A 61450-nucleotide genomic window follows, 5' to 3' on the forward strand; every position below is an offset into this window, starting at 1 on the left:
AACCCCCAGGGACACAAGGAAGCATCCAGAGCAGCTGAACTGACCTAAGCCTCTCCTGCACCTGGACAGGGCCATGCCACAGGAAGTGCCTGGCTGTTTAAGGGCCAGCCGGTGCAGCTCCGGGGCACCCAAGTCCTGCACCTATTCATTGCCCCCCTCCCTGCTCTATGGTTCCCCATCCTTGTCCACTTTGACCTCAGGGATCCACCAGCCAAAGGAGATTGGGTCTTCCTCCAGGGAAGCTTCTCACCAACTAGACAGCTCGGAGAGCAATCTGAGGATCCCACTGGAGGTTGAGTCCCTTGCTTTTCAAGCACCTAAAATGCACCCATCCTTCCCACTGGTTCCACAATTTGTATAGAGCACAGATGCTGGCATGAACTTAGGCCAGTTCAACAAAGATGTATCAAATGGGGCAGCAGTGAGAGATACTCTGTTGAGAGGACTCATTGGTCTGGTGCTTCCTCTGTTACCTCATCTTGCCCGTCTCTAAGGCAGAGCAAGCACAACAAAGAGGTGCTCAGAGCCAGAAGTGTCCCTGTTCCCATGACCCACCATACTTGGCCTAATACAGAGCTTGACAAGCAAAGGACCCACTCTCTGGAACTTCCTAGGGACTGCCTTACTGATTTGTCTTAAAATACACAGCCCTGCTCCAGAGCCTATGACTCTAGATACACCCCCAGCCTGACGTGGGCCACGTGGGCTCTTTGGGGCAGACAGCCAATCCTCTGCTCAACACATTTTAGTGCTAAGGACAAGGTGATGCACCAGTTTTCAAAATAATTTGGTTTATAGTGTTCATACGTAACAAAAAAGGGGAAGTATTATAAATCTGATTCTTGTATACACAGGGTATTGGTGTGAAGCCCTCCAATCCTGGGCCCAGGCAAACAAATTCTTGAGGAGCAAAAACCTGTTTAACCCCTTCAGTATTGCCCTCTAGTCCCACCCCCCACCCCAAAATCAGCTCCCTCCCACCCACAGTGGGCCTCCAATGGCCCCAGTTTTTTCATCCTAACCCTCCCAGCCCCTGCATGATTGCAATTTTCTGTTGACAGAATCACCCACCAGGCTCTGCCTGCTTCCATCATTAAAATCCCCGCTTCAGGGTAATCCCCACCCACACCCTGTAATACTTTGCCACAGGGGCTCTGCACCTAGAGTGTTGTGGGCACACACCCATGTTATCCCCATGTTCTCCTTTAGGGGAAGACAAAGAGGTGGCATCAGCTCCTTAGCATCTCAATACTGCAGCTTTGCCAGCACTGTCTTGAGGCGGTTCCAGGCCCGGACAGATGCCACACCCATCTCCAGCCAACCCCCAGGAGCCCTTACTCAGCTCAGCTGAGGGCAGAATTTCACATTTTGTTTGCCCTGCATAGGCAAGGAAGAAAGTAAAGGCCAGGGGCTGGCAGAAGCTGGTCCAGACCAAACATACACGCATACACGCACGCACGCACGCACACACACACACACACATATAAATACAAAAGTAGGGGTTGGGGCAAGTACCAGCACCTCAGCCTAGTCGGTGCAGGTGATAGTTATGAAGCTAAGTCCTAGGCCAGGAACAAGGCAGCCAGTCCAGCCAGCATAGTTGACCCCTCTATGGACTGGGGCCAGTGCAGCCACAGCATTCCAGTGCTCAGCCCCTCAGCTGGGAGATCAGCGACTGCTGCCACGTGCCCAGAAATGGCTCGTCCTTTCACTACAGCGGAATGCAATGAGGGTGGGTGAGAAGATGATGGGTCGGTTATTTCATTCCTTTTCTTTTTACAACTTCACTTTCAGAGACTTCAGCGTTCCATGTCTGCTGTGCTGTGGAACCCAGAGTGCTCTTGCCTGGATGGCTGAGAATCCCTTGGACCCTGGAAGCACCTACTCCATGATGGCCCGGTATAGTGCAGGCTCAATATAATCTTCCCGGTATCTTGAGTTGATCACTCGTTGCCGTTTCTTTTCTTGCTTAACCTCTTTCTCTGTGAAAATCTCATTGAAGCGCATGTCTGAGGCTACTGACTATAGAAGAATAAGCAAGCCAAGTGTCAGCTACCCCAGGAACAATACAAAGGGATGCATCCTTGACTTGTTCCCTCCCTCCAAGACAGGAACTGGGGGGACACAGAAAATACTCACCAGTCTAGATTTGACTCTCTTGGGAAGCTCTTCATCCAGTGTGTATACATCATCTCTCTTAACCACAAGTTGTGAGCCATCCTCAAACTCCACCTACCAAGGAAACAAAGGCCTTTTGGCTAGGATATCCCTGACTCTTTCCCTGGTCCACCATGCACAGTGGCAGTCCCCTACAGTCAAAGGAAGGAGTTAGAACACTAAAATAACGACTACCTTACTTCACATTTGGCAGACTGGAAACAGGGCAGACCCCTAGCTCTGAAAGGGTTACCAACCTATTAGTTCTCCTAAGAGCAAAGACTCGCCTCTGGCCCAACAGGAAGCACAGAATTAATCAAGCACCCCCCACTCCCTAGAAAGATAGAACTTTGGATACCTGGTACATTTGGATAGGGTGGGAGGCCACAAACTTGGCTCCATAGACTTGGCCGTCTGTCCATCTCACTTGGACCACTTCCCCTTCAGCAGGAGGACCAAACTGGAGACAGTCCTGGCTCTGAGGAAACAAGAAGGAAGGAGGGTGAAAGGAAGGTCCACCTGCACACAAAGGTAACTGTCCTCTACTCAGGGAAGAGTGAACCAGGACAAAGTAACTGTTTTAGAGAGCAAGGCAGCTCTCTGGGCTGAAAAATGTTAACAGTTAAAGACCTTGCTAAGTCAAAGTCTGCCCCTATCTCTGCCCTCTCCTGCTTCTAGGTGACCAAAAAAAAAAAAAAAAAAAAAAAAAATCCAGCTATAACAAACTTAGTAAACACAGGAGTTAAGTGCCAGAATCAAGAGTCCTTCTTACATTCCCTCAACTGTTCCCCTGCGGGTTCTCCAGGGCTCTGCCATGAAGAAATACTAGAACCATACTCAACTATAAGAAATGTGTTTTTTTTGGCCAGGCACGGTGGCTCATGCCTGTAATCCCAGCACTTTGGGAGGCTGAGGCAGGCAGATCACCAGGTCAGGAGATCAAGACCATCCTGGCTAACATGGTGAAACCCCGTCTCTACTAAAAATGCAAAAAATTAGCCAGGTGTGGTGGCAGGCACCTGTAGTCCCAGCTACTCGGGAGTCTGAGGCAGGAGAATGGTGTGAACCCAGGAGGCGGAGCTTGCAGAGAGCTGAGATCACGCTGGAATACAGTGGCCTGATCCTTGGCTCATTGCAACCTCAGCCTCCTGGGTTCTAGCAATCCTCCTGCCTCAGCCTCCCGAGTAGCTGGGACAACAGGCACGTGCCACCATGCCCAGCTAATCTTTGTATTTTTAGTAGAGACGGAGTTTCACCATGTTGGCCAGTCTGGTCTCGAACTCCTTACCTCAGGTGATCTGCCTGCCTCGGCTTGCCAAAGTGGTGGGATTACAGGCATGAGCCACTGTGCCCAACCAAGAAATATGTTCTTAACAGGAAAGATGAAAAAGAATCACCTACCATGGGACCTGGCAAAGTACTTCAGAACTTTTATTCCTTCCAGAAGCAGGTAAGTACCCCAAGTCCTCATCGTATTCCCAGCATAGGGCTTGGTACACGGGGGGATATTTCATTCAGCATATTGGCTGAATGAAAGGTCTGATGGGTATACCTGGGAGAAGGTCCTTAGGGACATGGCTTAAAAAATGAGAGAGGGGCAGGGCAGTGGGTCTAAAAGCATGTGGATGCTCACATCTGCTCTTACAATCATGCTACAGTTCATTTATTGAGTGGAAACAGTTCCCTACTTATTGACAATTCATTTATTGAATAGGTAATCAGTAAATACATTTTGTATCAATCTAACAATTAGGCATAAACTACAGCCTCCTACACCCAATATCTGAGGTGTTCTAAGATTTAACTACTCAAATGTTTGATATTTGATAAATTGTTTAAGTTCTCTGCAATTCAGTTCCACCTCCTATAACAGCACTTCTGAAAATGTGGTCTGTGAACCTCTGAGGGGTTCCTGAGACACTGTCAGGGAGCAAGTGAGACATGACTATTTTTATAATATTAAACTATTAGCCTTTGTCACTGTGTTGTCATTTACCTAGGATAGGTACAACTGCTGGCACCTGAGCACAAATCAAGGCACTGACCCTAAGCTCTACTAGTTGTTATTGCATTTTTCACCACTGTACACTCATAATTTAGGAGAAAAGAGCAAAAACTCTAGATTGCATGTAACAATATCCCTTGATGAAGCAGTAAAAAATTATTAATGTTGTTAAATCTTAATCATTGAGTACATGTGTTAAGTCCTCATAAGACACTTTTGGTTGTCTCAAAGAAATCTATCTGTGTTGTTTGAGTTGTGAATTACACTAGCTGCTTTCTTCATGGAATACCAGTTTTATTTGAAAAAAATTACTAGGCCAGGCACGGTGGCTCATGCCTGCAATCCCTCACTTTGGGAGGCAGAGGTAGGAGGATCGCATCAGCCCAGGAGTTCAAGACCAGCCTGGGCAACACAGGGGAGACTCCATCTCTACAAAACATAAAAAATTATCCAGGTGTGATGGCACACGCCTATAGTCCCAGTTACTCGGAAGGCTGAGGACTGCTTGAGGCCAGGAGGATGAGGCTGCAGTGAGCCATGACCATGCCACTGCACTCCAGCAGTGGTGCTGCGCAACAGAGCAGGACCCTGTCTTTAAAAAACTCTATGAAAATTTTAAAAAAGAAAAAAGTGACTGACAAACTATGGCTTTTCAGACTTAGGTATCTGGCAGACATCTTCTTGAAAATGCATGAAGTGAACGCCTGTCATGTCAAGGAAAACAAAAGTCAGTATCTGTTGCCAATAGTAAAATTCAGGCTTTCAAACAAATATTAGCATTTCAGAGAAGCGGCATTCACAACTGTGAGCTTGAAACTTCCCAAAATTCCAAGTTTTTTGATTATTAGTGATACTAACAAATGTAATTTTTAAAATATTTATGGCCGGGCGTGGTGGCTCATGCCTGTAAACCCAGCACTTTGGGAGGCCAAGGCGGGCAGATCACAAGGTCAAGAGATTGAGTCCATCCTGGACAACATGGGGAAACCCTCTCTACTAAAAATACAAAAATTAGTTGGGCGTGGTGGCGTGCACCTGTAGTCGCAGCTACTTGGGATGCTGAGGCAGGAGAATCGCTTGAACCCGGTAGGTGGAGGTTGCAGTGAGCCAAGAACGCACCACTGCACTCCAGCCTGGCAACAGAGCGAGACTGTCTCAAAAAAAAAAAAAAAAAAATTAAATTTATAATAATATTTAACAACATTTGGAGGCTATCCATAGGCCAGTGCACCAATATTTTCTAAATGACCAAAGTATGATGTTATAAAAGGATGCATGGGTGAAAGATCCATTCAGAAGAGACCAATGGGTTTTAATGTTAACAGTATGAAACGTTCACTGACCTTTCAGATTCCACACTGCAACTAACTTTTAAGAACCTGCCAGGAGCAGTGGCTCACACCTGTAATCCCAGCACTTTGGGAGGTTGAGGCAAAAGAAATCGCTTGAGCCCAGGAGTTTGAGACTACCTGGGCAAGATGGCAAGACCCCATTTCTACAAATAGCCATGCATGCCTGTAGTCCCAGCTACTCGGGAGGTGCTTGGTCAACAAAGCAAGACATCATCTCTTAAAAAAAAAACAAAAAAAAAAAGTTGATACTTCCATTGAGTTTTGGTGGATATCAGAGAATAATAAACACAATTACCTGAAAGACTATTAAAATACCTCCCTTGGCTGGGAGTGGTGGCTCACAGATGTAATCCCAGCACTTTGGGAGGCCGAGGTAGGCGGATTGCTTGAGCCCAGTTTTGAGACCAGCCTGGGCAACAAGGCAAAACTCCATCTCTACAAAAAATTAAAAAATTAGCTGGGCGCCAGTGACAAGGGCCTGTAGTCCCAGCTACTTGGGAGGCTGAGGCAGCAGAATCACTTGAGCCTGGTATGTGGAGGTTGCAGTGAGTTGAGATCACTGCACTGCACTCCAACGTGGGTGACTGGAGTGAAACCCTATTTTAAAAAAACAAAAACAAACTCTTTTTTCCAATTACATATCTACGCAAGGCTGAATTTTCTTCCTATACTTGAACCTAAACAGTGTATCACATAGATTGAATCAAGAAGTGACATTAAGGCCAGCGCGGTGGCTCACGCCTGTAATCCCACCACTTTGGGAGGCCGAGGCGGGCAGATCACGAGATCAGGAGATCAAGACCATCCTGGCTAACATGGTGAAACCCCATGTCTACTAAAAATAGAAAAAATTAGCCGGGCATGGTGGCGGGCGCCTGTAGTCCCAGCTACTCGGGAGGCTGAGGCAGGAGAATGGCGTGAACCTGGGAGATGAAGCCTGCAGTGAGCCAAGATCATGCCACCGTACTCCTGTACTCCAGCCTGGGCGACAGAGCGAGACTCCATCTCAAAAAAAAAAAAAAAAGACATTAAAGAGATTTGCAAAATTGCAGGGAAATGGCAATCTTTTGTTTTTGTTTTAGAAAAATTATTTTTAATCTAAAAAAATTGATTATTTTAAATTAATCTGCTTTAATTTCTAATAAGAATAAATACGTTTAGATGTAACCCAGAGAAACACAGGCTCTTTGGGGTCTCTAACTTGTAGAAAATGGAGTCCTGAAACCACTGTAAGTTAGAGATAATACCACATCCTTCTCACAGTGGGTATGAGAAGATAAAGAGATACTTGAAATAACCACTTAGCATAGTGCCTGGCATACTGTACCAGCTTAATAAATTACAGCAAGGGCCAGGTATGGTGGCTCAAACTCTTGTAATCCCAGTGGTTTGGGGGCCCAAGATGTGAGGATCGCTTCAAGCTGCGAGATCGAAACCAGCCTGAGCAACAAAGCAAGACCCTTGTTACTACAAAAAATTTAAAAATTAGCCAGGTGTGACTGCATGTGCCTGTAGTCCCAGCTACCTGGGAAGCTGAAGCAGGAGGATCACTTGAGTTCAGGAGTTTGAGATTGCAGGAGCTATGATACAGCCACTGCACTCCAGCCTAAGTGACAGAGTGAGACCTGGTCTCTCTCAAAAAAAATAAAATAAAATAAGGCCAGGCACAGTGGCTCACGCCTGTAATCCCGACACTTTGGGAGGCCAAGGTAGGCAGATCACTTGAGCCCAGGAGTTCGAGACCAGCCTGGGCAACATAGCAAAAGCCTGTCTCTACAAAAAATTAAAAAATTAGCCGGCTGTGGTGGTGCGTTCCTGTAGTCCCAGCTACCAGGGAGGCTGAGATGGGATGATCACCTCAATCCAGGAAGTTGAGGCTGCAGTGAGCTGAGATTGTGCCACTGCACTCCAGCCTGGGCGTCAGAGTGAAACCCTGTCTCACAAATAAAATATAAATAAATGATAGCTATGCTACTGCTATGAGTACTACTAATGTTGCCTTTTCTATAAGTCTACCTTATAACTAATGAATGTGCTTTTAGCAACTGAGTGGCTAACGTGGTATAAACATGGGACAATACCTGATTTGTTAAAGGAAAAAGTGATTTCATTCCTCTCTACTTTGGTGGTCAGTCTACCAACTGAAAAGGCAAGGTGGGGGTAGGGGAAACCTGAACTAAGTCCTCAATACCAAGCCAGACCTAGGACTGGGTCCATGTGGGGCCACTGTGTCTCAGGTGTTGATAACATAAACAGGCCAAGGGTGTCTCCAGGCAGTTTCTACTTAGCCCTAAAGCCCACTGTGAAGAGACAAAAGCAGATTCTATACATCTACTAAGAGGGCCTGATAGAAAAGAGAGTTGGATAATTCCCCTAAAATCACACAGCTACTAGGCAATGAAGCTGGTATTGGCATATTTGATTCCAAAGCCTGGGCTCTCCTATTGCACTAGAATGCCCTCAAGGATAATTTAGACGGCAACAGATGCAGGTTTCAAGGAATTGCAGAAAATACTGATTCCCAGGTACTTCTAGGGAAAATAGGGTACCCTAGCAGCACGCAGTTTTCTTTGCAAAGAAAGACTGGTACAGATGATTCTTTCTGTTTGAGGACATGGCGATGGGACCATGGACCTGGCTAGAAGCAGCAGGCATACACACACAGTCTGCCAGCCAGACCTTAGAAACATCCCCCCATTCCAAACTGCCTGAGAAGCTCCTTGCAGATATTACCACTATGTCCTCAGGATAAAGATTGTCGCTGAAGGAGCCATCATCAAAGTTGACTTCATAGAAGGTCTCGGTGGTGAGCCTGACCACTTCACACTGGTAGAAGCGCCCGTTCTTATGCTTGCTAATGACTTTCTGGCCTGCAGTGATGCTTTGCAAGGCCCCCTTGGCACGCTGGAAAAAAACAGAGGCTTTGGTTACTCACACGTGGAGTTTGCAGGCCTGGCATATGGAGACGAAGATCAATTAGTTCCTCCTTATCAGGGAAAGATAAGCATGGGAAAGTAAAAGTAAAAAGGAGAGAAGAGATGGGAGCTAAAACAAGCCTTTCCAGATACCCACCATCCCAGCCAGGACATTGGAAGAGACCAGTACCACATTTCCTCCATAAATTTAGCTCTTCCCATAAATTTAGCTAGTCCACAACTGGCCCTTATACCATATTATCTTACCCAGAACTCTCTGATCAACAACATGGACCTCTGATCTTGCCAAGAACTGACATCAAAGTATCGAAGGAGAGACTCAATAGGTGCCCTGAGGCCTGGGCCGCCAGGCAAAGCTGCACCACATCTTAGCACCTGCAGCATGACCCTCAGGGCTAGGGCACAAAGACTTAGGTTTCCCAGATGTCTCCAGCTACACACAACAAACTGTCCCCCAGTCCAAGGGCCCTGCCATTGCCATCTCTGGTGCCCTCACCATGCCCTTCTCATTCTGAACTTGCCCTTGATGCAAACAGGATCACAAAGTATGTGACGGCCTCATTTCCAAGCACGCCTGCTAGCCTGCCCAGGCACTCTGCCCCAGCCATGCTGGCCCCCCTTGCTGTTCCCTGAACGAGTGTGCCATATGTGCTGCCACCCAGGGCTTCGACACTGCTGGTTCTTCTACGTGAGATGCCATTCCCCAGTTACTTGCACACTGACTCCCATCCCAGTGTCAACTTACTGATGTCATTCCTTACTACTTCATCTTCCCTTCCCCTTCTCTGACTTAATTTTTATCCCTGCACTTCTCACCATCTGCTATACTGTGTATTTACTTGCTTCTATGTGTCCTTCAACTATACTGTATGCACCAGAAGGGCAAGGACTTTTTTGTCTTGTTCAATGGTATAGTCCTGGCACCTAAAACTGTGCCTGGCATATAGTAAATGCTCAATAAACATTTGAAGAATAAATCAGTGAAAAAACTACTAACTCATCAGTCCCCCCAATTTCCTCATAGCACCAGCAGTCTACAGCTGCCAACTTAAGCATGTGGAGTATTAATGATTATCACCAAATAACTATTCTGTGTATGAAAAAACTCTTCCCTATCATAGCTGTGACTCAGTACTACCTCAAGTTTTTACTTGCATTAAGGGCAAGTTCAGAATGAGAAGGGCATGGTGAGGGCACCAGGGATGGCTAAGGCAGGGCCCTTGAGACACTCCGGAGTCTCATTCTCACATAGAATATGTTCCCATCTTCCTAAGGTCCTTCCTATCATACCCCTGACCACCTGTCACGTTCAACATCTTTATGAAAAAGAATGCAGTCAGCCAACCAGGACTTTTCTGCAACCCCAAATGGCAGAGTGAAAAGTTCATCCTTCTGGGCTGGCCATCTATCACGTTCTTCCTTTGATTATGTATTTACCACACTGTTGTCAAACCTGTATGATCGCTTCTTCTATTAGATTGTAACTCACTCATGGCAGAGCCTTCCCCAACTACGGTCTGGCTTCTGACCTGACTACTCCACAGGGACACTCCAGTTTGTGGTACTTAGTGACCACCACACCAGCCCTGCCTTCTCTGTTGGATATGACCCTCCTTCCTCCCACTGGCTTGCTTCACTTTCTCAGCTGCTTTCACTGGTTCATGCTCTACTACCTGCTTCTCCCACTGGGAATCTCCAGAGCCCAGTTTCTAATGGGAACTAGATTTAACTATGCTGTTAAATGCTAATAGCCAAATCTTTACCCTCACAGTTACTCTCCAGAATGCTCCAGTGACCTCAGCATTTACTTTCCTCTTTCTCATCCCTCCTTCTCTCCCTTGCAGAGCAACACTGCTTCAACTCAGTTCCTGATTGCAGTTACTAACATCATATTAGCATCCTTCCCATCTCTCAAGGGAGTAACCTGAGTCATCTTCAATATTCACTCCCCCTTTCCTCCTCCTCTCCCCTTCTCTCCTCAACCCACGAGGGTCAATAAACCCTATCAATTCTACCTGTTGGAGGATCTCAAAGTTAAATGTACCCCAAAGCCCTGCCTATGTGTTCCCATTTCAGACCTCACTCTCTCCTAGACTAACTGGTTTTCCGGCCTCAAATTCTTACTCTGAATCCTCTCTTCAAACAACCACCTGAGTGATTATCAAAAACTATAATGCAGAATCAAAATATTCAACAAGTTCTCATCCAGTGAAGACAGGTCAGAGTCCTGAGAGTGGCAGTGCAGGGCCTTCATCCTCTGCCGTTGTCCGCCTCTCAAGCATCACACTCCCACACACCGTCACACTCCCATAACCAGTCTTTCATGATCCTTCTTCTGCGACCTGTTCATTCTGTTTCTCAAGCTCTGCACACAACAGTCTCTGCATACAATTCCTTCTTATTGTTTAAGACCCACTTCAAATGCCACCGTCTACCCAATCCTCTTCAGAGCTCCTCTAGCTAACATTACATGTCACTTTTTCTCTAAGCTTTACCATTAAGAGAACTGCAGAAATCTCTATTGTCTGGCAATTCATGGTTAACTCTTGGGAGCTCTCCCAATTTGTTCTCAACATTTTCAGACGTTCTGCATGTCCCGGACACTAGGTTAAGTAATAAGGATGACCACATTAATAAGATATGGACCCTCAAGGAGTTTATTCTGATGGAGAGGCAGACAAGTAAAGAGATAATCAAAAGGAATCAACTACAAGCAGTTTGGTGTCACTGGCTTATGGAGTACAAGGCAGGGAGTGGAGATGGACAGGGGCCACCTCTCAATCTCTTAACTCATTAGCACTCTTCATAATGCAGAATGCTTGAGGAAATAGTTGCTGATACAACAAATGGAAAACATGCAGAGAAAATGATCATGAAAACTGTCAAGAGGATTCTAGAATGACACCCTCTCTCACCTCCAAATTAGGAATCTTGTGCCGAAAGCAGGTAATGAAGACCACAAAAGGCCAGTCGTCAGGCTGCATCATCACACCAGCAGCCTGGGCGCAGCTCACATGGAAGGCAGTTGGGCAGCGGCCGTGAGAACACTGCACACAGCAGCCAGCAGTTCTTTTCCTCCGCTTCTTACAGAAGATACATTTCTGTAGCACAGGGGAAGAAAACCAGTGATTGCAGGAACTGGCACTGCAGCTTCCTCTGTTGTTCCCCTCCCAAATGCAAAGCCAAGCAAGCAAGAGCCAGCCCCTTCCCAAAATACAAGGACACACCAGTCTGCTCTAATCCAGGTCTGGTTACAACTTTATCTGCCAAGGAAATTTTTTTTTTTTTTTTTTTTTTTTTTGAGACGGAGTCTTGCTCTGTCACCCAGGCTGGAGTGCAGTGGCACAATATCAGCTCACTGCAACCTCCGCCTCCCGGGTTCAAGTGATTCTCCTGCCTCAGATTCCCGAGGAGCTGGGATTATAGGTGCACACCACCACTCCTGGCTAATTTTATATTTTTAGTAGAGTCGGGGTTTCACCATGTTGCCCAGGCTGGTCTTGAACTCCTGACCTCAAGTGGTTCACCCACCTCGGCCCCACAAAGGGCTGGGATTACAGGTGTGAGCCACCACACCTGGCCTCCACTAAGGAATCTAACCACAGAGTGAGAATCACAAACTCTAACCAAAACCAAGGGGTACAGGAGGCCCCTGTTCTCTTCTACCCAGAGACTTGTAAGTCGGGAAATTATGTACAGTCTACAAGCCCTTACCAGTTTGAAGCGGGGCAGGGGGATTTTGCTCACATCCACCGGACTTCTTTCTGCAATGTTGACAAACCTTGCTTCCAGAATTGCCACAGCACATGAAACGTGGACCCACCTGCCAAAAGGCAAAGGCTACCTCAGTCACCTCTGGGCCCAAGGCTCTGTGGCCTTCTCTTTAGGGCCTGCTGACAGCGCTTCCTCCCTCACCTGGGTGACCACTGACTTCCACCAGCACATGCCTGGGACCCAGGAAGGTGAGAACCAGAACCGTCTCTCCTCTGAGTATGTGGAAGCAGTGCCACCCCCACTGCCCACCTAGGCCACTGCCCACTGCCCTAGGTTAGCACCGGATCATGCTTCTTACACCACTCACCCACTGTCTGTTGAAAAATGAACAGCGCTGCAGGCTAATGGTGTGTGGCAGGTCTCAGGGAGTGAGAGTAAACTGGAAAGCTCTATGCAGACCTCTTTACCATAGGACCCAAGTGCTTCCTGAAAACATCCCCGGCTGTGCCCCAATCTGCCAGTAATCACAGCTCTCTCTCGGCCTCTGCCCAAACCTCTCCCCCAGGCTGAAATGACCTCTCCCTTCTGCTCCCTTTTTCCATAGCTGACTCACTCTTTAATCTTTAAGGTCTGACCCAAGCCCCACTTACTCTGAGAGGTCTATTCAATGGACATCCTTAAGAATTAAAGTAAGTTTTGGACATTTTGGGAAACCAGCATGCATCAAGAGGAGAAGAACGAAAATGGTGACAACTCTTAAAACCATGCTACGTGAAAACCTACACCAGACAACACTGGGGCTCCATGGAAGCTGTCTGCAGTTCTAGTGGGGCTGTCTTTTTAGAGTGGGAACAGATTTGTTCTGTGTGGCCCTGGAGGGCAGAACAGGCATTCAGAGGTAAAGGTGAGAGATTCAAGCACAGCCATTTCCACTCCAAATAAGAAAGAATGTTCCCAGCACTATCCTGTGACTGTGAGGAACACAGTGACCTCAAATAATGGCAGCAAGTGCCTTTGAAGGAGCAGAAGCAGCAGGCAGAGTAGCCATCTCTCAGGGACAGCATAACTGGGACTCTTGAGGGCAGGTGGCTGGACTGAACATATGCTGCAAGTTGCCACGGGATTCTACTTGGAAGCAGGATACTCAGCACTGACCTGCACGCACCATGCCCTAGACAGCTAGCTCTTCCAGGTCAGAAACCTCATTCATCTTACGTTTCCACCTCAGAGCAACCCAACACAAGCCTAAGCACAAAGATTCACTCCATGAAAACGAGCTGCCCAACAGCTGAGAAGCCCAGAAAATTCAGCAGATTCGGTTCCATAGTGGGTGGGCCTGTCTGAGCTCTCCTCAGTGTCCTCCTTGAGCACACTCGCCTCATTCCAAACAGCAGGTCTGAGCCAGGGAGTTTGCCATGTGGAGAAATGCTTGCTAGCCTGTGGCCGCCTCTGCACACCAGCCCCAGCTGTGACAAGGTGAATGTCCTCACTCCAGCCCACACAGTCCCTGCGCATCATCTTCGTCTTCATATTCTCATGAGTCCATTCTTAGCTCCTCCAAAGGAGGATGTCACTGACATCTCTGCTGCAGAGGAGCAGCTGGAGTTGGAAAGTCTGGGACTGCTTGGCTCCCTTAGCATTCCATTTTTAAAATGAGTCTTGGAGATGCTATTCCTGCTCCACACGACGTGCTTCCCAAATCCTCATCAGTCATTCAGAAGAACAGCTAGTACCCTCACAAAGACACTGTGTGCTTCGGAACTGAGCCTGTGCATTCCAAGGCACTGCTCAGGAAACTTACCTGTCATCATTTGCTCTCTGCAGGGCCCCTCCTCGTAATGAGCATAAACAGCAGTCCTGCCAAGAAAGGAGAGGGAGGAAAAAGTGGTTAATACCAAGTCATTAACATTCAATCTGCTCTCCCCTGGACCTGCTTTGGGCAACTCCTCCACATAAGAAAGAAGCATAATAGCATGTGGGGCTTCACCCAGGCAGCCCCTGCACCAGGACGCCCTGTCAGAAGGAGAGGCCACTCAGGGCTAAAGTGTGCCAAGTATTCGCGTGACTTCACATAATCCTCTTCATTGTTGCTGCTAATAACAACTCTTAGCAAAGTCACAAAAGATACTTTGCTCAAACTAGAGGCATGACAGGGCTCTGACTGCTTCTTATATGGGCTAGGTACAGCCAGGTTCCAGGGGGTACAGTGAAGAGAAAACAGCACAATGAATCATCTGAGCCCCTTTCTGAGGCTCCAATTCAAAATGGCTAAATTATTTTAAGGGAGTTATTGTTCCTCCACAGGAAGACCACTAGTTGGTCTTTCCACAACGGCGCAAACACAGCATCCAGACTCCGTAAGTGGGCAGCAACCATTCTCACGGTCATAGGATTTACTCTCACAATACTCGCTCTCTGACATCACCGCGTACCAGACCCTATGCAGACTGCTGGGAATACTGAGTCCAACATGAAATCGTCTGGCCCTGAATATGCACCAAGACTCATGGTGAAGACAGTAACAGTGTGGGATCACTCACCTCCTCTAGGGCATTGGCTGAACACCGAGAACACATCCAGTCTTCAGAAGCCTTTGCAGGGGGAACCCCATAGCAACCTAACAGGGACACCAAGATGAGCAAATTAAACCCAGTGGTCAGAGTCAAAAGGTAGATTTGCAATTCCTTTCCATATACCACCTCCCAAAGCTACAACCAAATCTCACAGAAACCCCTTAGTTTTCTTTAGTCTGAGTCCCCAGGGCTCAGGCATACAGTATGGCTCAAAGTCTCAAAAAGTCAAAAACTGTAGATTCACTGGTACAAACACCTAGTAAGTGGCAGGGACTAATCCCTTTCTGCTATCTGCAACCAAGAGGATGGCAAAGAGATGACTAGTGCCAGTATGGACCCCTGGAGACAGTGAAAAATCAGCTAGCAACAGACTCCCCAATAAAACATCAACAATCTTTTAGGGGCTGGGAGGCCAGGAGGTGGCAAGAACTTCCAGTGAGCAGGCCCATACTCCTGGGACAGGACACAGAGAAAGGTGAGCAGCACTCACTGGCATGGACCCGGACGCTGCACTTCTTGCAGGAAACGAGTATGCTGGTGCCATCCTCCTCAAGATAAGGAGTAGAAAGGTTGATGTCCGTGCTGCAGCCAGTCGAAGTGAAGCACATTTCTGGAATCAATGGCTTGGTCCTCTGCTTCTGGGGGGCTAAATCTGAAGCATTTCCACAGTTCTGATTAAAGCCTCCAAACTCAACCTAAGGGCAAAGAACAAGTGTACACCTCAGTGAGCACGTGCCTATGCTCTTAGCTTTCCACCTGCTCTATCAGCAGAAAGCTGGCTCTCTTACCGATCTGACTATGGCTACAGCTCCCGGGTGCACAGCCATTATCCCGGAGCTGCTAATTGAAGTTACCTCTAATGACTCAAATTCAATTTCTCACAGCAGCATCATACAAAGGCCCCTAGGGGACAACTGAGAAAAGGGAGCAAGGTAAGAGGCAACTGGGATTTCAATCTTCCCAAAGAAAGTGGTTAATAAAATGCACTGAGAGGCCAGGTGAGGTGGCTCACGCCTGTAATCCCAGCACTTCAGGAGGCCGAGGCGGGTGGATCACCAGAGGTCAGGAGTCCAAAACCAGCCTAGCCAACATGGTGAAACCCCGTCTGTACTAAGAATCCAAAAATTAGCTGGGTGTGATGGCGTGTGCCTGTAGTCCCAGCTGCACTCCAGCCTGGGCAACAGACTGAGACTCCGTCTAAAAAAAAAAAAAATGCACGGAGATGTTAGCAGCTAGGCTGCTACTGTGGGATCCCTTACGTGCTACACTGTGCGGTGACCCCACCTCAGGAGTGTACCCAGAGCAGATGCTCCTAGTAGGCCAGCACTAATTGCCTCTTGTGCCTGTCAGCAGGTCACCTGAGCTGCAGCACTGTCACATGGCTGGAGCCCCACCTGTGTGATTCCTGGCTCAGGGTCCCTCCAGGAAGAACTTAAATCCACATACTTCCCTTGGCAAACTATACTGATTGCAAATATCTGCTGGATGGCACCTGCATCTCCATTCCAAGGATGAGGCCCAGAAAGATGTCAACCCCAGAGCCTATGCCATTTGTGAAACTCCTACTTAGTAGATCTGCTTATAGTAAGAACCCAGCCATTCACTCCCCTCATAGGCAAAGGCTTTGGTTTTGCTTTTTGTCAATGGAAAGGTTTAGTGAGTTCCTAATCCAAAGTGTGTTGGTCTGAGGTTCCATTTTCAGCAAGCATGAATCTGGGGCCCTGCCAGGCTCAGCGGCAGCCATGCCACTTTAACCACCACAGCAGGTAAGGACCACTTACCTACCTGCTATACTGTGCAGGTCCCAGCTGAGACTGAGCTGGTCCCCTGGCACCTGCTGCTGTGAATGCCTTCCTGGCATCCTAGAGCTGGACCCAAAGAGATCCACCAATGAAGCCACAGATGCCCCAGAGCAGGAGGCACACAGCTGAGCTCAGCAATCTTGCTTCCCAGCCCCTCCTCACATATCAGGCCCTTGCTTCTACCCCTCCCAAGTTCCTTCTGCTACTGGCAACACGCATTGTGGCAATGGGAAAGGAAAAACAACATTAGAGGATCTGGCTTTTCAGCTGAGATTCAGACTGTGGTAAGGAAATCACAGTTCTCCACCCTGGCCAGGACTATAAACCACTTGGCAGGAATAACCACGGACTAGAATAACAGAAATGCAGATTGCTCTGCAAACTGATGTCTGTGATGACTGCATGTGCAAAGGGGAGCCTAAGCCCACCCTCAGCTCATCTCCAAAGCATTCTCAATTGAAACCCACGTTGCTGGGTTATCTGCCTGGAGAAGACTGACCAATACACAGATGGGGCAGAGAATGCTGGGGGTGGAGGTGGCCTTTCCCAAGACAACCAGTGACAAGCTATATACTCACAATTAAATCTAGCTTCCCTATGATTGCTAGTCCTGGGTAAACAGAGTGCATGGAGCTGGGTTACCTGATGATAAGTCTGGAAGATCATACAGACAGCGCAGTGAGGGGCCTGCTGGGCCATGGTCTCATTGAATTCCTTCTCAGCCTCAAAGTTTGGAGGTCGGTTCTGCCACAGTTGGCTCAGAGGCTTGGCCCAGGCCTCTGTCTCCTCAGCCTCTTCCTCAGGGGTCAGCTGTTCAGATGTCTCTAGAGGAGGAAACAGAAATGTGAGTCAGCACCAACCCTGCACATCTGTGGCTCTGCCTGGAGAACAGATGAGTTCCACTAGGACTCCTGATCCTAGGTTTGGACCAAGGGTGACTCCTGGATTCCTAAGGATGATAAAGGCAAAGGGTGGAAGCAATTGTCAATAGACTCCTTCAGTATCTTGATGATGTGTAGGGAGTCCTGCCAGTACCCCATTCTCTGGCCAGACTGACTCATGGCCTCCATTCTTCCTCCTGCCCCACGAGCTCAGCTTGCTCTACTCTCCCTTAACAGCTGCCACATTCAGCCCTTCTGCCCAAGGACAGCAGAATGAAGCACCATCTTGCCAAAAACCATCTTATTTGCTGCCTCCAAAACGTCAGCCTGTTAAGTCCTTTACCTTTTAGAGTTTTCCCTTTAGTGCAACTAAACAAGGAAGGAAAATAACAGGGAATTGGCAAAGCTTAAAAGTTGTAATATCATGGTCCTTGGCCAGGACTTACCAGCTTCCTCTGGAAAGGTCAGCAGTATGTACCTATTCTGGACAAGGCTCCCCAACCCCTCCTAGCTCTGCCTCAGAAGAAAGCAGAGCTACATGTCCAAGATGAATCCTCTTCCCAGCCACAAGATGTGATGCCTGACGCTGGCAAACAATATCCTGCAGGCTGAATCCAGCCCACTGAGGAAGCTAAGAATTGTTTTTACATTTCTATGATGGGGTCTTGCTATGTTGCCCAGGCTGGAGTACAGTGGCTATTTACATGTGCGATCATAGCCCACCACAGCCTCAAACTCCTGGGCTCAAGTGATCCTCCCATCACAGCTGCCCAAGTAGCTTGGACTACAGGCATGAGCCACTGCACCCAGCTTTGTTTTTACATTTTCAGCATTGGGGCTTAAAAAAAAAAAACAGTGACAACCACAGAGACCAATGAAGACTCTAAAGCCTAAAATACTGACTTCCTGGCCCTTTATATATCCCTGGTCATGACAGATGGTGTCTCCTAGGTATGCTAGACAGCAGGGCATACAACTCATCAGACTTCACTAAGGCCTGGGAAGGAAAAATCCCCTCTGGGTGCATCTTCCTACAAGAAAGGGGACATACTGCTGAGTGGAAAACAAAAAAAGTTTGCTCACAAAACTCATGTAAGTGATAGAGGTGCACACTTCCCAGTTCTTCCTAAATCAGTGAAACAGGGGCATAGTCCACAAGCTCCCAGCAGAAACAAGGAAACAGAAACAGGGAAGTAAAGGAAACACCATAATTCTGAAGGTATAAGTAAATGAGGGCAGTCTTTGGTAGATGTCCAAAATGTTTCTCCAGATGCTCTACCATGTGAGGGAGGTATGAAGCTAGAGTTGCTATGCCTTTTTTTGGCAAGTGTGACCAAGCAAGGCCCAAGTATGCGGCCCCTGACAGGAGACTGGCTCTCTGCCAGCCCCATCACACGGGGCATCCCAGGGGATCCCTGCATCTCGCTTTGAATGGCATCATCAGTCCCCAGCTATGACCCTCCTTCTTCCCAAACAGAGGTGCTTTCCCAAAGGCCCCTGAAATCTGTTCAAAGCAGCCAAGGAAAGCTCTGGTCTGTACTTCCATTAGGTGCCTGTTTCTTCATTTCTGGCAACTCCAGCTCAGTGCAGATAGTATTCTACGCTGCCCTCACAGTCATGTTTAATCTGAAGGCATCTGGCAGCTGCCATTGTGCGCCGCCTCAGTTTACCCTAAGGACACCAACGCAGACAATTAAAATCAACCCCTATATGCTCCATCGTTCAGTTGTAATCAGGAGCCATGGTGCCCAGAACCCAAGCACAGATTTTTTTCTTTATCCTGGCCAAACAGGAGTGACCAAGATAGAATGGAAGAAACAGAAACAGACAGGCAGGCTCACACTCACAACTAAAAAATTAACACACTGACATCTGTTCCATTTACAAAGCCAAAAGTGGCCCCAGATCATTCCATTTGTGAATACTGAATGATGAGGGAAAATGTTCACTACGTTAAGTGAAAATTGCAGGAAGCAAAATTATACAGTTTACATATGTAAAATTTCATTGAGCTGTACAGTTAAAATGTGTGCATATCACTGAATTGTTATGCTTGAATTGAAATTTTTTTAAAAGTAGGGGGAGGGGCATACAACAGTAAAGAAACATAACTTCCAAATACAGTATGTGACCTTAGTTTGATTTATATTAGAGTTCAAAAGAAATAACTATAAAACACATTCTTGGGACAAGCAGGGAAAGATGGGCATGGACTGAAGATTAAAGGATATTGTGGGGCTGGGTGCGGTGGCTCACGCCTGTAATCCCAGCACTTTGGGAGGCTGAAGCGGGCGGATCACTTGAGGTCAGGAGTTCGAGATAAGCCTGGCCAACATGGTGAAACCCTGTCTCTACTAAAGATACAAAAATTAGCTGGGTGTCATAGCACACACCTGTAATCCTAGCTACTCGGGAGGCTGAGGCAGGAGAATCACTTGAACCCAGGAGGCAGAGGTTGCAGTGAGCCAAGATCATGCCACTGCACTCCAGCCTGGGCAACAGAGTGAGTAAGACTCTGTCTCAAAAAAAAAAAAAAAAAAAAAAAAAAAGGCTGGGCGTGGTGGCTCACGCCTGTAATCCCAGCACTTTGGGAGGCCGAGGTGGGTGGATCACGAGGTCAGGAGTTCGAGACCAGGAGGCAGAGGTTGCAGTAAGCCAAGATCACACCACTGCACTCCAGCCTGGGCAACAGAGTGAGTGAGACTCCTTCTTAAAAAAAAAAAAAAAAAAAAAAAAAACAAGAAACAAAAAAAAGTAGGGGGAGAGGTTGTGTATTATCTCAACTGCATTATTTTAAAAAGATATACATGGACATACTCTAATATCTGACTAGAGAAAAGCCAGGAAGATAATATGCTAATATATTCAAAATGGTCATCTTTGAAGGGTAATTTTGTATTCCTCTTGGCAACTTTTCCAGTTTCCTGAAGTCTATATTGCTTTAAACCAATCAGGGAGATAGGCAGGTGCTACCCAGAGAAACTGAAGCTCCTGTCTGAGCTGGAATAAGAACACAGAGAACTTCCTAGGACCTGACTCAGGGTCCTGCCACACTTCTGACTGGAGGACAGAAGGGATATTCCCCACCCTGTTTATCATGATCTTTTTTGTTGTTGTTGTTGAGACAGAGACTCGCTGTCACCCAGGCTGGAGTGCAGTGGCATGGTCTCAGCTCACTGCAAACTCCGCCTCCTGGGTTCATGCCATTCTCCTGCCTCAGCCTCCCGAGTAGCTGGGACTACAGGCGCTCACCACCATGCCCAGCTAATTTTTTGTATTTTTAGTAGAGATGGTGTTTCACCATGTTAGCCAGGATGGTCTCGATCTCCTGACCTTGTGATCCACCCGCCTCGGCCTCCCAAAGTGCTGAGATTACAGGTGTGAGCCACCACGCCCGGCTATATCATGATCTTTCTACTGAAAAACAAAAAACAGCAGAGATGGGGCACTGACATCAGATCAGGAAGGAGAGGACCAGGTAGGACAGGGCCTGATGTTAGTCAAGAGTAACATGTATGATTCACTCTGCTCTCCCTGAGGGTGCCAGGGCCCAGTCACCAACCAAGCTGGAGCTGAGGCTCGGCAGTGATGATCATCCTGGATCTCTGGGCTTCAGGCAGCCAAGGAGACCATGCTCCACTGATGTCAACACACCCTGAGCTTCAGTGCCACATTTCCTGGTTTTCCTTACACATGGCTGCTTACCCTGCTTCTCTGCCTCCTTCACAGGCTCCCCTCCCTCCTCTGTCCACCTAGCCCCAGCGTCTGCTCACCCCCCTTGGTCCCCTCCCCAAGATCGGCCTCATTATTCCAACAATTGTATCCAATGTCACCTCAGTGCCAACTCCTAAGTCTACATCCTCCATAGACACTGAACTCAGGTTTCCCCAACCAAAGCTACAAACCGGGGAGGCACTCAGCTCATCCTCCTCAACTACCATCCTCATAGCTTCACAGCCAGTCACCAAATCCAGTTGATTTTACCTTCCAAATATATTCCCTACCACCACCATCCTACTGCAGACCTTCATATTGCAGGCAGACCATTACGGAAGCCTATGTGGTCCTCTCAAAGCCATCCTCAAGATGCCAGCACTAGGAGCGATCTTTTCTAAAGGAATCTAAATGACTCTGTCATTCCTCTGCTTAAAACGTGTCACTGGCTCCTGAATGCCAGTAAGACAAAGTCCTCACTCTGGCCTCCATGATAACGCTGTCCAGGATCTGGTCCCCCTCCTCCTACTCCACCTATCACTCCCTGGCCTTGCCCTCCAGCTCCAGCCACACTGAGCTGACTGTAGTTCCTCTGACTACAGCCTCCTGCTCCTCTTCTCCATGGCATGCTGTCCTTCTGCCCCAGAGTAACACCTCTTCTGTTTTTTTTTGAGATGGCATCTCGCTCTGTCGCCCAGGCTGGAGTGCAGTGGCACCATCTCGGCTCACTGCAACCTCTGCCTCCTGGGTTTGAGCAATTCTCCTGCTTCAGCCTCCTGAGTAGCTGGGACTACAGGCGCGTGCCATGACACCCGGCTACTTTTTTGTAGTTTTAGTAGAGATGGGGTTTCACGTGTTAGCCAGGATGGTCTCGATCTCCTGACCTCATGATCCGCCCACCTTGGCTTTCCAAAGTGCTGGGATTACAGGCATGAGCCACCACACCCGGCCACCTCTTCTTTCTTGAGATCTGTTTACCTGTCCAGTTTCCCCACCACCCTGTGAATGTCTTGAGGGCACGGACATATCTTAGTTATCTTTGCAGCCACATATACAGCACAGGGCTTTGCATCACTGACAGGATTTTCTGTCCTGAAAAATCAGCCTTGTACCTCCCAGGAAAAGAAAGGAAAAAACCTGCCTGCAATTATCCCCTATTAAGGTACACTGCAAGATACTCAAACTTATAATGGAATCTGGTTAGTCAATTAGATACAAGGAAATCCGGTCCTCTCTTTATGGAATATCTGGAAGAGCAGCTAAGCCACAGGCCCACCCTTATCCCTCAGCTTGGCCTTCTGATGTCCTGTCAAGTCTAATGTGGTGAGCTGTTTTCCTCCTGGTGAAGAAAAAACAACACTTACCATCATCACTGACACACTCCTGCAGCACAAGTGGGTGATGGCGGGGGAGCTTGCTTAAAGGCTGACGGCGTCCCTTGGACTTCTTATTCTCTTCTAGGGAAAACATGTATTCATCTGCAACCTGGGCAAACCACAAGAAATTAAATTGGTCTTGTCTCCACTTGAGACATGCACAAGTCACCCTTACAATGAAAACCAAAGGAAAGAGAGGGGCACAGGGAAACAAAAAGACATATAAAACCAAACAGAAAATACCTATCTTAGAAAAAGCCAAATGACAATACCACGTACCAAACTAGTCTGAACCAGGATTATGTAAATTTAGGGCAAAACCCAAGTGTAGTTCTTGGCCTTCTTAGGAGCAGCCTGAAACCAATGTACCAAAAACAAGCCTGCTCCAGCTCTGAGAGGCTTGCCCCGTCCCTTAAGCTCACTGCCATGAGACTACCAAGGTGGCCCAAGTGAGAGAGCCCCCAAGGAGCCTAGGTGCCCCTTTCCTTGGCCCAGTAGGTCAACAGTACCTGTTACAATGTGCCAGGCAGCTGGGCCACCCAGGAGTGTCTAGGGGACACCCAAAGGGGTGAGCAGCAGCTGACCTACTAAAAGTAAAATAGGCCACCTTCTCCTTATACACTGCCAAGACTTCAGCTCTAACAGATACTGTTCATTCCTCAGTTAGCTGCTGCTTCTCCAGGGGAGAACATCAGCCAGGACAGAAAGTGCATCTGAAACTCTGGCCTGGCTGCAAAGGGAAAGGTTGATTTAACACTGCATTTACATAATGTCAGAGCAAATGTAATTAGATTTAAATGTACAGGATTGACTCAGAAACACTACAGAAGGGTTTCTTTCTAATCAACATATTTAAAACTTGGTTATACTGACATTAGGAGATGCAGGGTTAGCAAAATCCATTAAGCAAGGAAATGAGGCCTGAAAGAGGGCCACTTTGCAACTGTGACAAAAACCAATGCCATAAATGCTGCAGTGCTACTTCAGAGAACACACCCTGGGCCTACAGACTCCATGTGCAACTACACAGAGCCCCAGGAGTTAAGGACCACAGTTGGAATGCCAAGAGAAAACAACTTCTGAACAGGCCATGTCCAGGAAGAACAGAACCTGCTCTTCCAAACATAAATTTTGCCAACAAGTTTTGCCATCCATTTGCCACTCATTCAACAAATATTCACTGGGCACCTACTGTGTGCAAAGGCCTGCCCAGGAAAAGAAGAAGGTGTAGAGAAGCAAAGAAGATGTGATCTGTGCTTACGTGAGTAAGGATGCTGCAGCAGTATGGAGGAATATGGTGGAGTGAGGATATTAGGGACCTTTTCCTACTGATGTCCATGAAGACTTACATGACCATAGACTTAATCAGACCGGAACTATATCAACTGTCTAAACCCATGGTTTTCAAAACGTACATCCGGAAAGCACCTCAGGAGCCTCCATTAGAGTGAACAAAAAGGGATTGAGGCCCCGTCTTCTTTCCAACCAGAATGGCTCTGCTTTTGATTTATGTTTTAATTAAGATTTCACTTAAAGAAAGGGTTCTGGCCAGGCACAGTGGCTCACGCCTATAATCCCAGCACTTTGGGAGGCTGAGGTAGGCGGATCCCTTGAGCCCAGATAACATGGCAACACCCCGTCTCCACACACACAAAAAATTCAGGTGTGGTGGCATGCACCTGTAGTCCCAGCTACTCAAGAGGCTGAGATGGGACGATTACCTGAGCCCGGAAGGTCAAGGCTGCAGTGAGCTGAGACTGCACCACTGCACTCCAGCCTGGGTGACAGAAGTGAGACTTTGTCTCCAATCAATCAATAAGTAAGTAAGTAAAAGGGTTCTTTGGCTAAAACAAACTGGAAAACCCATACTTGCCCGACAGTCTTACCATGTAAATAGAAAATTTAGGAGCATGTACCCCCAACCTATATATTACTTACTAATCAATTACATATACTAATATTAATGCACATATGCATATTTTAAAGCAAAAACAGACTGTAAAAGGTTAAGATAAAAACAAAGTTCATTTTGCTTTATTCCTATATCCCAATAATATTCTTGTTTCCCCCCGACCTGCCCCCGCCGTCACTTTGAGGGCACCTGGACAATAGGCCTAAACCTGTGGGCTGTGGCAGACTAGGGAAAAAAAGGATGGGAATAAAGAAGCCAGAAACGGTGGGGATTTCTAGCCTGGACCACCAAGGTGACAGGCTTTAAGAGGGCTCATGTGGAGGAAGTGGGGGCTAATAACAAACCAGGTTAAACAAGCTATGTGGGGTACACAACATGTACCCAAGGGTCTTTTCATTTGGAAATACCCAGGGGAGGCAATAAGAAATTCAGACTGGGGGTTCAGAAAAGAAGTCAGAGCAAGATCTGGGAATCCGCAGCACCAGGTTCAGAATTACAATGGTGGGAGAAGATGAGATTGTCTTGGATGATGAATTGACTAAGCCTTCCAGGGACAGGAGGAAGAAGAGAAAGGAGAAAAGGAAACTCAGAAGCAGACAGGTAAGAGGAATACCAGAAAGCGAAGAAGGGGACGGCTTCAGGGAGGGGGAGATCCACAGGTCAAAGAACATAGAAGAGCTGAGCAGGGAAGTGGCCAAGGGACTCACTCAGCAACGGGGAGCTATCAGGACTGTTTTTTGAGATAAGTTCCGGTGGACAAAGAATAAGAAACTAAGGAGTGAATACATCGTGGAGTATTTTTGAGAAGATCAAGGGAAAAATGAGATCATAGTTTGAGAAGGAAATTTCCTCTAGAATTGTATTTTAGCTATGATAGGGGCTTCATGAGCTTGGCTTTATAGGCAAAGCAGCAGCTTGTGAAAGGGAGATAGTAGGATATTTGGTAGAGAGAATAATGGTTCCCCAATATGCCCACATCCCAATCCCTGTGAATATGTTATTCTAACATGGTAAAGGAGAATTAAGATTGCTAATCAGATAGTGTTTAAAATAGGGAGAGTATCCTGGATCATCCAGGTGGGCCCAATGTAATCCCAATGGGGCTTACAACAGAAGAAGGAAGCAGAAGAGTCTGTCCGAGTGATGTGATGCCAGAGACACTTGGCTGGATGCCGCTGCCTTTGACAATGGACCTAGAGGTCCAGGAGCCAAGGAATGTGGGCAGCCCAGGGAGGCTGGAAAGGGCAAGGAAATGGGTCTTCCCCTGAGAGCCTCCAGGAAGGTACACAGCCCTGCTGATGCCTTCACTTTAGCTCAGTGAAACCCATTTCAGACTTCTGAACTGAAGAACCATAAGAGAACAAGTGTTTCAGCCTCTGTGTTTGTGGTACCTTGTTATAGCAGCAATAGGAAACAAATACAGGGTAGGAGGTACCTAAGATCCAAGTTCCAAAGGAGGTGGAAGGGTGAAGGTCAAGAACACCAGAATGCAGCTTGGGAAGGGAAGAGGACACCTTTTCCATGATCAGTATATTCACAGCACCTCTTATATACCCAGTATACGGTGGGAATACTTGTTTTGGCAATGCAGAGAAAAACAAGACGTGGTCTCTAACCTCAGGGAGGGAGACCTGGTGTCCAAGTCTGAAGTCTGAGCCCTTTCCACTACCGTCATGCTGCCTCTGACCAAAGTAGTCAGGTCCATTCAAAGATTTGATTATCTTTTCACATTTCCTCATCTCCTGGACAGTACTCCTCCTGCTACCATGGCATCCGCACCCTTCTCATGGTGCTGCCTTCCCTGGGATTGCTCCAGTTTCTAAATTCCCTCAGTATATAACAGAAAGGTCAGGGTTCGACCAACTAGCAGCTGTGTGAGCCTGGACGAGTAGCAGCCCCACCAGTAAAATGGTAGTAATAAACCCTTCCCCAGAGGGCTCTTTTTGCAGACAGGGCGGGATAGCAGGCAGACTCCCAGGGCCCTGCCTGAAGAAAGCTGGAACTCAAGGCTCCTGAGTTCTTTCCTCCCTCATCCAACATCTGGCACCAGGGTCAAGGTTAGTGTTCCTGATAGGGTTTATTCTGTACAGAGAAGAACCAATTGTTCTCCCACCTTGTTTTGGGAACTCACTTTTCAAAGTAGCTTGAACTAACAAGAACTTCTGCAGCAGACATATGGCTGTGGCTCAGTCAGTAGGTAATGAAAACTCTACAGTTTCGGCAGTGTCAGCCGGCCAGGGTGCTTTTACCAAAAACTGCAGTTTACCAGACTGACCTAAAAAAGGCCCTTGACATAGATGGTGGCATGGAAACTGAACAGCAGGCAGCCCAAATTACAGCTTGGGGATGCTTAAAGTGGGGGTGGGGGAATATAAGGGTGCTCTAAGGAACCCAGTTGTCTACAAATATAGATCCAGTGCTATAAGACCTCTCCAGGGATGGACAAAGTTGCTCAGCTTCTGCCCCCAAACCTTGACTATCTGTCCCTTATTCCTCCCAGTCAATTAATTCTGATGGTGGCTTCTTACTAAAACAAACCTGACCTTCCATTTACTCATTCCATCCTCATTACAGAGGGTTTCATAGGCCAAGCCCTCTGGACCGTGCTGGTACTCAAGAAATGAGGATGAATGTGGCACAGGGCCCAGCTTCTAGAAGGTTATATTCTTCACCAGCCTATGGCAAGGGAATTAAGAAACTAGTACTCTAGGGCTTCAAAGAAGAAAGGGAACTAGATGGAAAGCAATGAAGTGTTTCTAAGAATAGTGGCTTTTGAAAAGGGCTGGGTTGCACTAAGCAGAGGTAGTTATCTGACCACTCTTGGCGACCCTCAGAGATAAATTCCCCATCTCCTCCCACCTCAAAACCATCTGCATTCTGGTGACAGTGGCCCAACAAAGTGAATGTACTTACTGCCACTGAACTGTTTACTAAAAAAACTGTTAAAATAGGTAAATCTCATACTGTGTATATATTACCACAATTTAAAAACACAGGCTGGGTGTGGTGGCTCATGCCTATATCCCAGCACTTTGGGAGGCCGAGACAGGAGGATCACTTGAGCCCAGGAGTTTGAGACCAGCCTAGGCAACATAAGGATACCCCATCACTACAAAAATAAAAAACTTAGCTGGGCATGATGGCACATGCCTATAGTCCCAACTACTTGAGAGGCTGAGGTGGGAGAATCAGTTAAGCCTGGGAGGTCGAGGCTGTGGTGAGCTGAGATCGCACCACTGCACTCCAGCCTGGGCAACACAGCAAGACCTTTTCTCAAAAAAAAAAACCTATCTGCAGCCATCCCCTCCTGTCCCTCCACCTGCACTCCCACTTCCTTAGATCCCCAGAATCCAATCACTACCTCTTCAACTTCCCCCACTTGGCAGGACCCTGCCTTTTAATACAAGGCACACTTGGCCATATCTCCCACTGTCTTGAACTCTTCTCCTGCCCTGGCACTGGATACACTGTTCTTTCCTAGTTCTCCTGACCTCTGGCTGCTCCCTCACATTCTCCTACCTGGGCCCTCTCCTGTCACCCCACACTGTGAAACTGTTCTTCACTCTACACACATTCTTCCATGCCCACCAGTGCCCTCCTGGTGACTCCCACACCCACAGACCAACCCTCCCACCCCAGCTTCAAGGCTGTATCTATGTATCTCCATAGCCTACCTCACAAAAGTCCCCCTCTAGACGTACCCAAACTCAACTCATTTCCTGGCCCACACTAAAAACCCTTTAGTTTTCTTATAACCATTATCCTATATGGATGACACCACCATCTATCCCAAGAACTCAAAGCTGGAAACCCGAGTCAAGCCTCATGCTACCCTCTGACTCACCCCCATCCAGTCACCCAGTCCTATGTGCCTACCTTCCAAGTAGCTCTCAAGTCCATTTTCTGCTCCCCATCCCTACCACCACCACCTACAGGTCCTCACTACCTCTCTCTCAGACTAAGAAACAGGTTCCTAATTGGTTTCCCTGTTTCAAATCTTTTTTCCTCCTTTCCTGAAGTAGAAGTATTTAGTTATAAAAATAACATGTTAATCATAAAAATATTCAAATGATGCATAAATGTAGGAAGTGAAATCATCCATAATTCCACCTTCAAGAGAACCTCTGTTAACAATTTCTAATTTTGCCTCCTTCTTCCTCCCCCCCAAAATCTTTATACTGCCTCCAGAACAATCTTCCAAAACATCAGTGCAGTACTTAAAAAACCCTTTACTGGACAATCAATGACAGCTTCTTGATTAAGTCAATGGTGAGGAAAAAAAGGGGAGAGGCGCTGGCCTACATTAAGGAAGACTTCAGAACATCATCGGCAAATCAAAGGTGTGGGCCTTGATTTAATCCTGATACAAACCAATCAACTGTAAAACAGATTGGACAATGAGGAAATTTGATTATGGACTGGATAGTAAATTATGCTAAAGAATTTTTGTAGTTTTCTTAGGTATAATAATGGCATAGTTATCATCTAAGAAAGTGACCATATTTTTCTTTTCTTTTTTTTGAGATGGAGTCTCACTCTGTTGCCCAGGCTGGAGTGCAATGGCAAGATCCCAGCTCAGCGCAACCTCCGCCTCTCAGGTTCGAGCAATTCTCCTGCCTCAGCCTCCTGAGTAGCTGGGATTACAGGCACCCGCCAACACGCCCGGCTAATTTTTGTATTTTTAGTAGAGACAAGGTTTCACCATGTTGGCCAGGCTGGTCTCGCACTCCTGACCTCAGATGATCCACCCCCTCGGCCTCCCAAAGTGCTGGGATTACAGGTGTGAGCCACTGCGCCCAGCCAAAAATGACCATATTATTCAGAGATACACACTGAAGTAGGGAAGAAATGACAAGGTATCTGGGATGTGCTTTCAAATACTTCAGCAGAGAGGCAGATTAATGGGCACAAATATATAGTCTGATAGAAGAAATAAGACCTAGTGTTTGACAAATCAGTAGGGTGACTATAGTTTACTATAGTCTATTGTACATTTCAAAATAGAATAATTTGAATGTTTCTAGCATAAAGACAAGACAAATATTTAAGGTGATGCATTTACCAATTACACTGATTTAATCTTTACAAATTAATGTATTAAAGTATCACATGTACCCCAAAAATACGTACATTATATACTAATGAAGATAATATAATTTTAATATAAATACTTCAGCAAATTGAAAACAGGACAAACAAAGCAAATATGGAAAGATCCTGACACCTGTTAGAATATTTGTGGGTTTGGCCGAGAATGGTGGCTCACACCTGCAATCCCATCACTTTGGGAGGCCGAGGCAGGTGGATCACGAGGGCAGGGGTTCAAGACCAGCCTGGCCAAGATGGTGAAACCCTGTCTCTGCTAAAAATACAAAAATTAGCCGGGCGTGGTGGCAGGCGCCTGTAATCCCAGCTACTCAGGAGGCTGAGGCAAAGAATTGCTTAAAGCCGGGAGGTGGAGGTTGCAGTGAGCCAAGATCATGCCACTGCACTCCAAGCCTGGGCGACAGAGCAAGACTCCGTCTCAAAAAAAAAATTATTTGTGGGTTCACTGTATTATTCGCTCTGCATCTTTCTAAGATACTGTGTCATTCTGTCACCCAGGCTGTAGTGCAATGGTACAGTCACGGCTCATTGCAGCCTCAACCTCTCAGGCTCAAGCGATTCTCGCACCTCAGCCTCCCAAAGTGCTGGGACCACAGGTGTATGGCACCCTGCGTGGCCTCCCTCTGAATCTTTGTGTGTGCATTTCTTTCTTGCTTTTTTTTTTATCTTTTTGAAGTAAAGTTTCACTCTTTTGCCCAGACTGGAGTGCAGTGGTGTGATCTCAGCTCACTGCAACCTCCGCCCCCCACCACCCCAGGGTTTAAGCGCTTTCCTGCCTCAGCCTCCCAAGCAGCTGGGATTATAGGCACCCGCCACCACACCCGGCTAATTTTTCTATTTTCAGTAGAGATGGGGTTTCGCCATGTTGGACAAGCTGGTCTCAAACTCCTGACCTCAGGTGATCCACCCGCCTCAGCCTCCCAAACTGCTAGGATTACAGGCATGCACCACGGCACCTGGCCCTTTGTGTGTGCATTTAAAAGAATGAATTATGAAAGTTTTCAATTTCCAAATCCATATGGTGCATATGGTGGGGACCCTTCTGCTGCTCCCTACACCACAACTAGGAGGTCAAACTGCTTCACAGAGCAACAAGGCAGACCCTCCAGGTTCTGGCTCTTGACATCCCCCAACAGCACCACCTGAGGCCCTCTCCAGTCCTATATGCCTGAGACAAACTAAACCACTGCAGATCCCCAAGTGCTTTGACCCTGGCATGAGTTATCATGAGCATTTAGAACACCCTCCTCTCCCAGATTCTCTTCGATTTCATTCTATCCACCTGGCATTCTTCTAACCTCAGGCCTAAACTGTTTCCTTCTCTCAGGCAGTCCAGAACTCTACACTGCAACCCCAGGCTGAGCTGCTAACTCTCCCACTTGTACCACAACACGTATCATTAAGTACTGGAATGATTTGCTCTTACCTATCTATCCTAGACTATGAGCTCCTTGAAGGCACAGTCCTGGCCTAGAGTAGGCATGCCATAAATGATTAGAAAGTAGAGGGAAGTGGCAGGGCAGCCAAGACAGTTTTAGAGACTTTTAAGTAGTTCAAACAAACAAGCCAGCACATGTTGGAGGTGGAGGGATGGTTGGCGATGGAGCAGAGAGGGTTATTTATTAGGGTATTATCATCAGGCTCGGCCTGAAAAGTACATACCGAAATAAAAAGGAACCAAGAAGACACTCAAGGGTTTTTGAGCAGAGGACTGGAAAAGAGAGACATGTCAGAGAGAAGACCCCTTCCCCTAGCATACTTCCACACGGAAGGAGTCCTGGCTTTTCTTCTCCCCATCCCCTTGAAAGCTGTGCTTCACTTCACTAGGATCTGTCTTTTGGAGAGGGAGTGCATTCTGGCCTACATCCACACCACATGGAAGCTGAGTGCTTCCATGGAAATGCTTTGCCTCTAGAGGGGCCTGGAGACATCAAGAGTAAATGAGTAGGCCAGGTGCGATGGCTCACACCTGTAATCTCAGCACTTTGGGAGGCTGAGGCGGGCACTCAGGAGTTACAGACCAGCCTGGCCAACATGGTGAAACCCCATCTCTACTAAAAAAAATACAAAAATTAACCAGGAGTGGTGGTGCATGCCTGTAATCCCAGCTACTCGGGAGGCTGGGGCATGAGAATCACTTGAACCCAGGAGGTGGAGGTTGCAGTGAGCCAAGATTACACCACTGCACTCCAGCCTGGGCAACAGAGCGAGACTCAGTCCCCCCACAAAAAAAAAAAAAAAAAGTAGCAGGGCCATTTAGCCACAGGTTAAAAGTCACTTTCTTCAATCATTTTAACTTGTAAATAAAGCGACATTCTGAGCTCCATATGCCTGACTCTTGTATCATCAATTAAATAGTTCCGAATTGAGAGGAAAAAGGACAGGTGTTATTTATTGGCTTCCTGCACCTCCCACCCCAAAAAATTCCCACAAAAACTTGACTCTGTAATAAGATTAATTAAGCAGTAATACAAAGACTGAACAATGCATATAAAGTATTTAACAGCTGTGGGGCGGTGGGGCGCACAGTGGCTCACACCTGAAATCACGGCACTTTGGGAGATCAAGGGAGGAGGATCACTTGAACCCAGGATTTCGAGACCAGTCTGGGCAACATGTTGAAACCCCATCTCTACGAAAAATACAAAAATTAGCCAAGAGTGGTGGTGTGCACCTGTAGTCCCAGCTACTTGGGAGGCTGAGGTGGGGAGGATGGGTTGAACCCAGGAGGCAGAAGTTGCAGTGAGCCAAGACTGTGCCACTGCACTCTACCCTGGGCAACAGAGCAAGACCCTGTCTCAAAAAAGATAAACAAAGTATTTAATATACAGTGAACTCTCGCTACTTCTTAGCTGCTTTTTGTGATTGTGATTGCAACTAGAAACAAGAATGTCAGGAAGACTCAGCAAGAGGACAGCATGAACTGTAGTGAACAGTAGGCTGGATGAAATGGCCCGGGGCCTCTGCGAAGGAAGAATTGCTAGGTGGCAACTGGGAGTTAAAGAGACTCTGGTTTCCAGGCTGAAAAAGCCCTCCTTTATGGAAGCTGCCATAAGAAGGCACAGAGAACTGCAATCAGAGGCAATGAGAAGGAAACACAGTAGTTATTAGCTCATTAGCCTGCAACCACAGTGGGATGGAAAGAGGAACATTCACAAGGTAAAAAGGAAGTCTACCAAAACCGTACCCTGAGATTCAGAGAAGGCACCGAGAAAAGTTATGAGTATCAACAACAAGAAGACAAACCTACCATAAAAAGGGACTATTGGCAACACTAGGGAAATGTGAATATGACTGAGTGTCAAGTACTGCAGCCAAAGAAAACAGAAAGCAAATGTGCCAAATGTTAATCATATATATGATGAGTACACGCGGGGGCTCGTGATGGTATTTTGTACGTACGTCAGAAATTTTCCATAGTGAAGATTTTTAAGATACATTTTTAAAAACTAAAGGTAAGGGAATAGGGAATAAAGAGGACCTTCTGCACTGGCTTCTTCTATCTCCCACCCCTCACCAAAGACTGCAGCTTGACCCACATAAGCTCCAAGGCTGGGGAGTCAGGGAAAGTCACTTGGGTAGTGGGGGTCCAGTGGCATCTGACATGACTGATCACTCAGAGTGGCAGACCCACCAAGAGCCATTTTGCACAAAAGCAGGAATCAGCTTTTGGTGACAACATGTATTTAAGGAGGAAGCCTGAACACACATGTTCGTGTTTATAGCTTTGGGAATGCATCTTGGTCTCCAAAAGGATGCTCTATCAATGTCATACTGGGAGTCTACAGGGCAGTCAAGAGGTGTAAGAAAAAAACCCTTGAATTTCAAGGTAAGAAAGGCCATCTCATCTCATCCCAAACCTCCAAACACGTGGGCTCCAACAGCAGCCATTCTAACCCTTGTGCCGCTAAGGCAATGAGGATCAGAGGAAGAGTTCCTGCCTACCCCAGTTGAAAAGGCCAGCCACGGTGGTTCACGCCTGTAATCCCAGTACTTTGGGAGGCCAAGGCAGGCGGATCACAAGGTCAGGAAATCGAGACCATCCTGGCTAACACGGTGAAACCCAGTCTCTACTAAAAATACAAAAAGTTAGCCGGGCGTGGTGGCGGGCGCCTGTAGTCCCAGCTACTCGGGAGGCTGAGGCAGGAGAATGGTGTGAACCCGGGAGGCGGAGCTTGCAGTGAGCCAAGATCGCGCCACTGCACTCCAGCCTGGGCAACAGGGTGAGACCCCGTCTCAAAAAAAAAAGAAAAAAAAACAAAAGGCCAGCCACAGTGGCTCACGCCTGTAATCCCCCCACTTTGGGAGGCTGAGGTGGGCAGATCACTTGAGGTCAGGAGTTCCAGACCAGCCTGGCCAACATGGTGAAACCCTGTCTCTACTAAAAATACAAAAATTAGCTGGGCGTGGTGGCACACACCTGTAATACCAGCTACTCGAGAGGCTGAGGCAGGAGAACTGCTTGAACCTGGAAGGCAGAGGTTGCAGTGAGCCAAGATCATGCCACTGCACTCTAGCTAGGCAACAGAGCAGAGACTCTATCTCAAGAAAAAAAAAAAAGGCATTGTGATCCAAGTGGGCTGAGGAGGATCTGCTGCTGTGACTCAGGCTGCATTGATGCAATTCTTGGAATCAGTAGCCACAGGGATAACAGAAAAGCAACTCCCAGCAAAGAACAAGCTGGGAGAGTGAATGCCGCCCCGGGCTTTTGTTTGACACAACCACTGCTGGCTAGAGGCACTGACTGAGGGTCTCTCCTGCCCTCCTGCAGCACCTCCATCACACAGATCCACCTCCCTCCCCCACACAGATCCCCTCCCGACAGGGTGTCCTCCAGGGCAGCTCCCCACCCCACACCACTGCCTGGAGCCCATACCTCTGCCAGCTCCCGCTCACTGAAACTTCTAGCAGCGCTTCCTTTCTTCCTCGTGCATGGCTCTCCCACAGTGACCCTGCCATCCCCTTTGGCATAACTGTGCACAGTGAGAACTCCCGTTTGCCCTTGGGCTCGGCAGGAGAGAGGCTCACTAGTTTCTGAATCAGAAGAGATAGAATCCCGTGAAGAGCCAGAGCCCAGGCTAGAAGATGATTTCTTTTTGGAGCCTGAGAAGACAAGGCGTCCCCCTACAGATGCAGGATTCACAGAAAGATCCAAGGCAGCTGCTTCTTCTTCTTCCTCCTCATCCTCCTCTTCTAGTTTGACATTTTTAAGCTCTTCAAATTTGACTTCAGTGGAGTCAGAATAATCTGAAACACACATACACATTAGACAGAGCCAAGTTCCTCCTGCACATGTGAACCTGATGAAAGGCAGAGGGCAAAGCACAAGGAACATGGGCTGGGAATGGGACCTGGCTTCCAATCCTGGCTCTGTCACTGAGGGGCACTGTGAGCCAGGGCTATCTGCTCAGCCTCCTGGCCTCCAGCTTCTTCCTCTGTAATGAGAAGATGCTACTACAGATCTACAGGGCTCATAAATAAGACTCCTGAGCACCGCCTGGCACTCAGCAGACACTCAGTAAGGGGCAGCTGCCATTTCCTCCAAAGTCTCCTGCAGGTAATGCAAGTCTGAGCTCAGCAGAGACCTGGCTACCTAGTCCATGCTAGAAAATCTAAAAATCTTGAAAAATATTAAGAGGGTGGATGTTAAAAGTTCTCACTGCAAAAATGACCACTATGTGAATATGTATTTTAAACAGCTAGATTTACCCATTCCACAACTTATATATACTTCACAAATCATGTTGGACCAGGAGCAGTAGTTCAAAACTGTAATCCCAGCACTTTGGGAGGCCAAGATGGGAGGATTGCTAGAGCCCAGGAGTTCAAGACCAGCCTGGGCAACAAAGTCAGACTCTGTCTCTACAGAATTTAAAAATTAGCCAGGCATGGGCCAGGCATGGTGGCTCACTGCTGTAATCTCAGCACTTTGGGAGGCTGAGGTGGGCGGATCACGATGTCAGGAGATCAAGACCATCCTGGCTAACAGAGTGAAACCCCGACTCTACTAAAAATACAAAAATCAGCCAGGCGTGGTAGCAAGCATCTGTAGTCCCAGCTACTTGGGAGGCTGAGGTAGGAGAATCACTTGAACCCGGGAGGCGGAGGTTGCAGTGAGCCAAGATCATGCCTTTGCACTCCAGCCTGGGAGACAGAGTGAGACTCCGTCTCAAAAAAAAAAAAAAAATTAGCCAGGCGTGGTGTATGCCTGTAGTCCCACCTACTTGAGAGGCTGAGGCAAGAGGATTGCTTGAGCCCAGAAAGTTGAGGCTGCAGTGAGCTGTGTTCACAAAGGCTTGGGCAACACAGTAAGACCCCGTTTCTAAAACAAACAAAAAAATTATGTTGTACAAGACAAATATGCACGATTTTATCTGTCAATATAAATAAATAAATTTGAAGAGAAAAAAGGGAAAGAAAATCTGCTGAAGAGAAGCCAGCCCAGCCCAGGGTGTCAGTCCACAGTGCTGCCTGGCTGTCAGCAGACCACATCTTTGGGTCATACCTGACCCAAGACAGATACAAGCCTTTCTCTAACAAATCTAGCCTCAATGACCTTCAAGTGACTGCTAAACAGCACTGATCACACCACTCCCTCTCTTAAAATATAAATGGCTTCTTAAGCTTCCAAGTGAGCAAATGAAAATGGCAGACAGCCCTACATCATCTCCTATTTCTCCAGCGTCACCTTCTGGTCACAAAGCTGCCTTCCACCCTAACATTCAATTGAGGGAAACTCCCCACCAGTTCCCCCAAGTGGACCATGCTATTAATATTTCCCATCTCTGCTGGGAACAGTGGCTCACGCCTGTAATCCCACTTGGCATTTTGGGAGGCCGAGGCAGGCGGATCACCTGAGGTCAGGAGTTCAAGATCAGCCTGGCCAACACGGTGAAACCCCATCGCTACTAAAAATACAAAAAAAAAATTAGCTAGGCATGGTGGCAGGCACCTGTAGTCCTAGCTAGTTGGAAGGCTGAGGCAGGAGAATCGCTTGAACCCAGGAGGCAGAAGTTGCAGTGAGCCAAGATTGCGCCCCTGCACTCCAGCCTGCATGACAGAGCAAGACTCCATTTCAAAAAAAAAAAAAAAAAAAAATTCCCATCTCCATGCCTGTGCCCTGCTCCTCCCATCTGGGACACCCTTTCTACATCCCTCCTCTCTCTCTGTCCGCCTGGGAAGGTCCTACTTACCTTGTAAGAGTCACCTTCACCAAAACCTCCAGTGTTTCCCTGACCCCTGACCAGGCAGAGGGAGGAGCTTTTCCCTACGTGTCCAGTCCTCCCTGTACATCCCTACCCAAAGCACTTCTCACACTCCAAGTATGCTATCTGCTCATGGACCTGTCACTCTGCCTTTTTTATTTCTGACCCAGCACTCAATATGGCATCTAACACGGGACACATATATGAGTTAGGGTTGTGGAAAATACACCATAGTCAACTAACCTGGGAAGGTAAGACCATCCTCAACTTGCCGCACAGAGCTATGGGTGGGCCTCACAGGGGCGAGGGCTGCCGGGCACTCCGTCATCTCATACTGCTCAGAACTCAGATCCTCCTTGGGGAAGAGCTCACTCTGACTCACCTCCTGTGGTATTTCAAGACAAACTCGGTGCCTCTTTGTCCCTATTCGGTGCTTGGCCAGGCTGCAAGGGAGAGGGCAAATCTTTTAAGAGCCCACATATACATCCACTTACTCAAACACATTCATACACATCCACACACAACCCAAAGTGAATGGCCAGAGCCTGTCAGGCCTGGCTCAAAACTCAGGGACACCTCTTATTTGTGACTTGAGACAAGGGACTTCATCTCTCTGACCTTGTTCAATCATCTGGAAAATACAGGTATTACCACCCACCTAACAGATTTGTTGTGAGGATTAAGAAAAGGTATGCAGAGTAGCTGGCAAAGTGCCTGGCATATAGCAGGTACCAAGGAACAGTTCCTCCTTTCTTTCCCATATGGCCCAGGATAAATTCTCCTCAGAGCACAGATCCCCTGGCTCAGCCACCAATAGCACTGCAGACTTAAATCACGACATTACCAATGCCCTTGAGTCTCATCCTCACTACACTTCTTTTTAAAAGACTCTCTGATATGATGAGAAAACATGACTTTCCTGGCTCAGAGGGAGCCCGACCTTCGCACATAAATGCCCCCGACCCTCATATAACTGACGCCTTGCTCCAGCAGACTACACGCCCACTACAGGTCTCTCATTCAGAAAGTGCCTGAATGCTCTGGCTCTCAGGTTTCTGGAGCCTTTACCAAGAACACTCCCTTAGCCAAGGCACAAATGGCATCTTAGAAACAGCCTCGGCCGGGCGCGGTGGCTCACACCTGTAATCCCAGCACTTTGGGAGGCCGAGGTGGGCGGATCACGAGGTCAGGAGATCGAGACCGTCCTGGCTAACACAGTGAAACCCCGTCTCTACTAAAAATACAAAAAATTAGCCAGGCATGGCTGCAGGTGCCTGTAGTCCCAGCTACTCGGGAGGCTGAGGTAGAAGAATGGCCTGAACCCGGGAGGCGGCGCTTGCAGTGAGCCGAGATCGCACCACTGCACTCCAGCCTGGGCGACAGAGCGAGACTCCGTCAAAAAAAAAAAAAAACAAGAAACAGCCTCTCCACAGATCACAGGACCTACCCAGACATCCCTCCCTCACGCAGCCAGGACAAAAGGGCCACTGGGTTACCTTGTCTTCAGGTCTCCTTCCTCTCCATCCTCTACCCCTTCCATGTCCTCCTCTGGGCACTCCTCCTCGTTGCCAGCTCTTGGAGGCAGTTCACTCTCCTTAAGAAACTCAGCTGCTTCTGGCGTGGGCAGAGTATGGTCAATAACTGTGTTGTCCTTCCCAGCTTTCCAAAGTTTGTACCTTTCTGGCTGGAACTTTCTCACAAACACATCCATGGAGATCTTCACCATGTCCTTTCTACAGGAGCACTGTCAGCAGGAACCAGAAGAGCACCAGGTGAGCATACCTTGCTGCTTCCAACTCACCCCCACGTCCTAGCTCCTCCCTCCACATGGAAACAAGTGCAAGATGGTTTATAACCAGATTGTTTTGGTTCACAGGCTGAGGGCATATTATCCTTGCAGGACCTTCAAACATGAAGGGAAGCAGGGAAAAAAAGGCAGAGAGCACATGCTACTGGGGCAAATCTACCTGGGCACTAACTCGGGGTCACAGAGGGTGGTTAGGCTCTGCACTTAGGCCCCCAGGACGGTGAGCCACCTGCCCTTGTTCCCTGTCCAAGCCAGGAACACACAAGCAAGTCTACTACTATCAGTCAAAGGCCCGACCCTGCTGCTTCCCTAGAGTAAAGGAAACCCCTAAAAATTTCAACAGAGAAATCTCGGAATGGATAAGCAAGAGTATTAACGTGTGTGGATGTGGTTTTAATGCCTAATGGACTTAAGAACCTCATTTTATACTTCCCAATTCTGAACACATTTTTAAAAATTCCTTATGAACACAAAATGTTAGTACTCTGACACATTGCTAGCTGCTTGTTTCTGAATTCCAGCAGCTCAAAGAAATACTCTAATCACCAGCCAACGTATCTAACCAGAATTTGCTCATTTTTGTCATGGTGTTATAGAAAGAAATCAAGCAGACTTACCAGCACAGCTTGCTTGCCATACTCAATCCACCGACGGGTAGCAAAATTGGTAGACTCCGCACAGTTAAAACCATGGTTAAAGCCGGCATGGTAACCATAAGGGAAAGTGATCATAAACTCTCCAGCCTCTTGAGTCACCTGAACAAGAGCAGACTTGAAGCAGCTGCTTCAAATGGCAGAAGTCCACAGAACTGGAATTCTGAGCTCCACCACAACTTAGCTGAGTAACAAAGGGTAAGTCATAAAACCCCTGGGGTCCTTGCTGTCTTCTATAAAATGCAAAGCCCAGACATATCAGATGACATGACTATAATTAACCATTCCTCCAAATGAACACTGTTCAAGGGGATCTGACTCTCCTCTGGCACCAGGAAGCTACAGCGGCCCCACCTTTAATGCTCTTAGATCAAAGTGTTGTTACATAGTTTATTTAAGCTTTGGCCCCCTCTTGGTATAGTGATGAACTAGAATAAAACTGTAAAACAAAGGCCAGAAAGGGTGGTGCCTGAGAACTTTGGCATGTAACATCAGCTCACCTTGTCAAAGGGAATTCCGTATTTCTTCAGCATTAACGGGGAAATCAGGGTCATCTTGTGGCGGAGAAATGCCTCACAGCTTTGAGCACTTCCTGGGAAAAAGCCTATTTAATTGAAAGGGTACAGGTTAACACAGTGCTCCACACTAGCTCCGCAATCCTGGAGTCACTTCACACCTGTGCTTCTCATCGGAATGATAAAGAGGATGAATCACCAATGTGACCTCCGAGGATCCTTATAGCTCCGCACCAATTCTAAGATTCTGCAATGAGCCTCTAGGCTCACTCCCATGTAGGGCATTACATGGGTAATGAAATCCTGTTTGGGAAACCAAGGTCACCCAAGCTGCCTCTGTTCTTATAGAGCTTTGAAACTATTTAGGACCTTTTCTCCAGTCACTTGTATCCCTGATCTTTTTTCAGTAATGCAGCTATAGTATCATCTACCCAGGCTTTCCTATGTTCTCTAGACATACAAATCTAAGTCCACTTAAAAGAAACAAAGCATAAAGTTCAATTTTTTCTTTAACATTTGGGTCTTTAGTGGAAACACCAGTCATACTAGGTCTGGTTCATTATCGCTGGTCAAAGAAACACCCCTGCTCATTAAAACTGAGGCACAGTCAGTCAGGACAAAGGAAGAAAAGGCTCCGTCACTGCCCTCTTAAGGTAACCAACGTGGCTCACCCCCGTCTGCAGGCCTGCGACAGGACCTGCAAGTATCTGACCATGGGGAACGCACATTTTAGTGCAGAGCAAGGAGCACAGCTCATAGGAGGGTCCAATCCAGCAAACAGAAGAGAGACAGTACCTTTGGCGAGGCGTTCCAACCGCTTTCCATGCTCAGGTGGAACAGAGTACCTGCAATCACATGAGAGCATCAGAGGCTGGGCGGAGGACAGGTACAGAAGCTAAGGGACTTATTCCCACTCTCAAAACACCTTGAAATAGCAGATTTTTTTTTAAACTTCCCAAGCAGTAGAAAGGAATCTGAAAAAATGAAATATTAGACTGTTTGGGCACAGGAGTAAAGAGCCCATAAAGAAGGTGAGTGAATTTATTTCTTCTATATTCATTCACTTAATAAGCTGTTCATTAAGTGTTCACCATGAGCCAGGATTTACGGTACATAATATTACTCTCCTTTATAATGTTGTTCATATAATAATATTTTTTAAAAGAAAAAAAAGAAGGATGTCACTATATAACCTCAGTATTTAAAAATGCTCAGTATTTTTAAATGCTTGAAAGGCCTAACTGGGGGCGGGCAAGAGGAAGATGGAAAACAAAGTGAAAGATGGATCTGACACTTAAGAGACCTAGCCCCGTATCTGCTGACGAACCCACTTTCCCTTTGTCTCCCCAACAGCTACATATACTGATTACCCTACAATCAATTACCTCTCTACCCAGTAGGGTGTCTAGACACCATAGAAACTGCTCTTCCTAAAAAATGAAAAGTAAAAAAGAACACCTAGGACTACTAAACTTTTGCAAAATTGTTAAACTTTATATTCTGAAACTCACAGTAACTCTGTTTTAACCTTTTTAATCTCTTCTGAAGATTATTCCACAGTAACAACAAATCCTCCCACTGCAAACAGCTTCATTATAAAACAAAACAGAGAAGGAGAGTTGACAAAAATATCACCTAAAGGACTCTGGGATCCATCAGGCAACCCTATACAGAAGGCTCTGGAGGTCCCACTTCAGAGGACCTAAGAATGTATATAATAACTGGAAAACCTTCTTTTATAAGAGAATTCAAAAATCCAGGAGCAGTGAATTTTGGAGTAAACAATGGTGAAGACACAAAAGCTACATTTACACATCCTACAAGTCTAGCCTTCTGAGGAAGGAAAAACAGGACAGTAGTTAGGAGATAATCATAGGCTCAAAAGGTTCTTTCCCCCAAGATTAGAAACTGGAGAGCACTTGAAAGAAGAAAGGAAAACCCCTGAGAAAGAACATGGCTGAAGATGCTGAAAAAAGACATGAAAGTGGATATGGTTTTCATGACTCCCCATAATGCGCCCCATGATGTCCCCTCCGGCCTCATCACTCACTTCTCATCGTTTTACACAGCACCCAAACTACAGCAGACTTCCCCTAGCTCCCTAAACACACCACGCCTGGCTAATTTTGTGTTTTTAGTAGAGACGGGTTTCACCATGTTGGCCAGGCTGGTCTCCAACTCCTGACTTCAGGTGATCCACCCACCTCGGCTTCCCAAAGTGCTGCGATTACAGGTGTGAGCCACCACACCTGGCCCTCATGTGCTGTCTTAATCCAGGAGCTCTGCATCTGTGGTTCCAACTGCCTGGATACACTTCCCTCAATCTCCCAGCTGCTAAGCCCACCACCATTCCACCCGGTTATGTCCTTCTCATGTTTTAGATCTCACTTGTCACCTCTTTGGAAGAAGCCTTCTTTAATCCCGCCCATCTATCCTCCTTATGTGGACCTTAGCACCCACTTCTTCCCCTTCAGAGCCGTCCCCACACCATATGAGCATTCTCTCACACTTTCTACCTCCTGACCAGTCTCCTATCTGTGTGAGGGTAGGTATCTCATCCATCTTATTCACTGCTGTTATCTGCAGCACCTTCACTAAAATGCTGAGATGGGCCGGGTACAGTGGCTCATGCCTGTAATCCTAGCACTTTGCAAGGCTGAAGTGGGAGGACTGCTTGAGCCCAGGAGTGTGAGACCAGCCTGTGCAACATAGTGAGACCCCATCTCTACCCTAAAAAAAAAGAAGGAAAAAAATTAGCTGGGCATAGTGGTGCACGCCTGTAATCCCAGCTACTTGGGAGGCTGAAGTAGAAGGATCACTTGAGCCCAGGAGGTCAAGGCTGCAGTGAGCCATAATGGTGCCACTGCACTCCAGCCTGGGTGACAGAGTGAGACCCTGTCTCAAAATAGAAAAAAAAAAAAATGCTGAGACTCAAAGATGGGTCAGCACAGAGAGAGGAGAGAGAACCAATGTTTGTCTCACCAACAAGAATAACGCTCTGGAGAACAGGAAGCATGCTGAATAGCCTCGCAATCCCTCATGTGTTAAGCACACACTGCTGCTCCCCAAGTATTAATATTTTTTCCATGACGAAAAGAAAGCTTTCTGTCATCTGAGGGAGTGACTCTAGTCTTGGAAGTCTGCTGCTAAGAAATGCCTCAGGCCTGTTCAGAAAAAAAATTAGAAAGCAGTGGGATAGCCTGGAAGAGCCCCCATGTCTTTGGGTAACTGCCAGCACCCTGCTCTCTAAAGCCTCCCTACTCAAAAGGTGGTCTGAGCACCAGAGCTCCAACAGCATCTTAGCACTTGAAAGTGTGTTTAAAACATGGAATGTCACCCCAAGCCTGAACCAGGGTCTGCCCTTTAACACAATCCTGAGGTGCTTCCCACGCACAATGAACATGAGCTCGTGCTCTAGCATAGAAGCCCGGTGCCGACTGCAGGCAGACTGTACCAGGACTTTGGTTCTCCAAAGTGCAGGTAGTTGATGCTGTAGAGGTCCATGTCTTCAGTGTGCCAAGCAAAGGATGTCTTCCACATGCCAAAGTACAGGTATGGGGTGTTCACACCCTCAATGGTGATCCCACTCTCCTTTTCCACCAAGTCCAGGATTGTTCTCAGCCGGCCAATATTCCACTCATCAACATGCTGCAAAGGCAATGACAGTCCAGGGCAAGTTACATTTGCATAGAAACCGAGGCTCTGAACCTACAAATCAGAGTAGGTCACAAGTAAGCTGTCATCTCTGACAAACATTGGGAATAATGTCAAAACACTATGGACGTGAAGACCATAGCATTCCTCATTGACTTTCACGGCTACCACTGGAACTGACACCATTTACCTTCAAAGGGCAAATATTACTTTGTGAATACTAGTGTAGGAAAGATGAATAAAAAGATGAGAGTCACCTGTTTGTTTTTTCGTTTGTTTTTGAGACGGAGTCTCGCTCTGTTGCTCTGGCTGGAGTGCAGTGGCATGATCTCGGCTCACTGCAACCTCCGCCTCCCGGGCTCAAGCAATTCCCTGCCTCAGCCTCCCGCGCACCTGGGATTACAGGCACCCACCACCATGCCCAACTAATTTTTCTATTTTTAGTAGAGCCGGGGTTTCACCATCTTGGCCAGGCTGGTCTTCAACTCCTGACCTTGTGATCCACCCGCCTCGGCCTCCCAAAGTGCTGGGATTACAGGCCTGAGCCACCGCGCCCGACCAAGAGTCACCTGTTTGAAACCCCAAGAGGAAAAGTTTGAACTGATGCTAAAGAAATTTAGGTCAAAATAGAAAAAAAACTCTTATGACCACAAAAAAAAAAATCGCAAAACATGGGAACTATGACAGTGGGCCAGGTGTGGTGGCTCACGCCTGTAATCTCACCACTTTGGGAGGCCAAGGCAGGATTGCTTGAGCCCAGGAGTTCAAGACCATCCTGGGCAACAAAGCAAGACCCAGTCTCTACAAAAAAACTACAAATTAAAAAAAGTAGCCAGGTGAAGTGGCATGTGCCTGCAGTCTCAGCTACTTGGGAGGGTGAAGCAGGAGGATCCCTTGACCCCGGTGTTTGAGGTTACAGTAATCTATGATCATACCACTAACCTCTAGCCTGGGTGGCAGGGCGAGACTCTGTCTCAAAAACAAAAGAACAAAAAACTATGGCAATGTTGTGGCTTTTTAGCCCTGATTTCCACCAGGCAGTGTCTTCATAAAAAATGTGGAATATCCTTTTCCCGAGTTGTAATGGCCAGCTGGGAGCCCATCTCCCATAACTAGGTCCTGTATTATTATTATGCCTGACTTTTGTAGCTCTCCATCCCAGATCCTTACAGCATCTTCCTGCCATTCATCCCTACAAGACTGACTTTCCCTGACCCCCAAAAACTGCTATCAACAAAACTGGAATTCTTTTTTTCTTTTCTTTTTTTTTTATTTGAGACAGAGTCTTGCTCTGTCACCCAGGCTGGAGTGCAGTGGTGCAATCTCGGCTCACTGCAAGCTCTGCCTCCCGCCGGGTTCACACCATTCTCCTGCCTCAGCCTCCAGAGTAGCTGGGACTACAGGCGCCCACTACTGCAGGCTACTTTTTTTGTATTTTTAGTAGAGACGGGGTTTCACCATGTCAGCCAGGGTGGTCTCAATCTCCTGACCTCCTGATGCATCCACCTCAGCCTCCCAAAGTGCTGGGATTACAGATGTGAGCCACCACACCCGGCCTGGAATTCATTTTTTTAACTCTTCCAATAATTGATAAAAACATTAAAATATGGGCCAAGCGCAGTGGCTCACACCTGTAATTCTAGCACTTTGGGAGGCTGAGGCAGGTGGATCACCTGAGGTCGGGAGTTTAAAACCAGCCTGAGCAACATGGAGAAACCCCGTCTCTACTAAAAAATACAAAATTAGCCGGGCATGGTGGCGCATGCCTATAATGCCAGCTACTCAGGTGGCTGAGGCAGGAGAATCACTTGAACCCGGGAGGCGGAGGTTGCGGTAAGCTGAGATCACGCCATTGCACTCCAGCCCAGGCAACAAAAGCGAAACTCCGTCTCAAAAAAAAAAAGAAAATTAAAATATGAAAACAATTATGAGTGATAATCCCTGAATGCCCTACTGTTTTTCAGTCATCTGAAGCTATTCCCAAATATTCTCCCCTTTCACCATATTTAAGGCAGGATTTCAAGCCAATAAAAGTGGTTAAAATAGCTTTTGCCACAGAATCTTGTTTGAGGGTTCTGAAAAATCTAAATGTATTTCTCTTCTTAAATGTATACCCCTTTCATTAGATTAGTCAGTCATCTTTTTTCTGCAGAAACCACACTGCCTCATTTCATTATCTGAGAGCCAACCCACCCTTTCAAGAACTCATCAGCTACCACCCACCAACTATGCTAACAACCCTTGAAAAGAACACCACATCATCCAATTCACATGTAAAGTAGGAGAAATAAAATTCAGTCACATGCAAACTGGCCCACAATTAGGCCAGCACAGCAACATCAGCGGGGGGCAGATCATCTGTTCATCCACCCATTCACCAAACAGCTTTTAGGTGCCTACTACGTGCCGGGCCGAAAAAAAGGTATTACAGAATTACAAAAACACTGCACAGAGGGTTTCCAGTGAGCCTCACCTTTTCATAGAGGGTACCATTCACATCTGCACCATAGATTGGAGGATTGAATGTAAGATTTTTCCAGTATTTCCGCTCGAGCTCTTCAAACTCACTATAGCGTGGGGTACAGTACCTTTTGAAAGTAAAAAGAAACATGTAAACCACTTACAGGGGTTTATTAGGTATTATGAACATTACAAGACATAATCCCCTATTCCAGTGACAGCAAGAATTTCAAATGAACAAGGCATAATCTTGGCCTTCAAGGCTCTAATACGTAGTCAGTCCCTCAACGTCCCTTCCATGAGCACTGGGCCTGAGGAAGCCTGAGGAAGGTAATGTACACACAGATGTAAACCGGTCTTCCTTAACAAGCACAACATCCTCAACTCTCTGAAGAGACTCTACTTAAACTACACCTTGCTAGATTCAGGTGGCCACCCAGGGAGAAAATGGGCTTACAGACCAAGACCCAAGGTCCCTACATATCCACAGACAACCAAAACCCAGCAGTATGTGAAGAGCTAAGGCTTTCCAACAGCATTCACCTCCCTGAACCAGCCAAAAGGAAGCTGCTCCAAGAGGGCTCATTTGTAAGTACCCCTGCTATACGCCCAAGCGCCCTACGCAGTGGCTGACACTCACCAAGTAATCATTCCTAAAAACAACAAATATTTTAGTAAAAATATAAAATAGCTCTAAAAATATAGATTTTTGCACATCAAATATTCCAATTAGGAAAATACGTACTCACATACACGCATATTTATATCTACCTATCTACATAAAGCCATAAAAATATCTACACTTTGGCCAGGGGTGTGGCTCACACCTGTTATCCCAGCACTTTGGGAGGCCTGGCGGGGGCGGATCACCTGAGGTCAGGAGTTCAAGACCAGACTGGCCAACATGGTGAAACCTGGTCTCTACTAAAAATACAAAAATTAGAGGGGCGTGGTGGCACACGCCTGTAATCCCAGCTACTTAGGGTGGGGGCTGAGGCAGGAGAATTACTTAAACCCAGGAGGAGGAGTCTGCAGTGAGCTGAGCTAATGCCACTGCACTCCAGCCTCAGCCATAGAGTAAAACTCTGTCTCAAAAAAAAAAAAAAGAAAACTATACCTTAAAAAAAACTATACAAGATCCTTGCTCTGCTGCCCAGCCTGGAGCACAGTGGTGTGATCATAGCTTACTGTAGCCTCGAACTCCTGGGCTCAAGCAATCCTCCTGCCCTAACCTCCCGAGTAGCCAGGACTGCAAGTGTACACCACCACATCTGGTGTTTTTATTTTTTGTAGAAATGAAGTCCTGCAATGTTGCCCAGGTTGGTCTCAAATTCTTGGCCTCCAGTGATCCTCCAACCTCAGCCTCCCAAAGTGATGGGATTATAGAAGTGAGCCAATGCACCCAGTCTAAAAATATCTATACTCTTTAGCTTAATACTGAAAATTTAATTTTTTTTAAAAAAAAAAACTTCTTTTAGATTCAAACCAGCCAAGTACAGTGGCTCATGCCTGTAATCTCAACACTTTGGGAGGCTGAGGCAGGAGGATCACTTGAGCCCAAGAGTTTGAGACCAGCAACATGGCAAAATCCCATTTCTACAAAAACTTTAAAAATTAGCAAAGCTGGCCAGCAGCAATGGCTCACGCCTGTAATCCCAGCACTTGGGAGGCCCAGGCAGGCGGATCACGAGGTCAGGAGATCAAGACCATCCTGTCTAACATGGTGAAACCCTGTATCTACAACAAATACAAAAAATTAGCCGGGTGGGGTGGCGGGCGCCTATAGTCAGCTACTTGGGAAGCTGAGGCAGGAGAATTGCTTGAACCCAGGAGGCGGAGATTGCAGTGAGCCTAAATAGCACCACTGCACTCTAGCCCGCGCCACAGAGTAAGACTCCATCTCAAAAAAAAAAAAAAAAAAAAAAATCTGACTAAGTAACTGCCTTACACTTTAATGTCAACCTAGGGAATAATAAATTTTAGAGACCTAACATTCTCTCTGAAATACAATTAACTCCCCTATTGTCAACTAATCTGTTTCATGAATTTAGGTTTTTAGGTCGGGCACGGTGGCTCATGCCTGTAATCCCAGCATTTGGGAGGCCAAGGCAGGCTGATCACTTGAGGCCAACAGTTCGAGACCAGCCTGACCAACATGGTGAAACCCCGTCTCTACTAAAAATACAAAAAAATTAGCCAGGCGTGGTGGTGGGCACCTGTAATCCCAGCTACACGGGAGGCTGAGGTAGGAGAATCGCTTAAACCTGGGAGGCAGAGATTGCAGTGCTGAGATTGTGCCACTGCACTCCAGCCTGGGCAACACAGCGAGACTCTGTCTCAAAAAAAAAAAAAGTTATGTTTTTACCTTAAAGGTAATCTGCTATGTATTAGGACGAAAGGAACAGACATAGGGCTGGTTAATTTAAAAGGAAAACAAGTGTGCTGAAAGAAGAAAAAGCGAGACCAGCCTGGCCAATATGGTGAAACCCCATCTCTACTAAAAATACAAAAAAATTGGCCGGGCGTGGTGGTGGGCTCCCAGCTACTCGGGAGGCTGAGGAAGGAAAATCACTTGAACCTGGGAGGCGGAGGTTGCAATGAGCCAAGATTGTGCCACTGCACTCCAGCCTGGGTGACAGAGCGACACTCCATCTCAAAAAAAAAAAAAAAAAAGAAAAGAAAAGAAAAAGCCTTAACAAAAAGGGAAAAAAAGGCTGAGGAGACTGAAGCCCCTGGCTGAATTCCATGTGAGAAACAGAAGGCAGGTGAGTTTGCTCCTCATGTGTAGCAAAAATCAGACAATAAGGATGGCAGGAAGGATACAGCCTTTCACCTGCAGAGCCCCACATTTCTTCAACATGCCTTTATGTAAATTCTCTCATTGGTCAGCAGGTTGGCCAGCAAGGTAGATGTTTTAAGAGTTAAGGTTGGCCGGGCACGGTGGCTCACACCTGTAATCCCAGCCCTTTGGGAGGCCAAGGCGGGTGGATCACGAGGTCAAGAGATCGAGACCATCCTGGCCAACATGGTGAAACCCTGTCTCTGCTCAAAATACAAAAATTTGCTAGGTGTGGTGGCGGGCGCCTGTAATCCCAGCTACTCAGGAGACTGAGGCAGGAGAATTGCTTGAACCCAGGAGTCGGAGGCTGCAGTGAGCCGCGATCGCGCCACTGCACTCTAGCCTGGCGACAGAGCGAGATTCTGTCTCAAAAAAAAAAAAAAAAAAAAGGAGTTAAGGTGTCGGCCGGATGCAGTGGCTCATGCCTATAGTCCCAGCACTTTGGGAGGCTGAGGCAGGAGGATCGCTTGAGCCCAGGAGTTCAAGACCAAACTGGGCAGCAAATAATAAAAAATATTAGCTGAGCGCGGTAGCACATGCCTATCTATACCTCCAGTTACTTGGGAGGCTGAGCAAGGAGGATCATTTTGAGCCTGGGCAGTCGAGGCTGCAGTAAGCCATGATTGCACCACTACACTCCAACTTGGGTGACAGCGACACCGTGTCTCAAAAAAACAAACAAAAAGAGTTCAGTTGTCAATAAAACTAGAAGACCTCAATTACAATTGTGATAAGTTAAGCGTGATAAGTCAATGAAAAGAAGGCAAAGAGTAGAGACAGAGTGAGAGCTGATGAAGCACAGGAATGCCACCCCAGCAGCGTGAAGACAGGCAGGCGCAAGACCTGGCTCTGGGCTATTAAAAGTGAAGGCACAGTATGTGTAACAGCTGAAATCAAGAGATGCGCAGATCAAAAGGCTCAGGAAAAGCAGCAAGGGAAAAAGGAAAAACTCCTTGTGGAAACTCAAAATTAAGGAGTCAGTGGAAAGTGAGAAGATCCAAGGAAGAGGATTAAAAGGAGTGGTTAAGGCTGGGCGCAGTGGCTCATGCTTATAATCCCAGCACTTTGGGTTCAAAGGTGGGCGGATCACCTGAAGTCAGGAGCTCAAGACCAGCCTGGCCAACACGGTGAAACCCCGTCTCTACTAAAAATACAAAAATTAGCCAGGCGTGGTGGCAGGCGCCTGTAATCCCAGCTACTCGGGAGGCTGAGACAGGAGAATTGCTTGAACCCGGGAGGTGGAGGTTGCAGTGAGCCGAGACTGCACCATTGCACTCCAGCCTGGGGAACGAGCGAGACTCCGTCTCAAAAAAAAAAAAAGATGGAGTAGTCAGAGCTGAACAAGGAAACACAAAATTTATTCTCTGTGAATCTCAGGAAAAATGAGAACTAAACATTAAAAACAGCGGAGAAGGGCCAGGAGTGGTGGCTCTTGCCTGTAATCCCAGCACTTTGGGAGGCCAAGGCAGGAGGATCACTTGAGGTCAGGAGTTCAAGACCAGCCTGGCCAATGTGGCGAAACCCTGTCTCTACTGAAAATACAAAAAATAGCCAAGCGTGGTGGCGCGTGCCTGTAGTCCCAGCTACTTGGGAGGCTGAGGCAGGAGAATCACTTGAACCTGGGAGACAGAGGTTGCAGTGAGCCAAGATCACTCCACTGCACTCCAGCCTGGGCAATAAAGTGAGACACCATCTCAAAAAAAAAAAAAAAAAAAAAAACCAACAGCAGAGAAGAACTGAAAACAGGCCTACACAAAGAAAGATACCTCTAAAAGAGACAGGAATGTACAGAGAAAGAAGGAGTGACAGAAAATAGCAACCAGCTTGGTGGTTTACTCACACTGTTAAGGTCAAAACAGAAATGAGCTAGCAGGCTGGATGGGCAGTGAGAAATTCCAGCACAATTAAACACAGAGCATCCCGAGAGAGAGGAAGTGGAACTAAAGCACTTTTGATGAGCAGGTGGTTGATAATACCCAGCAAAAGCTCCTTGTGCACCACATCCAACTTTCTCCTTGCAACTTTAGAGTCAGAAAATGATTCTACTTCTGATGGAAAAACAATGGGATTTGTTGTTATAAGAACAGGAACAGGTTTAGACTGGGACACAGTCCTGAGAGGAGGGAATGCTTCCATAAAAAAAGCAGAAAGGGAGACAGCTAGAACCATCCTGCTGAAGACACTGTTCATCAGGACAGCAGCAGTCCTAGAGATGCTAGGAGGATGAGACACCAGGGTCCTAGGTGCTATGTCAGGTAAGAAAGGGTTTCCACTCACTTATCGCTATTGGCTATCTTGCGGAACTCTCGAACAGTCATGGCTTTCTTCTGTATGTTGTACTGAGTAAAGAGGCCAGACTGCCCCGTCACCAGCTGCTGAATGGGGGCAGGAATGACCAAATCATCAATGTCATCATAGGATGCTCGTGGCTTCCACTCTTTTGGAGGAACAACCTGAAGGGAACACAAGAAACAAAAAGACAGATGAGAAACCTGGCAAGCCAGTCAGAGTCCAGGAAGCATGTAGTTACCAGCCAACCTAACAGTCAATTTTACTAGACAGTTACTTTGATTTACCCACATTCACCAAAACACAGTAAGTCACAGGCATGCTAACCCTGATCCACTTTTGCCACCAACCAGCTGCCTAATTGCAGCAACCTAAGGTAAGTAATACTTGTTCCCAGCTTCAGTATCTTATTTGGACACCAAGAAAGGAGATTAAAGACTTGATTCTCTCTCAATCTCCTAGCCCAGGGCTCTCTTTAAAAAAATCACAAACACAACTTTACTTGATTTGGTCAACTCTATACTTGTACAGAATTTCCTTTTTTCACATGATAGATTACAGTTTAATTACAAAGAAGCATAACATTCTTAAAAATCTAATCTTGAGGCCGGGCACAGTGGCTCGTGCCGGTAATCCCAGCACTTTGGGAGGCCGAGGCAGGTGGATCACCTGAGGTCAGAGTTTGAGATCAGCTTGGCCAACATGGTGAAACCCCATCTCTACTAAAAATACAAAAATTAGCCTGGTGTGGTGGCACTCAACTATAATCCCAGCTATCTGGGGGGCTGATGCAGGAGAATCGCTTGAACCCGGAGGCAGAGGTTGCAGTGAGCCAAGATTGCGCCATTGCACTCCAGCTGGGGTAACAAGAGCGAAACTCCGTCTCAAAAAAAAAACAAAAAAAATCTAATCTTGAACAGTTAAGTAAGATAGATCTGCTTTATGGAATACTATACAGCTTTTTTTTTTTAATTAGAGAGTATTGTTTTACTTTATGTAACAAGGGAGAAAACAACACACACACACACACTCACAAGCATCTGCATAAGGCAACACTGAAAGGACATACAAGAAAATACGGAAAGGGAGCAAGACTCTACATTAGCTACCTTCCAATAGCATTCTGTTTTTACTCACATAATCAAATTACCCATTCCAATAGTAATAAATTAACAAGACAGTTGACATGAGAAAAAAGAAGAATGAGTTGAATCCATAATTGACCTAGAGGGAGGAATATATGTTGTTAAAAAGGAAAAAAGAAAAAAGAATGAAGGAACCAACACAGGAATGTATATGGCATGATGCCATTCTCTTTTAAAAACAAAACAAATAACACTGTTTTATATATGTGTATGTTTGTATGAGCAGAGAAAAAGGTGTGGAGGGAGCTATTACCACTTTAGGAGACGGCACTGGAGAAGGTGGATGAAGATCAGCCTTTTCTTTATCTGCGTTTTAAATATTTAACTTGTAATAACCGACATTTTTTTTGGTAACTTTAAATCTAATAAAGTACAACCAAAAAAAGCAATGTGCTATGAAAAACTGCACTGCAGGCCCTGCTATTCCCGCCTGCTGTTATTAACCCAGCAGTAGCCGTATCTGCAGATAAGAAAGAGGATGTGGTCGTCTCAAGTCTCTGGAGGCACCAGGGTCCAAGACTGGTCCTCAGCTTTGTAGCCAATGTTCTTGCTTTCTCTTTTCATATTGAAAATGTGACAAGCACATATGGTAGGAAATTCAAACAACATAAAATGGTGTAAAAAATTTCCTCCTGGCTTAGACTGAGGTCCCTGCCTCTCAGTTTCCTGAGGATCTCTCCAGAAATGCAGTTCTTTCAGCTTCCAGCACTCAACCTGATTGTGACAGAATATATGAAAAGCTGATTTGACTCAGGAAAAATAACGAATCCAACTCACAGGAGAAAGAAGTACAAACCAGAAACCAATTTCAAATTACAAGGACCAGAATACTCATGTTGGCTGGCCAGTGCATTCTCTCCCCTTGAAGAAAGTCCACATGGGAAGCCAAATTGCTACTAGAGTGCTGGATGAGACTGAAATGAGAGCAAGAGAAGTCAGATGGCATAAGCACTCACTGGCAGTTCAATAACACCACAGCACCCAGCTCCACCAAGAGGGCTGAGGCACAAACAGCAGCCAGGCCTGGAGACACTAGCTCTTTACCTCCCCCTTTCCGAAGATTCCAAGTAGCTCTCTTCCTACCTAAAAGCAGAGATGCTTCTGATGTTAACAACGGGAATTAACTTGCAAATAGAACCGCATTCACTAAAGTCATCACCCCACCCAACTTTCAGTAAAACACAGTTCCGGCCCAAATTTAGGAAAAAAATCTTACTGCTCTGCCCTAGGTAACAAAACCATTTGAACAATCCCAGCTCCTTACCTTGGCTAGCCCTGCCCGATGAGCTCCTTGGGATTCAATGTAGGCAATGTATCTACTGAAGTTTCGGAACTCTTCCATAGTTGGATAAAAGGTCATTATCCTAGCACTGGGATTCAGAGTTTCAGACTCAGAAGCCATTTTCCCTCCTTTTTGAGGTCCCTTTAGTCAGACAGGAATCTGAAGAAACACATTAAGAGTATAAAATAATATAAAAATTAAAATTAAGTGCTGGAAACATCAACTCTGAAAACAGGAAAAGATAATATAGAAATGCAAAAGACACAGATAAGACTTCACACCTGGAATCTACCTCTAGAAAAGTTATTTAGGGGCCGGGCACGGTGGCTCACGCCTGTAATCCCAGCACTTTGGGAGGCCAAGGCGGGTGCATCGCCTGAGGTCATAAGTTTGAGACCAGTCTGGCCAACACAGTGAAACCCTGTCTCTACTAAAAATACAAAAAATTAGCTGGGCGTGGTGGCGGGCACCTGCAATCCTAGCTACTCGGGAGGCTGAGGCAGGAGAATCACTTGAACCCGGGAGGCTAAAGGTTGCAGTGAGCCAAGATTGCGCCATTGCACTCCAGACTGGGCAACAAGAGCGAAACTCCGTCTCAAAAAAAAAAGAAAGAAAGAAAAGTAATTTAGGGTGGGGGTGTGGTGGCTCAAGCCTGTAATCCCAGCACTTTGGGAGACTGAGGTGAGCAGATCGCTTGAGTTAAGGAGTTTGAGACCAGCCTGGGCAACACAGTGAGACCCTGTCTCAAAAAAATTTTTTTTAAATAAACAACAAAAAGTTATTTAAATAAACTAGAAATACAGATCGAAAAGGTTCTGTTTAAAAAGAACCTGATGTATCAAAACTGCATGGATTCAAACCTTATTTCAACAGAGACATTGTTACTGCAATAGGATTGTTCTTGAAAGAAAAAAAGGAAATTGTTTCAGCTAAAAAAAGGAAACTAATTATTTAGTTGTTGGTCCTAATAGTACAGCTAAAATGCCCATATTTTACCCTTATCCTTTCAAGCTACTCCCTTATTAACACCTTGCTAATCACTTTTCAGAGTATTAAACAGAATACACTACAACTTGAAAGCCACCCATGGCTGGGTGCGGTGGCTTACGCCTTGTAATCCCAGCACTTTGGGAGGCCAAGGCTCCTCCCTAGGGCACAGCTAAACCGGATACCTAATAAAAGTTACGTGGCTACAAGATAACAAAACTTAAGGGTTCAAAAGTACTTTGATATTAGTAACATGATTTAAAAACCCTTTGATATTAGTAACATAATTTTAAAACCCTAAACTGAAACTGTTCTGTCGAAACTAAGATGCAGTTTCAGCAGTACTTAATGAAATCAAGCTACAGACAAGTTCAGTTGCACTGTACCCAGAACTCAAAGGACAAAATTTAAACTGGCAATACACGGCAAACTTCATAACTGATTGGAGAAAGCAAAATAAATACTTTGTTTTTAGATGAGAACTTCAGCTAAGTGGGGGCATCCCCACAGCTCGGTAACACAATAGACCATCTCAACTGAAAAAAGACAAAGCATATCAATGAAAATAGGCCATTCTAGAAGGAACACCAGTATGTCCTTTCCTTTACCCACCCTCCTCACTGAGGGTCCAGCAGTTCTGTACCCCCTATCTGGGGCCCAAAGGTATGGCGGTTCAGCTCCAAGACTCTCTTTGAGTTGGAGAGCTCAGAAAGGAGAAAAAGCGCCTCCAATCTACCAGAAATCTAGTTACAGCCCTGGGAGCAGAACACGGAGCACAACTGTGTAAGGTAGGAGAGAAGGCAAATCCAGTTACCCGTATCTCCTAGGCTTCCTATCAAAAATAAGGCGTGTTTCTAAACAGGCGCTTTTCATGAACCTGGCAGAAACTTTGCATGGCAGGTATACTGTTATCCCTGTTTTACATACCAGGAAATTTGCCCACAGCCCACTCTTAAGTGCACCTTCCACTGCTCTATACTGCTTACATCCTCATCTCCACCTGGACTAAGTCCTCTGCAAGGGCAGCTCCAAGTGTGGAGAAACCCGAAGTTTATTTAATTTTGAAGACCCTCTTAAAAAGAAAAATGAATCCAAAATATCTTACTTTTGCAAATTTTATAAAAACATACAATCATGTGAATACAATGTTGGGGCCCTTCCCCCGGCCTTCAAAGGGGCCCTAATGGGCTTCATCAGCCTCTGCCCCTATTCATCTTTGTATGCCTAGAACAATGCATGGCACAGAGTAGGCAATCGGTAACTGTTGAAAAACTGATTTCCTCACCCTCATCTCAATTGTTCATCCCTTCTTCAACCCTAGGATTCCCTTCCCCCCAATCTGTTCCCTGGGGAAAGCTCCCGTTTCATGACACCTTCCCTCCCAATCAGTAACAAAGCCTAGAGATTCAAGAACACCGGCTCCGAAGTCAAAACTCTGAATACAGATCCGGTCTCTGCCGTTTATTAGCTATGTGACCTTGGCTGTGTGAGTTGACTGAGTCTCAGTTTCTCCACCTGTAAAATGGGGATCCCAACCCCCTGCCCTGCAGGGTCGCTGTGATTAGCTCAGATGATGCAAGCGAAGCACTAAGCACTAGGCCCGGTACTTACCCACTCAATAAAGCTAGCTGTTGCTAACAACCCCCTCGGACTCCCGCACCCTTCCCTCGCAGCCGCTCCCGCGAGCATCACTGCAAAGGCAGCGCACCCTGCTCCCCACCGTCCCCGAACCTCACCGCGTACAGGTTCGGCCCCTCCCGGCCCCGCCGCCTTGGCGAGTGAAGCTCGGCCGCAGGAAGAAGAAAATAAGGCCCAGATGACCCGCCCCCCTCTCCCGAGGTCCATTGGCCTTGAAGATCGGAAAGGACCAATCTCAGAACCCATTCTGGAAGCTCCTTCTCCTATTGGCCGAGAAACATGCCGATCACTCACCGCTGGACGAACCACCCCCACCGCCCCTCCCCCACCAAAACTCACGGTCATGGCTACAGCGGCAATGAGCCTCGAGAATTCCAAAACCCTATAGTTCTCACCTACAGCCCAAAGCCCCGCCAGGGCTTAGGCTCAGCTCCTGCTGTCGCCACTGGCCGATCCTACTGCTTTTCCAGCAGGCGAAGGCCGAAACTCCGCCTCCTCTAAAGTCGGCATCTGCGCAGCCGTACAGAGTCAACCAATTCAAGGGTGGCTGCAAGCCATACACCAGCCAATGAGCACGCGCCGCAGCCACCTCCCAGTCCCGACCTCAGTGTGCTCAGCCTATGAGCGCCGGCTCGGGCTGTTGCCGGGAGGAAACGCTGTACCACTAGGGACCGCGGCCAGTGAGCCTCTAGCTGGATCGCGAAGCTGGCCAATCATAGGCGGGCTCCTGGTCACCCATAACTAATCAGGGTTGAAAGAAGCTAGTACCTGGAAGTGGGCCGGTCCGGTAGATGGGTAAGGGCGGTGAGGTTACTATAGGATGTCGCTAACGAAAGGATGGGCCAAAGTTTTCTTGGGATGAGTATCCTCTTTGCCTAACGTGGAAATGTGTCGGGGCCCTTAGGGGCAGCTTCCGAGCTCAGGGAGTGCTGAAAAGATGACCGTCTTGTCCCGGTTTGTCCTGGGTGTCTCGGTTTTCAAAACAAAATCCTGTGGCCTTGGAAACCCCTCATTCGCTGTCAAGCCTGAACAGGGAAGGGAAGCTGCCCTGAGGGTCATCAGGACAGACCATGAGGGAGGCTCTCCTTAGGGTCATTAAAAAGCAATTCCTGGCCGGGCGTGGTCCCTCACGCCTGTAATCCCAGCACTTTGGGAGGCCGAGGCGGGCGGGTCACCTGAAGTCGGCAGTTTGAGACCGCCTGACCAACATGGAGAAACCCCGTCTCTACTAAAAAAAAAAAAATACAAAATTAGCCGGGCGTGGTGGTGCATGCCTGTAGTCCCAGCTACTCCGGAGCCTGAGGCAGGAGAATCGCTTGAACCCGGGAGGCGGAGGTTGCGGTGAGCCGAGATCGCGCCATTGCACTCCAACCTGGGCAACAAGAGTGAAACTCCGTTTAAAAAAAAAGCAGTTCCTCAGTGAGCGGGGATTTGGGGGATCATTAGGAGCAGCTCTTGGGGCGGAGAGGGGGGCATCCTGGGAATCAGAAGAGGCACTTCTGGCGGGCGAGGGGGCTTCCTAGAACTCATTAGGAGCGGTTCCTGAGGGGTAGTGAGTCGCCTTAAGGAGTTCCCAGATTGTCAAGGGTAGTGGGGAAGGTCAAGTAGGAAAGTAAAATACCCACAACCAGAGTCATAAAAAATGTACAGAATTACCATGGATGAATAATGGGGTAGTGCCCTGGAAAGAGCTATATGGAGTCAGGCCTGTGTTCAAAACTAGTAACTTCTCTGAGCCTGGGAGTTCACATCAATAAAATGGAAAAAATAATGCCTTGCAAATTTTGTAAAGATGAGAGTTAATGAATGTTGGCAAAAAGAACATATTACATAGAATGCTATGGACCAATCATGATTTATGCCTCAGGCTGGGTACATGCCTACTGAAAAAAAAATCTTTAAAAAAAATAGTTTCAAAAACAGAAATGACTGTTTCAAAAAGAATGGCCGTTAGCTACGCAGCCACAAGTCTTTCACAATAGGGGTTTTCGCCCTTACCCAGTAAGGTAATCGACAGTATTAGATAATAGATTATACTGAGTGGCTCACAAAAGTGCCGAGTCTGAAGAATCCAATTTGCAGGACACATAAAGAAAACCCAAATCATGCAGTAGAATTCATCCACCACTGTCTTTCCTGCTGCCACTAAGCACAAGATACTGCAGGTTGCTTCACAGACTCCACTGTCCTGGACATGGATACAGTCGCTAGTTACTGTTACTGTGTTCCATAAACTGGATTTTGCTGTATTTCCTGGTGCTGCCAGATGATTTCCAAGGGCCCTCTACTGTGTATCACTAGCTTCCAATTGGTATGTGCATGTGATAGGTGGAGCCTAAATCAAGTTCTCGTGATATGCTCCGATTTTTCTGACCAGTTTTCCTGTTTCCTTTTTAAGCTCACCTTTCCCTTTGCACACTTTTTGTTTGTTTGCTTTTTTGTTTTTTTGTTTTTGAGACGGAGTTTCGTTCTTGTTGCCCAGGCACGATCTCGGCTCACTGCCACCTCCGCCTCCCAGGTTCAAATGATTCTCCTGCCTCAGCCTCCTGAGTAGCTGGGATTACAGGCGCCTGCCACCACACCCGGCTAATTTTTTTGTATTTTTAGTTGAGACAGGGTTTCATCATGTTGGCCAGGCTGGTCTCAAACTCCTGACCTCAAGTGATCCACCCGCCTTGGCCTCCCAAAGTGCAGGGATGACAGGCGTGAGCCACCGTGCCCAGCCCCTTTGCACGCTTTAAATGTCGATATTCTAAGCAAAACTAACCTATAGCAATAAAAGTCAATGTTCTGGTTACTTTTAGGTAGGGGACAGGGAATGATGGGAAAGGGTGGCACAAAGAATGCTCTGGGGTGTTGGGAATTTTTTTTTTTTTTTTTTTTTTTTTTTTTTTTTTTTTTGAGATGGAGTTTTGCTCTTGTTGCCCAGACTGAAGTGCAGTAGTGTGATCTCGGCTCACTGCAACCTCTGCCTCCCAGGTGCAAGTGATTCTCCTGCCTCAGCCTCCCAAATAGCTGGGATTACAGGCACGTGCCACCACGCCCGGCTAATTTTGTATTTTTAGTAGAGATGGGGTTTCACCCTGTTGGCCAGGCTGGTTTCAAACCCCTGACCACAGTGATCCACCTGCCTCGGCCTCCCAAAGTGCTGGCATTACAGGCACGAGCCACTCCGCCCAGCGGCAATGTTCTATTTCTTCATCTAGATAGTGGTTATGCTAGTGTGTTCACATTGTAAAACTTATTTTTATTTATTGATTAGATAGATAGATAGATAGATTGATTTTTTTTTTGAGACAGTTTCATTCTATCACCCAGGCTGGAGTGCAGTGGTGCCATCTCAGCTCACTTCAACCTCCGCCTCCTGGGTTCAAGCGATTCTCCTGCCTCAGCCTCCCAGGTAGCTGGGATTATAGGCATGTGCCACCACGCCCAGCTAATTTTTTGTATTTTTAGTAGACAGGGGGTTTCGCCATGTTGGCCGGACTGGTCTCAAACTCCCAACCTTAGGTGATCTGCCCACCTTGGCCTCCCAAATTGCTGGGATTACAGGCATGAGCCACCACACCTGGCCACTAAAATTTTAAATTAAAAAAAAAAATTCTTTTTTTTTTTTTTTTGAGACGGAGTTTCCCTTTTATTGCCCAGGCTGGAGAGCAACGGCGTGATCTCAGCTCTCCGCAACCTCCACCTCCCAGGTTCAAGTGATTCTCCTGCCTCAGTCTCCCAAGTAGCTGGGGTTACAGGCACGTGCCACCACACCCGGCTACTTTTGTATTTTTAGTAGAGATGGGGTTTCACCATGTTGGTCAGGCTGGTCTTGAACTGCCAGCCTCAGGTGATCCGCCTGCCTTGGCCTCCCAGAGTGCTGGAATTACAGGCATGAGCCACCACGCCCAGCCAAAAAATTCTTAATAGAAGTGGGAGGCTGGGTGCGGTGGCTCATGCCTGTAATCCCAGCACTTTGGGAGGCCAAGGTGGGAAAATCACCTAAGGTCAGGAGTTCAAGACCAGCCTGCCCAACATGGCGAAACCCCATCTCTACTAAAAATATAAAAAATTAGCTGGGCATGGTGGTGCACACCTGTAATCCCAGCTACGCAGGAGGCTGAGGCAGGAGAATCGCTTGAACCCAGGAGGCAGAGGTTGCGGCCAGCCGAGATCACGCCACTGCACTCCAGCCTGGGCGACAAGAGCAAAACTCTGTCTCAAAAAAAAAATAGAAGTGGGGTCTCCCTATGTTGTCTCAGCTGGTCTTGAACTTCTGAGCTCAAACAACCCTCCTGCCTTGGCCTCCCAAAGTGCTGGAATTTCCAAGCATGAACATGCCCGGCTGTGAAAATTAACTGATCTGTATGCTTGAAAGTTGTGCATAACTTTTGATATACATATACCTTAGTTTTTAAAACTAAATTTAAAATTTTTTAGTTAAAAAAAAAGGAAAAACATGTTAATGTCCTCATGGCTTTAGGTCCTTTGCCCTTTTCTCTTATTCTACACAGTCTTCTTAGGTGCTTTTGTTTTATTTTTTCTTTGAGTTAGGGTCTCCCTCTGTCACCCAGGCTGGAGTGAAGTGGTGCAATCACAGCTCACCGCAACCTCAACCCCCTGGGCTCAAGCGATTCTCTCACCTCAGCCTCTCAAGTAGCTGGGACTACAGGCATATGCCACCAAGCCCGGCTAATTTTTGTATTTTTTTGTAGAGACGGGGTTTTGCCATGTTGCCCAGGTGGGTTTTTGTTTCCGTTTTTGTTTTTTTGACAGCTGCCCACGTGCAGGTGTTTCTGGCTCTACAACTCACTAGCAAGTTACTTAATTTCTCTAGTTCTCAAGTTTTCTCATAACTAAAACTGGGATAGTACTTCCCTTTCTGGGTTGTGAGAATTGAATGAGATAAATGAAGTAATGGGATAATGAAGTAAACCAGTTAGAAGTCTAATTGGCACGTAGTAAGTGCTCAGTAAATGTCAGCTCAGTAAATGATGATGATGGTACAAAGCACTTAGCACAGAGCCTGAAACAAGAGCTCAATACACTTTCACTCTTAGGCTGCACTCATGTGCACACTGATGACACCCATTGTATATCCCAGACATCTTCTCCCTGGAGCTCAGATCCATGTATCCTGCTGTCTCTGGATCCCTCCCCCTAGTTGTCCTACAGTTACTTAAAGCTGACCTACCCAACAAAGAGCTACTCTTGCCCCACAAATAAGCTGTACCTCCTAGGTTTCCTATCTCAGTTAGTGGAAGAGCCATGACCTAATTGCTTAAGCCAGGTGCAGTCCATTACCTCACCCTGTCCAGAGCTCCACAAAGCAAGTATTTTACAAATGCATGGATTTGTTTACATGTGCATCTTTCCTCACTAGACAAAAGTCTCTTGAGAATATCATTTTGGTCTTATTGGTAATACCGTTTAGGAATGTATTCCATTGCCAAAAATAGA

General features: G+C 46.9%; 1 protein-coding gene across 6 annotated transcripts; it reads right to left on the reverse strand.

Moving 5' to 3' along the window:
* Nucleotides 1-729: 729 nt before the first annotated feature.
* On the reverse strand, nucleotides 730-56671 carry KDM4A (lysine demethylase 4A). Of its 6 annotated transcripts, none has more exons than XM_016960891.4 (22): nucleotides 56398-56671; nucleotides 53360-53536; nucleotides 50939-51114; nucleotides 45836-45950; nucleotides 43163-43356; nucleotides 40504-40553; nucleotides 39694-39797; nucleotides 39158-39295; nucleotides 38230-38477; nucleotides 36977-37176; nucleotides 34405-34775; nucleotides 22499-22619; nucleotides 17182-17363; nucleotides 15228-15432; nucleotides 14705-14781; nucleotides 13966-14021; nucleotides 12165-12273; nucleotides 11366-11551; nucleotides 8248-8418; nucleotides 2516-2635; nucleotides 2140-2232; nucleotides 730-2022 (listed from the first exon to the last, which is right to left on the reverse strand). In XM_016960891.4, exons 2-22 carry the CDS (start codon nucleotides 53495-53497, stop codon nucleotides 1882-1884), a joined length of 3195 nt encoding a protein of 1064 aa, XP_016816380.2. In that variant the 5' UTR covers nucleotides 53498-53536; nucleotides 56398-56671; the 3' UTR covers nucleotides 730-1881. The 6 variants fall into 6 exon arrangements, with proteins under 6 accessions (XP_016816380.2, XP_016816385.2, XP_016816390.2 ...); XM_016960896.3 differs by lacking the exon at nucleotides 56398-56671 and adding an exon at nucleotides 56101-56193; XM_016960901.4 differs by lacking the exon at nucleotides 56398-56671 and adding an exon at nucleotides 55976-56144.
* Nucleotides 56672-61450: the final 4779 nt, after the last annotated feature.

The sequence above is a fragment of the Pan troglodytes genome, chromosome 1, assembly GCF_028858775.2.
Source record: "Pan troglodytes isolate AG18354 chromosome 1, NHGRI_mPanTro3-v2.0_pri, whole genome shotgun sequence".
Taxonomy (NCBI): domain Eukaryota; kingdom Metazoa; phylum Chordata; class Mammalia; order Primates; family Hominidae; genus Pan; species Pan troglodytes.

Coding starts and splice junctions, on each gene's coding strand:
- KDM4A (XM_016960891.4), bottom strand. CDS start 53,497: ATGGCTTCTGAGTCTGAAACTCTGAATCCCAGTGCTAGGATAATGACC. Junction 37,177..38,229: donor GAAGGAGACCTGAAGACAAG/GTAACCCAGTGG, acceptor TCTCCCTTGCAG/CCTGGCCAAGCACCGAATAG. Junction 22,620..34,404: donor GTGAGCGGGAGCTGGCAGAG/GTATGGGCTCCA, acceptor TGGTTTGCCCAG/GTTGCAGATGAATACATGTT.